The 72,089-nt window shown below is 33.3% G+C and overlaps 4 protein-coding genes across 4 annotated transcripts in view; 1 reads left to right on the top strand and 3 right to left on the bottom strand.

The window, feature by feature from the left end:
• LOC127557873 (olfactory receptor 13D1-like) overlaps positions 1–900 on the bottom strand; it is a 942-nt gene extending 42 nt beyond the window's left edge. Inside the window, exon 1 of the mRNA XM_051991189.1 lies at positions 1–900. This exon is cut by the window's left edge and continues 42 nt beyond it. Within this exon, the coding sequence (XP_051847149.1) occupies positions 1–900 (900 nt within the window).
• A 34,331-nt stretch (positions 901–35,231) lies between these two features.
• On the bottom strand, positions 35,232–36,170 carry LOC127557986 (olfactory receptor 13C4-like). The gene has a single exon (XM_051991254.1). It carries the CDS (start codon positions 36,168–36,170, stop codon positions 35,232–35,234), a length of 939 nt encoding a protein of 312 aa, XP_051847214.1.
• A 10,929-nt stretch (positions 36,171–47,099) lies between these two features.
• LOC127558089 (olfactory receptor 13C2-like) lies at positions 47,100–48,056 on the bottom strand. The gene has a single exon (XM_051991351.1). It carries the CDS (start codon positions 48,054–48,056, stop codon positions 47,100–47,102), a length of 957 nt encoding a protein of 318 aa, XP_051847311.1.
• A 19,722-nt stretch (positions 48,057–67,778) lies between these two features.
• LOC127545616 (olfactory receptor 13D1-like) lies at positions 67,779–68,823 on the top strand. Its single transcript, XM_051973024.1, has 2 exons — positions 67,779–68,700; positions 68,789–68,823. Exons 1-2 carry the CDS (start codon positions 67,779–67,781, stop codon positions 68,821–68,823), a joined length of 957 nt encoding a protein of 318 aa, XP_051828984.1.
• The last annotated feature ends 3,266 nt before the right edge of the window (positions 68,824–72,089 follow it).

Here is a 72,089-nt window from a genome sequence, read left to right on the forward strand (position 1 = left end):
CACAGCTCCTTTTACCTCCTTGTTTCTCAGACTATAGATAATGGGATTCAACATTGGAGTGATAACTCCATAGGACATCCCAATGAGCTCATCAGATGTCTTAGTATCCTTGGATTTGGGCTTCATGTACATGAAAAGGGCTGAGCCATAGAACAAGATCACCACAGTTAGGTGGGCTGAGCAAGTAGAAAATGCTTTTTTCCTCCCTTCACTAGAGCTGATCTTCAGGATGGTGGAGATGATGAAAATATAGGAAAACAAAATGAGCAGTAGAGGAGGAATTAAAACAATAAAACTTCCAATTGTTATGATAAACACATTGAGGGAGATATCTCCACAAGTAAGCTTGAGAAGGGCCAAAATTTCACAGCTAAGGTAATCAATGACATTTCCACAGAAAGGGTTTATAAGGGCAAGCAGAGTTTGCATCAGAGATATCAGAAACCCTGTTATCCATGTCCAAGAAGCCATCTGTGCACAGAGTCTCTTGCTCATGATGATAGTGTATCTTAGTGGATTGCAGATGGCTACATACCTGTCAAAGGCCATCACTGCCAGAAGAATACACTCTGTGGAACCCAATCCAAGAGAAATAACCATCTGCATGGCACATCCAAGGAAGGAGATGGACTTTCTCTCAGACATAACAATTATCAGCAATTGAGGGACAGTTGAGGTTGTGTAGCAGATGTCCAAAAATGAGAGATTTCCAAGGAAAAAATACATAGGGTTATGAAGGCGGGGATCTAGGATACTAACGATAATGAGCATGCTGTTTCCTAACAGGATCACCAGGTACATTAACAGGCAGAGTACATAAAGAGCTAGCAGGAGGCCTGGGTAATGAGAAAACCCAACCAGAAAAAATTCAGTGATGGCTGTGTAATTCCCCTTGTTCATATTACTGCAACTCTGTCAACTACAGGATTTTGGAAAGGATGGCTTTAAAGCAACTGGAATGAATAATAAAACATTTGTAATTAGATTCATACTTTGAACTATTTAAAAATATTGATATTTATCTTTCATTCAGTGATATGGGCATTTAAATACGTGAAGAAGGGTAAAAATTAGGAAAATGCTAACAAAAAATGTGCATGCATCCTGAAGCAGATGTGATCACCAATATTTGCAACAACATGTAACCATAAAAACAGCAAAGACACTAATCATCATCTGGGAAAAGTTGAAAAAAATTGCAGAACTTGAGTACAATGAAGAATTGTTTTTGGCCATAAAAGATAATGAATATGAAAAATTCAGAGAAAGTTGGGAATACTTACTTGAATTGATCTTGTGTGAAGTAAGTAGAATTGAGAGAACAAATTACCAAAGGACCATAATAATGGAAAGAAAAACAAGGAAGAAAATGTCAGAAAACTGGTCAGTGCCAATATCCAATTTCAGTCACTGAATATTGACAATAATCACATTTTCATCCTCTGGACAGAACTGTGAGGATCTAGATGAATGAAATGAGACTTATGTGGTTAGAATAAATATTATACTGACATATATTGCTTATCTTTTTTTGCTATAAGGAAAGTTTCTATGGAATTAGTTCTTATTGGAATGTAAAACTATCATATTTTAAAGTATAGACAAAACATTCATTAAAATACATCTAGAATCTGTAATATAAATGAAAACAATTAAAGGTTATACTGCACCATGAAGGAAAGACACTGGAGGGAATATTTTTGTTATTCACTGTTCATGTTTGACTTGTCTTGACCCTGGCTAGGATCCTTTGGACAGGAATGCTGGAGTAGTTTGCCATTTCTTTCTCTAATTCATTTCACAAATGAGGAAATGAAAGTAAATAGTATTAAATGACTTCCCGAGTCACGAAGATAAAGCCATAAGTAGTTGAGGTCAAGTTTGAATTCATAAACATGAGTCTTCCTGACTCCAGGTTCAGTACTCTATTCACTTCTTAAACAGTATGATAAAATGTAACTGAATGTGGGAACTGATGAAATTAAATCTTTTATTTGTATACCTATTTTATACACATATGCTGTTTTATGCATATAAGTTGTGCAATCAGAAGTAACATTTAAATTCCTCATTGTGATTCTTGCAATTTTTTAGAACATTATAATCCACTTATTTCCCCTCAGTATCTTCAACTTTAGAACAAGGACCTCTGTGATTCCTTTGAACTTTTGACCTATGATCTAAATCTATGATCTATTGAGAGGAGATTTTAAAATCTCAAACAAAACAGAGAAATATTAGGTTATATGAAGAGGAGTAGGCATTCAAAGGTGGTGCTTTGGTAATTTGTTCTCTTAATACTTCATATCACATTAATTCACATATATCTTCTCAAGTTTCTCTGAATTTTTCATATTCATTATTTCATTGAAAATAAAAGGAATATTGTTTTCCACCAAGAAACCATTTGTAGTTTGATAACATAAATTTAAAGAGGACTCAATCATCTTGGCTTTGTAATTTTGATGCTATATGCCTAATGCACTAGAAACTATATGTCTTGAAATGAGTAGTTCCTTAATCTCTAATCATCTCTGGTTATTACAAGTCCCTCCTCAGTCTTTACTATTGTGTCCCAGTAACTTTCTCAATTTAGGCAGTCTAATATATAAACTTATACATGAGGACACATACATACTTCACCTCATCAGTTGAAAATGTGTAGAGAGTAGTTTTTGCATTAAAGGCTCAACTTTGGAAGACAATTGCTTAAAAGAAATAGTAATAAAATAAGGATTCAGAAAAAAAATGGGAATGAATAGCAAAGAGACAAATTTCAGTAACATCGTGAGAGTATAAAAATTCATCAACAAGTCCTTATTTATTTTTAATTTTTCAATAATATCTACCTTTCCAAATACATGTAAAAAGAGCTTTCAACATTCATTTTTGTAAAACTTTGTGTTCCAAATATTTCTTGCTTTGTACCTTACCTCCCTCCTCCCGAAGACAAAAAATAATCTTATATAAGTTAAATATGTGCAAATCTTTTAAACATATTTTCATATTTGTCATGTTGTACAACAAAAAGCAGAACAAAAGGGAAAAAACTGAAAAATAAAAAGCCAGCAAAAAAGGTGAAAACACCACATTTCAATTCACATTTAGTTTCAATAATCCTCTCTTTAATGTGAATGGCATTTTTCATCCCACATATATTACCAGTGCCAATAGGCTCTATTGAGTACCTGCTATATGCTAGTCTATAAAGTATATAAAACAAAAAATGGAGTAACATAGTTTAAGTTTCTACATATTATGTATTTTTTACATTCAAAAACATCCTTTAATAATTTGAAAAGAAATAAGAAATGTTGTTAATTTTTCTGTCTAGAATATATACAATAGCTACAGAAAGGTTATTGTCATTAGAAGGCAACACAGAATGGCAGGATACAAATTATCTTTGAAAAAATAGAAGCATGTGGAATAATTGGAAATTAGTATGGCAGAAATTAGGCATGGACCCACATTTAACACCATATACCAAGATAAGATCAAAATGGGTCCATGACCTGGGCATAAAGAACGAGATTATAAATAAATTAGAGGAACATAGGATAATTTATCTCTCAGACTTGTGGAGAAGAAAGAAATTTGTGACCAAAGATGAACTAGAGACCATTACTGATCACAAAATAGAAAATTTTGATTACATCAAATTAAAAAGCCTTTGTACAAATAAAACTAATGCAAACAAGATTAGAAGGGAAGCAACAAATTGGGAAAACATCTTCACAGTTAAAGGTTCTGATAAAGGCCTCATTTCCAAAATATATAGAGAACTGACTCAAATTTATAAGAAATCAAGCCATTCTCCAATTGATAAATGGTCAAAGGATATGAACAGACAATTTTCAGAGGATGAAATTGAAACTATTACCACTCATATGAAAGAGTGTTCCAAATCATTATTGATCAGAGAAATGCAAATTAAGACAACTCTGAGATACCACTACACACCTGTCAGATTGGCTAAGATGACAGGAAAAAATAATGATAAATATTGGAGAGGATGCGGGAAAACTGGGACACTAATGCATTGTTGGTGGAGTTGTGAACGAATCCAACCATTCTGGAGAGCAATCTGGAATTATGCCCCAAAAGTTATCAAATTGTGCATACCCTTTGATCCAGCAGTGTTTCTATTGGGCTTATATCCCAAAGAAATACTAAAAAAGGGAAAGGGACCTGTATGTGCCAAAATGTTTGTGGCAGCCCTTGTTTGTAGTGGCTAGAAACTGGAAAATGAATGGATGCCCTTCAATTGGAGAATGGCTGGGTAAATTGTGGTATATTAATGTTATGGAATATTATTGTTCTGTAAGAAATGACCAGCAGGATGAATACAGAGAGGACTGGCGAGACTTACATGAACTGATGCTAAGTGAAATGAACAGAACCAGGAGATCATTATACACTTCGACAACGTTATTGTATGAGGACATATTTTGATGGAAGTGGATTTCTTTGACAAAGAGACCTGAGTTTCAATTGATAAATGACGGACAGAAGCAGCTACACCCAAAGAAAGAACACTGGGAAACGAATGTGAACTATCTGCATTTTTGTTTTTCTTCCTGGGTTATTTTTACCTTCTGAATCCAATTCTCCCTGTGCAACAAAAGAACTGTTCGATTCTGCAAACATATATTGTATCTAGGATATACTGCAACATATCTAACATATATAAAACTGCTTGCCATCTAGGGGAGGGGATGGAGGGAGGGAGGGGAAAAATCGGAACAGAAACGAGTGCAAGGGATAATGTTGTAAAAAAAATTACCCTGGCATGGATTCTGTCAATATAAAGTAATTATTAAATAAAAATTTTTAAAAAAAGAAAAAATAGAAGCATGGAAAAGTAACCTAAAATAGAGAAGATAAAACATGTAAAGTGATTATTTTAGGGCTTCTTAATCTGAGATATCAACTTACTTTTGTAAAAAAAATAGCTAATAATTATATTTCAATATAATTAGCTTTTTGATCATACTTCTCTGTTTTGTCTTTTTGCCTATAGCTTCAATTACAAGTTTCCTCAACTGGTTCCACTTCTTCTATATAGGGTCACAGGATATACAAATTCGGGATCACACATTTATAGCTAAGAGGACTCTTTAAGTCCTCTTAATTATAAGAGGATAATTTTGTACAATCTTCTCATTATATATGACTTTTATTTTCAGTATTTTTTTTGCAAAAGGCCCATTCATAGCTCCCATTCCCACTGGTATCTCTAAAAATGACTTTTCCCACAGTTTCAGTTACCTCTAAGTTTGAGATGTAGAGCTGCTCTTCTCATCTTCTCCACTGGGTTTTTCTTATTTTTGAACAAAAAACTATTTTAAGCACACTTCCAAACATGTCCTTTGGTTTGAGAAAGCACTAAAGAAATTACACTCATCTAGCCTATCTACTCGCCTTTATAGCTATAATTGATTTTATTCAAGCTACTTGGTATCATTACACTTTGTTCCTATGCTATCTGCATTTTTTATTCAGAAATGTTTATGGAACATTGTATGATTAAAGAGAACATTTCTTTTTCCCATTTATGGCCATGCCATTATTTTGAATCATGTGAACCATTGTATTTCTAATTTTACCATAAAAGCCTGAGATAGCTTGTTGACCATGGATGCTTCCAAATGATCAACCACTGTTATCTGAATGCCAATTTAACTCTCCATCCCCACAACCTTCCTGAAAGTGTTCTTCAGGGAATCTTTCTAATCCCTGAAGTCATTTAAATCTTTATAAGAGAATTGTGGAGGAGTTAACAACTTTCAAAGCTTTAGGGATGTTGTAACCATCTAATTATATCAAAACTATTGGATGGTTTTAATTGATGGCATAACTAGTAAAGTGCAAAGAAGAAAACAATTTCAAATTCTTCCTTACTGATATAAACATAGAAAAATTTAAAAAATTATGTGGATAACTGAACAAACATCTCTTTTATGTCTGAGTGTTGTTATGCATAGAAAACTCTCATTCAATTTATTATGTTGATCTCCATCCCAATAACTCCAGTAACTAACACAAAATGGGCAGGTACAGTTAGATAGTAGTATGAGTCTAGTTTCTAAACAAGAATAGAATGTAGCCACTTATAGTCATGGGTGAAATAGTTTTTGTGTGGACAGAATTGAGAGATATGAACTGGATGAGTAGAGTAAGAAGAATTTAGAAATGATTAAAGGAGTGGACACAATATGTGTTGAATATCATATCGATGTCAGCCTTTCAAGTGTTGTCTAATAGATTGTTCCAAAGATTTGTTTTTGGCTCTGTTGTCTCAAAATTTTTATAAGTGATTTGTGTGTTTATCATATTTGCATATGGTGTAAGTTGAGAGGAAGAGATAGACTGAATTACAGATCTGAAACCTCAAAAATCCTCATAGAGAGTGAATGAATAATACATATATAAAGTGTTTACTCTATGCAAGACACAGTGATAAGTGAGGGAAAACACTTTGAAAGATAAAAGACTCCTTGCTCTCAAGAAGTTTATATTCTTATAGGGAAAGCAAAATATAGAAAAATCATGAAAAAAATATAGAAAAAACCCTAAGGATACAAAGCAAATAAATGGTAATGCTCATTAAATGTCATTTTCACTGATAAAATTATATTAGTTTCTGATGTTCCATCAATTGGCAATTCAAAAGCCTTTGAGGAAAATAAATTTATTTTCTGTGTCTTTAATAGCTGTAGCTGTGGAAATTACAGATAGCAATTCACAGGCTGTGTCTTCAGAGGGACTGTTTCTCAGGATGAGAAAAAAAAATTCAGTAGAAAAAACTCCTGGGTTCTTTCGCATAGAGACATGAAGGAATATGGTGGTCTAAAGGCTCCAGGTAGTAGATGGCCTACTTGGAACTTGCAGCTTTCTGTCTCTTTCCAGGATATCTTGGTAGATTAAGTTACAATGACTTGCCAACTTCATGTATGGCAGGTGACAGTGGGTGGGATGATTGACCTCTCCACAGGAGTTGCTTCCTTGGATGAAAACAGTGAGGGCTGAAGTAGGTCTTATGGTCTGCGGCCGGGGGGGTTTGCAGTTACTATGATGATTCCTTAATCTCATGGTTTTAACTTTTAAAATAAATTATTTTTTATTTAAAAATGAAACTGTACATCAGCACCATCAATTAAACTTTTCCAGCATATTTTAATCAACCCACATACATTGAATATTATAGCAATGTTTTAGTCATTTCCTCAAAATCCTCGCTATTCTTTACTTCTCCATTCATGTCATTAATGTTTCTTCCCATGTTGTAATCATCAGGGTAATCCATTCTGTAGTATTTTTCCTCTTTAGATTATTTCATAAAGATCTTTCCAAGTTTCCTTCTATTCTTCATATTTGTCTGTATTAATTTTATTCTATCACACGAAGTTTAACTTTCTTATTTTATCCTCCACTTTTCAATACTTAAGTTGTTTCTCCTTCCCATTACTAGTTTAAAACTCTTTAGATAACGTTTTAAAAATATAATAACTTTCAGAACATATTCTCCATATTAGGATTGTTTGATCTAGAATATTACTTTTGTAATTATTTTAGGTCCTTCAAGATTGTTCTCACAAAGATTCTAGAAGTGTTTAATTCCATGAATAATAAATGAGTATTTCTATTCATCTATAATTGCATGATTTGAATTTCAATTACTCTAGGGATTATTGCTTATTTGATAGGTATTAAATCAAAGTTGTTCAATTTTGTATCTTTTGGGTAATTGAGAAGTAGGGCATTCTGAAGTCAACAATATGTTTTTTCTTCCAAAATTTTTCTGTATATGTTCATAATTTATTCATTGTACACTGAAAATCACTTATGCAATTCTAGCATTTTCTTAATTAATTTAGATATTAAATTTTATCCGTGATAGGACTATATCTATAGTTCCCATGAATCTCTTGCCTCTCACTTTCTCCTTCAAACAAAAGGAATGAGAAAGTGGTTGTTACCTCAGTTAATTTTTTTAACAGCATGAGCAATGACAGTCATCTGCTTCAATCCTGGGAAGACGGTTTTCACTTCATGGTCACCAAGGTCCATCTTAGGTTCTTCATTAAAGAACTATGCATATCAGAAGTATGTTTACTTCCATATTAGGAATGCTAATTCCAGGTTTAGTACAGCAAGGGTTGTAGAAATAGTAAAATGGTATATGAACAGATGATGAAATTGAAACTATTTCTACTCATATGAAAGGGTGTTCCAAATCACTATTGATCAGAGAAATGCAAATTAAGACAACTCTGAGATATCACTACACACCTGTCAGATTGGTTAAGATGACAGGAAAAGATAGTGATGAATGTTGGAGGGGATGTGGGAAAACTGGGACACTGATTCATTGTTCGTGGAGTTATGAACAGACCCAGCCATTCTGGAAAGCAATTTGGAACCATGCTCAAAAAGCTATCAAACTATGCATACCCTTTGATCCAGGAGTGTTTCTACTGGGCTTATACCCCAAAGAGATACTAAAGAAAGAAAAGGGACCTGTATGTGCCAAAATGTTTGTGGCAGCCCTGTTTGTAGTGGCTAGAAACTGGAAATTGAATGGATGCCCATCAATTGGAGAATGATTGGGTAAATTGTGGTATATGAATGTTATGGAATATTATTGCTCTGTAACAAATGACCAGCAGGATAAATACAGAGAGGTTTGGAGAGACTTACATGAACTGATGCTAAGTGAAATGAGCAGAACCAGGAGATCATTATATACTTCAACAACAATACTATATGAGGATGTATTCTGATGGAAGTGGATATCTTCGACAAAGAGAAGATCCAAGTCAGTTCCAGTTGATCAATGATAGACAGAATCAGGTATACTCAGAAAATGAACACTGGGAAATGAATGTGGACTACTTGCATTTTTGTTTTTCTTCCCAGGTTATTTTTACCTTCTGAATCCAATTTTTCTTGTGCAACAAGAGAACTATATGGATCTGCACACATATATTGTATCTAAGATATACTTTAACATGTTTAACATGTGTGAGACTGCCTGCCATCTAGGGGAGGTGGTAGAGGGAGAGAAAAGAAAAGTTGGAACAGAAGTGAGTGCAAGGGACCCATGCATATATTCTGTCAATAAAAAGCCACACTAATAAAATAAATAAATAAATAGACGAGTAAATAAATAAATAAATAAGTAAATAAATGAAGTAAAATTTTTTTAAAAAGAAAACTATTCTAAAAGATATTCATGAGCTTTTTCAGCCTCCAAAAAAGTCTATGGTGTAAAAAAAAAATTAAAAAAAAAGGTTCAGGACTTCTATTTTAGGAAATAGGATGTTGAATTTGAAAGCAACCTTGAGATTCTTATGAAGTCACAGATGGTAAAACACATCTAAAAGTGACTCAAAAACTATAGAGGATGACAAGGAATGATCTGAGGCTTTGATTATTCACGAGCAAGAGAATTTAGAGATTTTGTTAATCAAAAATGTTCCTTACTCCTCCAACAACTATTTTTGTCTATTTGCTTCCAACTTCCATTACAAGATTCCTCAATTGATTGAACTTATCATACATAGGATCACAGGATATAGAAATTTGGAACCATATATTTAGAAGTGAGAGGACTCTTTTAAGATAATTGAGTCCAATCCTCTCATTATATATGACTTTTATTTTCAACATTTTTTGCAAAAGGCCCATTCATAGTTCCTATTCCCACTAGTACCTCTAAAAATGACCTTTCCCACAATTTCAGTTATCTCTAAGTTTGAGAGTTAGAGCTGCTCTTCTCATCTTCTCCACTGGGTTCTTATTTTTGAACAAAAACTATTTTAAGCACATCTCCAAACATGTTCTGTGGTTTGAGAAAGCACTAAAGGAATTAGGCTCATCTAGCCCATCTACTCACTTTTATAGCTATACTTGATTTTATTCAAGATACTTTGCATTATTACACTTTGTTCCTATATTATCTGCATTTTTTATTCAGAAATGTATATGAACCATTGCATAACTCAAGAGAACATTTCCTTTTCCCCTCTATGACCTTGCCATTATTTCAAATGAGTGAAACACTGTATTTACAATTCTATCATAAAATCCTGAGATAGCCTATGGACCATAAGTATTTCCAAATGATCAATCACTGTATCTGGATGCCAATTTAATTCTCCATCCTCACAACCTTCCTGAAAGTGTTACTCAGGGAATCTTTCTAATCCCTGAAGTCACTTAAATCTTTATAAGAGAAATGTGGAGAAGTGAACAACTTTCAAAACTTTAGGGGTGTTGTAACCATCTAACTAGATAACTATAACCATATCAAAAATTATTAGATGGTTTAAATTGATGGCACAACAAGTTAAGTGCAAAGAGGAAAACAATTTCAAATATCTTCTTGTCAATATAAACAAATGCCAACATAAACAAAGAAAAATGACATAATTATGTGTTTAATTGGGCAAAATCTCCAGCATCTCAAGTATGTCTGAGTGTTGTTATCTACAGAAACTATGGAAAATCCTGATTCAACTTATTATGTTGACCTACTTCCCAATAGCTCCAGTCACTAATACACTATGAGCAAATGCAATTATATGAGTCCAGTTTCTAGGCAAGTTTCTAGGCAAGAATAGAATGTTGAAATAATTTTACATTAACAGAACTGAGAGATTTAAACTGGATGACTAAAGTAAGAAGAAATTAGAAATGATTAAAGGAGTGGACATAATATATGTTGAATACCATGATGTGAGCCCTTCAGATGTTGTCTAGTAGATTGATCCAAAAATTTGTTTTTGGCTCTGTTGTCTCAAAAATTTTATAAGTGAGTTATATGATTGTCATATTTGTATATCCTGTAAACTTGAGAGAAATGGATACACTGAATTACAAATCTGAAATCCAAAAGGATACTCATAGATATAGAAAAATGAGTGAAATAATAGCACATTTATGAAGTATTTATTGTATGCAAAAGATGGTAATAAGTGTGGAAAAATCACATTGAAAAGTAAGAGATTCGTGCTTTCAAGAAGTTTATATTCTTACAGGGAAACACAACATAGAGAAGTCATGTGAGAAATCCAATGATCCTAAGGATTCAGTGGTAAAGCAAATAAATGGTAATGCCCCTTTAATGTCATTTTCACTGATAAAATCATATCAGTTTCTGTTGCTCAATCAATTGACAGTTCAAAAGCCTTTAATGAAAATAAATTTATTTTCAGTATTTTTAACAACTGTACTTGTAGCACTTGCACATAGCAATTTCCAGGCTGTATCTCCATGGGGACAGCTTCTCAAGATGAGAAAAAAAAAACTCATGTAGGAAAAAAAAACATATTGAAAGCACTCCCAAGTTAAAGCATTTATGGTCCTGTGTTATTTCCATAGAGACCTGAAGGAATATGGTGGTCTAAGTGTTCCATATGGTGACTGGCCTATATTGAACATGAAGCTTTCTGTCTCTCATCAGGATATCTTGTTGATTCAGTTATATTAACTTGCTAATTTCATGAATAGCAAGTGTCAGTGCAAAAAATGATTGACTTCTCTGCACAGGACTTAATTCCCTGGATGATGACTTTGAGGGCTGAGACAGGAGTAGGGCTTGTGGTCTAGAAGCTGGAGCTACTGTGAGAACTCCTTATTTTCATGGTTTTACTCTTAAAAATAAGTTGTTTTATAGTTGAAAGAAAACTGGACACCAGCACCATCAATTAAATTTTCATAACATATTTTAATCAATTTCCACCCATTGGACATCATAGCAATATTTTAGTCATTGCCTCAAAATTCTCGGTATACTTTACTTTTCTATTCATTGTCATTAATATTTTTCTCATGTTATAATCATTAGAGTATATCCAGTCTCCACTTTTTTTCTCTTAAAATTATTTCATAAAGGTCTTTTCAAGTTTCCTTCTATTCCTCATAATTGTCTATATTAATTTTATTCTATTATACAAACTTTCTCTTTCTTTATTTTACACTCTAATTTTGGATCCTTTAGTTGTTTCTCCTCAGCATTACTGATTTAAAAGTCTTTAGATAAACTCTTTCAAAAATGTAATAACTTTCAGGAAATACTCTCCACATAAGGATTATCTGATCTAAAATATTTTATGTTTGCATATACATATGCTTACTTACATTTTGAAGAAACAAATGATTTAATTAATTTTCTCTCTCATGTAAATATAGTGATCGCTTTTTAGCTTTGCTTATACTAAATCCAATTTTATAGAATTTGGAATCAAAGAACTAGAATGTTAGAGCTAAAACAAATCTTGAAATACTGAAATGAGAATGTCAGAATTGTCATGGATAATGGAACACAATATTTTGCCAGGTTCAAAGAAGATTAAAACTGAAAATAATAGAATAGAAATGTAGAAGAATATCTTTGAATAAAAATGTAGAAGGGACTTCTGTGAGCCAAAATTATGAAGGTAGCTGTAAATCTCTCTTAACTCAGGCATCTTAAACTTCAGACAATCACAAAACAGTGCCCTTTATCAAATCCTGGAACAGGAGAACCAGTAAAAAAAAAACAAGAAGAAACAATCTTTGAGCTCAGGATACATGGAAGATCAGCAGGAATGGTCTGTCTCACTTGGTCATAAGGGTAGTGCAGTCCAGGACTGGAAGTTTTGCAGCAAGCCAACAGCAATCACTATCTAAAATTTTTCTTGACATATATTTGGGAAAAATAAAATACTATTTTAAAAAGGGAAAATGAAAGGTAAAATAATATTTATATGAGTAACATTAAAACATAGAGGTTGAAACTAGAAGTGGCTTTAGAGTTCATATGATTCCTTAAATGTAAAGATCCATCTAAAGATAGCTTCATAGGCTAAACCAAAAATAACAGTGGAAGATGACAAAAAAAATGTGCTAGAGAGCTCACTCAGCAAAAGAGTTGAGAGATTCTTTGTCTTGAAATGAACTATTTCTACTCTAGCAACCATATTTTGCAATTGTGCTCATCTTTTCTTGTTTGAATTGCTGTCAGCTTCCATGATAAGTTTCTTTATTATTCCCACCAAGTCTTACATACAAGAACATGGAATATAGCATTTTAACATCATAAATTTGGAGAAGGGGGAGTGGGGGTGGAGCCAAGATGATGGAGAGGACAACTTGTTTTCTGAGCTCTTCTTTACCCTCAAACTATTTTACAAAACTCAGTCTCTGAATTAGTGCTTGACTGTCAAAACCCATGAATATTGGGATACAACACATTACCAACCAAAGATAATCTTGAAATTCACCAGAAAAGGTCTGTTTTGCTGAGCACAGGGACAGAACAGGGTTAGACCAGGTGCAGATTCAGGCAAATAGTCAGTGAGAACAGAGAAAACAGCTCACACTAAGCAGACTGGAGAGGTTCAATGTGTGGTCTCAGCCAGCAGAAAATTTGTGGGGAGAACTTTACCACAGTGTTGGCTACTCTGCCGAAGTGGCAAGCCCAGTAGATCAGCAGAGAAGTTATAAACACAGGGGGTAAAGACTATACTCCCAAAACGCTAGACTCTCTCGGGACATGACCACACAGCCAGCACCAGGGAGGGACCCAGCACCAGGAGGGACTCATCATGCTTGGAGTGACTCAGCACACTCGGAGTGACTCAGCATGATCCAAGCACAGCCACAGTTGCTCTTCCCAACACAGGTGCTGTGCTGTTACCAGAACAGTCACTGTTCCCAGCATAGACACTGCTTTTCTGCTGCCACTGATTTCAGCATAATTGTTAATCCCAGTGCAGCCAGTGGGTGCTGTCCCACTGCCCCTTCACTGCCATTTCCTGTTTTCTGTAGAGGCAGCTTGGAAATACCCCACTGGCTCTCATAAGCAGACCAAAGCAAAAAGGTAAAGCAGGCTCTAATTACAGATAGCTTTATACTGAAAGAGAGCAGACTTCAAATCCTGAACAGATTAAAAGCAGATTGTCTCTAGATGAACCCTGAAATGGTGATATAACCTGGTCCCCATCACACAAGGCTCTCATAGAAGAAATTAAAAGCACTCTTAAAAGAGAGTTAGAAGAAAAATAGGGAAAAGAAAGGAAAACTTTGCAAGAGGGTCAGGATAAGGCATATAACTCATTAAAAGATAGAGTAAAAAAGGAAACAACTTCCTGAAAAACAGAATTTGCAAAATGGAAAAGATAAACAACTCACAGGAAAACAGAATTTGTGACTTGGAAAAGGGAAACAATTCCCAGGAAAACAGAATTTGTGAATTAGAAAAAGAAAATAATTCCTTTAAAAAAATTGGTGAAATGGAAAAAAAGTCCATAGAACAAAGCACCTCATTTAAAAACTCAATTGGACTAATACAAAAAGAAATAAAAAAGTAAATGAAAAAAATAATTGATTAAAAATCAGAATTGAAGAAATGTAAATGAATGAATCAAGGAGACACTAAAAATCAGTCAAGCAAAACTAAAAAAATGAAAAAAATATAAAAAATGCTAAAAAACCTACTTGGGAAAAGAACAGACCTGGAAAATAAATCTAGGAGAGATAATCTAAGGATTATTGAACTTCCTGAAAATCATGATGAAAACAAAAGAGCCTAGACACTATTTTTCAGGAAATCATCAAAGGGAACTGCCCAGATGTTATAGAAAAAGAGGGTAAAATAGCCATTGAAAGAATTCATCAATCACCTACTGAAAGAGATCCCAAAATGAAAACTCCAAGGAATATTATGGCTAAATTCCAGAACTATCAGACCAAGGAAAAAATACTAAAGCAACCAGAAAAAAAAAATTCAAATACTAAGGAGCCATAATAAGGATCACTCAGGATCTAGCAGCAAAAGCATTAAGGATTGAAGGGCCTGGAATCTGATATTCCAAAAGGCAAAGAGACTTGGAATGCATCCAAGAATAACTTACCCAGCCAAAATGAGCATCTTCTTACAGGGAAGAAGATAGATATTCAATGAAACAGGTGAATTTCATTTATTTCTGATGAAAAAAACAGAGCTAAAAAAAAATAGATCTCCAAATATAGGACTCAAGAGAAGCCTAAAAAGGTAAAAAGAACTTTTAAGAATTGTGTTTCTGTTATGGGTATACATAAAGAGTACATGTACAATTTGGTTTTGCTGTTATAATATAAAAAAGGAACTAGAGTTGGAAAGGAAATTGTACAAGAAAAAGGAAAAATGGAGGTAAAAAGAGAGAAACTATATCTCATGAAGAGGAAAAAGAAACCTATTATATCTGAGGGAAAGAAGGGAGGGGATTAATATAGTGTGAATCTTCTCTCACCAGAATTGGCTGAAAGAGAAAATATTAGACATATTTGCTTTACATAGAGATTTCTAATACCTCATTGAAAAGTGGGAGGGGGAAAGGGAAGAGAGAGGCTAAATAGAAGGGAATACATAAATAGTAAGGGAAAGGTTTAAGAAAAAGGGAGGGACTTTAAGGCGAAGGGAGGGATTCTAAAGAGGGAGGGCTACATTAGGGAAGTGATACTTATAAGTTTAATAATAGGGAGAGGGGTAAGGGAGAAAGGAAAGAGAAAAAACATAATTTGGGGATAAGAAGATGGCAGGAAATACAGAATTAGTAGTTTTAACCATAAATGTGAATGGGGTAAATTCCCCCATAAAGCAGAGGCAGATAGTAGACTGGATTAAAAACCAGACTCCTACAATATGTTGTTTACAGGAAATACACTTGGAGCAGGGCAATACATGCAAAGTAAAGGCAAAAGGCTGAAGCAGAATCTACTATGCTTCAGATGAAGTCAAAAAAGAAGAGGTAGCCATCCTGATGTCAGATCAAGCAAAAGCAAAAATTGATCACATTAAAAGAGATAAGAAAGAGCACTATATCTTGCTAAAAGGTAGCATAGATAATTAAGCAATATCAATACTAAACATATATGCACCAAGTGGTATAGCATCTAAATTCCTAAAGGAGAAGTTAAGAGAGCTGCAAGAAGAAATACACAGCAAAACTATAATAGTGGGAGATATCAATCTTGCACTCTCAGAACTAGATAAATCAAACCACAAAATAAATAAGAAAGAAATTAAAAAGGTAAATAGAATACTAGAAAAGTTAAGTATGATAGATCTTTGGCAAAAACAAAATGGAGACAGAAAGGAGTATACTTTCTTTTTGGCAGTTCATGGAACCTATTAAAAAATTGACCATATATATATTAGGACACAAAGACCAAGAGTTACAAAGAGAAATTCCATTTAAAGTAACTGCCAATAGTATAAAATATTTGAGAATCTATCTACCAAGGGAAACTATATGAGCAAAACTATAAAACACTTTCTACACAAATAAAGCCAGATCTAAACAAATGTAAAAAATATTAAGTGCTCTTGGGTAGATCGAGCAAATATAATAAAGATGACAATACTACCTAAACTAATCTCTTTATTTAGTGCTATACCAATCAGACTCCCAAGAAACTATTTTAATGACCTAAAAAAAAAATAACAACAAAACTTATCTGGAAGAACAAAAGGTTAAGAATTTCAAGGGAACTAATGAAAAAAATCAAACGAAGGTGGCCTAGCTATGACTGATCTACAACTATATTACAAAGCAGTGGTCACCAAAACCATTTGGTATTGGCTAAGAAATAGATTAGTTGATCAGTGGAACAGGTTAGGTTCATACGACAAAACAGTCGATAACTATAGCAATCTAGTGTTTGACAAAGCCAAAGACCCCTGCTTTGGGGATAAGAATTCATTATTCGACAAAAACAGCTGGGAAAATTGGAAATTTGTATGGCAGAAAATAGGCATTGACCCACACTTAATACTGTACACCACAATGAGATCAAAATGGGCTCATGATGTAGGCATAAAGAATGATATTATAATAAATTAGAAGGATATAGGATAGTTTACCTCTCCGACCTGTGGAGGAGGAAGGAATTTGTGACCAAAGAACTAGAGGTCATTATGATCAGAAAATATAAATTTTTTATTATATTAAGTTTAAAAACTAATATGGACAGAATTATAAGGGAAGCAATAAAATGGGAAAACATTTTTACAATTACAGTTTACAGTTATAGTTCAGATAAAGGCCTCATTTCCAAAATATATAGAGAAATGACTCTAATTTATAAGAAATCAAACTATTTTCCAATTGAAAATGGTCAAAGGATATGAAAAGACAATTTTCAGCTGAAGAAATTGAAACTATTTCTAATCATATGAAAAGGTGTTCCAAATCATTATTGATCAGAGAAATGCAAATTAAGATAACTCTGAGATACTACTACATATCTTTCAGATTGGCTAAGATGACAGAAAAAGATAATAACAAGTATTGGAGAGGATGTGAAAAAACTGGGACACTGGTGCATTGTTGGTGGAGTTGTGAACATATCCAACCATTCTGGAGAGCAATTTGGAACTATACTCCAAAAGTTATCAAACTATGCATACCCTTTGATCCAGCAGTGTTACAACTGGGCTTATATCCCAAAGAGATATTAAAGAAGGGAAAGGGGCCCATATGTGCAGAAATGTTTGTAGAAGACCTTTTCATATTGGCTAGAAACTGGAAGTTGAATGGATACCCATCAATTGGAGAATAGCCGAGTAAATTGTTGAATATGAATGTAATGGAATATTATTGTTCTGTAAGAAATGACCATCAGGATGAATACAGAGAGGCTTGGACAGAGTTACATGAACTGATGCAAAGTGAAATGAGCAAAATCAGGAGATCATTATACACTTCAACAACAACAATACTATATGAGGATCAATTCTGATGGATATGGCTCTCTTCAACAATGAGAGGATCCTAATCAGTTCCAATTGATCAGTAATGAACAGAACCACCTACACCTAGAGAAAAAACAGTGGAAATGAGTGTGGACTACAACTTAGCATTTCCACTCTTTCTGTTATTGTTTGCTTGCATTTTTATTTTTCTTCTCAAGTTATTTTTACCTTCTTTCTAAATCTGATTTTCTTATGCAGCAAAATAACTGTATAAATATGTATACATATATTATATTTAACATATACTTTAACATATTTAACATGTATGGGACTACCTGCCATCTAGGGGAAGGAGTGGAGGGAAGGAGGGGAAAAGTTGGAACAGAAGTTTTTGCGAGGGTCAATGTTGAAAAATTATCCATGCATAGGTTTGTCAATAAAAAGCTATAATAAAAAATTAATCAAGGGAACATGAAAACAATAACTTTCTGATCTGTACTAGTCAGTTTTCAGAAAAGATTGAATATGGATCACTTGAGATACACATTTGTGAGAAAACTCCTTGCAGAAATCTTTGGATCTGACTGGGTTTCTAATCAGCATTTTTAGATTTTATTTAGGCCTTTAGTTAAAGGACTTTCATGGAAGGTCTTTAGTTAAGAGTCTCTATGCAACAGGTAGGGTGGTCAAGTTTCCCAGTCACAGGACAAGGTTCAAACAATACAATGAGACTTTCTTCCAGTTCTCACAATTGAATAAAAAAGTTAGAGGATAAAAGTTTGACTATTCCCATAATTAAATAGAAAAAGAACTGAGCTAGCTCCAGAACTGAGTCATAAGATGGAGTCAGTTTAGTTCATTCAATTCCCACAATTAATCACTTGCTGTTGTCAATTCACTCAAATTTCCTTACTTGAAAGAGTCTCTTAGCCACTCTGGACATGTTTTCTCATCTATAAAATAAGAGGTTTAGACTAGATGACCTTTAGAGTTCTTTCCAATACTATATCTCTAAGTTTTTTAGTTGATAAAAGTGAGGAGATAGTGGGTGAATTGGGGCTCTAGTATCTAGTGATACACATATCACATGTGAAAATGTTATATACTTTAAAATATGTGGTGGAAAATCAATTAGTGATGAATAAAATAATGCTTTGTTTCACTAAAGGCCTATCTGAAGTTTGATAATAGTGATCCAGTTAGAATGGTTTTAAGAATTTTGAGGTTATATGTCTAATTCCATATAAATCTATGCCTTTCAGGTTATTGTAGTTGCCTATCATAATAATAATGTAATATTAATAATAATGATGATGATGATATTAATACTATTGATTAGAATTTATATAGCACTTTGAGGATTGGAAAGCACACTGCATATATTATGACTTTTTATACCTTGCAATAACTCTGTAGTGTAGATGTCATTACTATATTTTACAGATGAAGAAAATGCAATAAACAGATATTAAGTAACTAGCCTGTTAATGTATGATGCTATATTTGAACTGAGTTCTTCCTTATTTCAGATTCGGTATTCTATTTAATGTGCCACTATATTTCCCTAGTCAGCACACACAGGCTTCTTTATTCCTCTACCCATGAGACTTCCAGCCATACAAGAGAAAGGAGATAAAGATCACCTTGGGGGTTACTAACATATCACATGTAAAAAAAAACATAATGAATAAGAATAAAAAATCAAGAGAGTATATTTAAAAAGATGGGACCAAATCAGTTCATACAACTAATCAATTAAATATGCCAGACACAATGCTAAATGTTAGGGATGAAATACCAAAAGTGAAACAGCCCCAACACTCATTTTTCACATTTTAAAATTTTATTTTTGATAATAGACCACACTGTTGAACACATCTGAAAAGAGAAGGAAGTGAAATAGGATCTTTTTTTTTTTTTTTTTCTGTGAGGTATGCACAATGGCCTCCAGTGTAGCTATGCTTGATCTTATATCTAGAAGTAGAGAATTTTGGAATCAGACTTATTGAATGTTTCAATCTGAAGAAATATTGGTGTATGTTCAGAAACTAAAAGTCTAAATGGATTAGAAGATGGACTGATAACATAGCAGATATTCGGACATCATGACCAGAAGGGATTTCAGAAAATGGAACTCATTCTGTCAGACAATATCATAGCTGCAAGTGACTTTATATGAAAGAATGTTCAACTAAAAGGAAACTCAGAATTCATATGATTTTATAGCCTAGAAGACTTAAAGATCAGAAAGAATTTCTTCTTCTCTGTTGAATTTCCTTTTGGAATTATCTTAATCTTCCATTATAAATTTCCTGCTTTGGTCTCATCTATCTTACATGGCCTCACAAAACACAGGATAATAAGATCCTAGATTTACAACTGGGAGGGACCTTAGATAACACTGAATAAAATTTCCTCATTGTTAATGACTTTCCCTTTCAATATCCAGTCCCACTTCTTACTTCTATGTCCATTATTGAAAATGACTCTTCTTCAAGCAATCCCCATCATTTTAATTTACGTCCATCAATGTAAGATCCAGAGCTTCTTCTCTTCTTCTTCCTCTTCTTTCTTTTCCTTCTTTTCCTTTTCTCTCTCTCTCTCTCTCTGTCTCTCTCTCTCTCTCTCTCTCTCTCTCTCTATATATATATATATGTATGTATATATGTTTTTGTGTGTTTATACATATATGCATATGTATACATAGTAGAGATTATATATGTGTGTGTATATATACACATATATAATTTATCTTATATGTAGCTACCAATGTTTTTACTATAGCCTATTTATACCATCACCTTTTTTCTACCACTGTTTCTAACATATGTGTGTGTGTGTGTGTGTGTGTGTGTGTATAAATGTTAAATTCTTGACATTCAAAAATACCATAAAACATGGCCAGGATTGACAGGATGTCTACCAGTTCTATTGTAAGGCAATGGAATTAATTTATATAGAAAATATTACTTATCTTTAATATTTTGTTTTAGATGCTTGCTTCAGCCTATGGATACTAGATAGTTCTAAATGATAAGCCATTAAATCTAGACACAAGTTTTCCATGTCTGTATCATACCTTCAATGTTCCTTAGAGAATCTTTGTAATCCCTGAAGTCATTTGAAGATTTATCTAACACCTGTGTGAAAATTATCAACATCAGAACTTTAAGGATGTTCCAACAATCTAATTAAACCAAACTTAAATTATTTTAATTTATTGTGTAAGAAATGAAATTCAAAATAGAGAAACCCTCAAGTTTCACCTTGTTAAACACTGTGGCAAGTGGACATAACTATTTGACATGTAATTCTGGCAGTTAACAGCACAAGTGTTCTTGGTCTCAACTTTGTGCCATGCATGAAGAGGATAAGCATGAAAATCACTGGTAAAGAAGAAATTGCTGAGGAGTCAAAGCAAAGGATTCAGGACACAACTCTAGATGCTCCTTGTTGACATCAGTTTAGCAATGATCACTCATATGGTCCAGTAGTTCAATCAGTTATGAATCCATGCAGGTCCCTCACCATCCACCCTATGTCTCTATTTTGATCACAAGGAAAAATATAGACAAATTTCTCTCGAGTATAGAAACTAAAAGTCTCAAAGAACTAGAAGATGGGTTCATGGCACAGCAAATATTGTTACACTTTGAGTTTACAATTTGAGTTTTGAGTTTATAGATTTTGCATATATTTTATCTTCTTTATCATTACACTATCCTTATGGTCCTGTGTTGTTAGTGCCATTATCCCTCTTTTATGGATCTGAAACAAACATATTTAGCCATTTGCCCATGGCCACATTTGTATGGACCATTGATATAATCAATTATGGTAATAGTTTTCCTGATACTGAATAAGTCCTGCAATCCTGGTATAAATCCCTCTTGGTCATTATATATTATCCTGCTGATAAATTGCTATAATCTCTTTGCTAGTATTCTATTTAAATTCTGCATTGATATTCTTTAGATAGATTTGTCTGTAATTTTCTTTCTTTGTTTTGGTTTTTCCTGATTTAGTTATCAGTACCATATTTGTGGCATAAAAAGAATTTGACAATACTCTTTTTTTTTACCTATTTTTTCAAATATTTCAGATAACATTGGAAATAATTGTTCTTTAAATGTTTGGTAGAATTCACTTGTGAATCCAACTGGTTGTGGAGATTTTTTCTTGGGAATTCATTAATGGCTTGTTCAATTTCTTTTTCTAAAATGGGGCTATTTCAGTAATTTATTTCCTTTTCTATTAATGGGGCAATTATATTTTTATAGATATTCATCCATTTTGGTTAGATTGTCAGACTTGCTCCTATATAGTTGTGCATAATGTCTCTTAATTGTTGCTTTAATCCTTGTCATTGGTGGTAAATTTACTCAATTCATTTTAGATGATGGTAATTTTTTTTCTTTCTTTTTTCTAATCAAATTAACCATGGGTTTATCTATTTTGTTGGTTTTTTCATAAAACCAACTCTGAGTTTTATTTATTAGTTTAATAGTTTTCTTAATTAAAAAATTAATAGTTTTATTAATCCCTCCTTTGAATTTCAGAATTTCTAATTTGATGTTTGTTTTTTTTTTAATTTATTCTTTTTCTAGCCTTGTTAGTTGCATGCTCAATTCATTGATCTCCTCTTTCTCTATTTTATTCATATAGCTACTTAGAGATACACAAAATTTCCCTAAGAAGTGCTTTGGCTGCATCCTTAAGGTTTTGGAATACCATCTCATTATTGTCTTTCTCTGCATGAAATTATAGATTGTTTCTGTTATTTGTTGCTTAACACACTCATTTTTTAGAATTAGATTTATTTCATTTCCAGTTGATTTTCGTCTCTTTCCCTGGCCCTTTATTGCACATAATTTTTATTGCATTGTGGTCTAAAAAAAACCATTTATTATTTCCACCTTTTTGCATTTGATTGTGAAGTTTTTATGCCCTAAAACATGGACAATTTTTGTGTAGGTGCCATGCACTGATGAAAAAAAAAGGTCCTTTTTGTTCCTATTCAATTTTTTCCAGATATCTGTCATATCTAGGATTTCTAAAATTCTATTAAACTCCCTAGTTTCTTTCTTGTTTATTTTGTCATTAGATTTGTCTGATTCTGAGAGGGGAAGATTAAGGTCCCCCACTAGTATAGTTTTGCTATTTATTTCTTCCTGTAACTGGCTTAAAATCCTCTCTAAGAATTTGGCCGCTTTACTACTGAGTGTATACATATTTAGTATCATTACTATTTCATTGTTTATGTCACTCTTTATCTGGAAAATGTGTCAGAAACATGGCATGGACTTACAGCTATGCTAGAATACAAAATATATGTAGAATATAAAATACAAAAGATGCTAAAATACAAAAATTTTTTTTTAAATTTCTGGAAACAGTTAAAATTTTTTCAGTCAGATAATGAGTACATAAAAATATATGCAAAATAAATGCAAAGTAATTTATATAGGGGAAAGATTCTAGAAACTGACAAAAATCAGGAAAAATTTCACATAGAATATAGTGTTGAAGCAAAACATCAAAAAAAAAAAAAAAAACCTAGGAAATCTAAGATATAAAGCGGGAGGGAGTACATTCCAGAGATAAAGGAACATGTCTGAAAAGATAGTGGTTTTGAGTCAGATGGTGAAAAATTTCAACAATCAAACATAAAACATTCCATTTGATCCTAACAGTAACAGGGAAAAACTGAAATTTATTGAGCAGAAGAATAACATAATCAGATCTAGGTTTTGATAATGTTATATGAATTGATGGGGGAAAGATTTGAGGCAAGGTTGCCAAATTTTTGTTATTGCGATAATTCAGGAAGAGGGCTTTAACTAGTTTGGTGGCCAAATGAGGAGAGAGAAGGAGGAGATGAGAAGATGTGGAGACAGAATCAATAAGCCTTAGTGCCTGATCAAATATGGAATGAAGAAAAAAGAAGGAACTAAGGATGACTCCAAAGACATGCACCAGTGTGCAAATCAAAGCATCTGGTTACTGATATCAATGTTCTCCTAATTTCCTGAATTCAGACATATTATATACCTGAATTTAGACATAGAATGGAATAACTTCTTATTTTAAGTGTTAAAGATGAAAAAGTGAAAACTCAGAGAGAGCAAATAACTGGACCAAGATGTCATATATAATATATAACAGCATTAGGATTCAAATCCTAGTCCTCTGATTGTAAATTCAGTGCTCTTTCCATTTTTACTTCATCATCTTTTCTCCTACTATTCAAAAGTAATCATCTGGAGACAGTACACCATAGTTGAGATGAATTAGGTAGTCCAGTGGATAAAGCACTGAATCTAGAGTCATAAAGGTGAGAGTTCAAATTTGACCCAAGACTCCTACTAGATGTGTGACCCTGACAAGGGACCCATACATGAAGAGGAAGAAAATTCTAATTTAGAATGCTTCAAATCTGACAATCATTGGACTGTTAATTAGAATTTATTAAATGGCTACAATGTACCAGAAATTTTGCTAATCAGGGAGGGTATAAAGAAAGGTAAAAAACAATCTCTGTTTTCAAGAAGTTCACAGTCTGATGGGTGTGAAGGGAGAGAACATGCAAAACAACAATGCACAAACAAGATACATACAGAATAAATAGGAGATAGTTACAGAGAAAGGTAATAAGACTAAAGAAGATTAAGAAAGGCTTTTTGAAAAAAGATGAGACTGTAGCTAAGACTTGAAGAAAAGTAGGGAAAGTAGGAAACTAAAATATGGGAAAGGAGAGAGTTCCAGATGTAATAGATAACCAGTGAAAATATTCAGGTTAGAAGACAGAGTGTCTTTTAAGAAAAAATTTCCTCACTTACATATAAAAACAAAACTTTTTTTGGTTATATATGTACATTCCTTTGTTTACATATTTCCTTATGAGCCAACAATATTGGGAGAATAAAAGGGAAAAACTTTTAAAGAGAAAAAAACAGAAGAAAAAGAAGAAAAAAGTGAATATAGCATGTATTGAGATTCAGAAAGAGGTAGTTTTTTTTCTGTAGTTGGTTGATGTTTTCATCCAAAGTTCATTGGGTTTGGCTTGGATTTCTGAACCACTAAGAAGCAGCAAGCCTGTTATAGATGATCACTGCAAAATCTTGCTATTGCTGTTATCCAATGTTTTTTCTGGTTCTGTTTATTTTGCTCAGCAACAGTTCATGTACATCTTTCAAGGCCTTTCTAAAATCCACCTGTTCATCATTTTTGCAGAGCAATAATATTTCATGATTTTCATAAACCATAACTTATTCAGTAATTCCCCAATTGATGGGTATCTACTCATTTTTCAATTCCTTCCCACCACAAAAAGAGCTGCTATAAATACTTTTTCACATGTGGGTCCTTTCCCCTCATTTTTTATTTCTTTGGAATACAGATCCAGTAGTGGCATAGCTGGATCAAAGAGTATGCACAGTTTGATAGCCCTTTGGGCATAGTTACAGATTGCTCTCCAGAATGGTTGAATCATTCCACAACACCAACAATACATAAGTGTCCCGGTTTTCCCATATCCCTTCCAACATTTATCATTATCTATCTTTTTCTGTCATTTTAGCCAATTTGAGAGGTGTAAGATGATACCTCAGTGTTGTTTTATTTTGCTTTTCTCTAATCAATTGTGATTTAGAGCATTTTTTCATTTAAATACAAGTAGATTTGATTTCTTTATCTGAAAATTGTCTCTTCATATTCTTTGATCATTAGAGTGCCTTCTGAGAGAAAGATGAAGGAGATCTCTGTCATTAAATTGCAGAGTATATGGAAAGAAAGATTGAAGAACACTCGAAAAGAAACAATGGGTCAGGTTATAAAGGGCTTTAAAAGCTAGATAATTTTAAATTTTATTTTGTGGGCAATAGATACTACAGTTTATTGAATAAGAAAGTTATGTGACCAGATCTATGTTTTAGGGAAGATCACTTTGAGAGCTGAGGGGAAGACTATGTGGAATAGTGAGGGGGTCGTGAGAGCAGTCACAGCAGGGAAATGCTACATTATGAGATGATGAGGGCCTTTACCATGGTAGTTGATGTGTCAGAGAAGAAAAAGTGGCATTCCCTTCCCAGAAACATCAAAAAATATGGAGAATTAAACAGAATCACGCTGATAATTTTGTCAATCTCTTGCTATTTGAGTTGGCAAAATGAAAGTGAAAATCTATTTTGTTGTTATTGTTGTTGTTTGATCATTTCAGTCATGCCCTACTTTTCATGACCCATGAAGTCTTAACAGTTTTTCTTGGCAAAGATGCTGGAATGGTTTGCCATTTCCTTCTTCAGTTAATTTTATAATTGAGAAATTGAGACAGACAGAATTAAGTGATTTCCCCAGTGTCACACAGCTAGTAAGTGTCTGAGGCCAGAATTGAACTCATAAGTCTGCCTGACTTCAGGTCCAAGATGCTATCTACTGTATTACCTAACTGCACTTTTTTATTTTTCCATATTATTTAATGTGGCATCAATTAAAATAGTATCATTAAAATGTTCTGGGATTTTTTGTTTTGGTTTCTTTCAGGATATGATCAGTGGTTTTTTTTTTTTCTTAAAGACTTATTGAAATATAACATCTATGTTCTTTTGTTTTTGTCATGATAGCCTATTGATCTTTAAGTTTTCTCTTCTTCCTCTGTTCTCTAGGTCAGTTGCTTTCATTATGAAGTGCTTTATATTTCTTTTGTTTTTAATCCTTGGACTATATTTTAATGTTTTCAACCTTTCATTTGTTTCTTTTTGGTTCATTTTAATTTTCAGGGAATTTATTGCATGTACAAGGTTTTATATTTCTTATTCTGAACTGTGAATTCCTATTCCTACATTTTCCTACATGGCTCTCATTGCTTTCCCCAATTTTTTCTCTGTCATTCATTTCATCTATTTTTTTACTTCTTTTTAAAAGTCTTGTTGTGCATACTTTTATGGAAATTTTTGCATTATTTTCCATGTGCCTTTTTAAAAGGGTAGAGGAAGTAGGGAGGAAGGGAGAAAATCTGGAACTCAAAATTTTAAAAATAAATGTAAAAAAAATTACATGTAACTGGGGAAAAGGGAAAATATTTTTTGTTTTTTACTTTTAAAAAAAATTTTTAGGTTTTTACTTTTACAACACATGCATAGATAGTTTTCAACATTCACCCTTGCAAAATCTTGTGTCACAGATTACTTTCTCTCTCCTTTCCCTCACCCTCTCCCTTAGATAGCAAATAATTCAATATATGTTAAACATGTGCAATTCTTCTATAAATAGTTCCATAATTATCATGCTGTACAAGAAAAATCAGATCAAAAAGAAAAGAATAAGAAAAAAACAAAAAGAAAGAATATAACAATAAAAAACGAAAATACTATGTTATCTACATTCAGTTCCCACCATCCACTCTCTAGATGCAGATGGCTCTCTCCATCCTAAGTCCATGGGAACTGGCCTGAATCACCTCAAAGTTGAAAAGAGCCATGTCCATCAGATTTGATCAATGCACAATCTTGTCATTGCTGTGTACAATATTCTCTTGGTTCTACTCATTTCACTTAGCATCATTTCATGGAAGTCTCTGCAGGCCTTCCAAAATCATCCTGCTAATCATTTCTTATAGCATTTATATACCATGACATATTCAGCCATGTTCTAACTGATGAGCATCCACTCTGTTTCCAGTTTCTTGCCACTATAAAAAGGGATGTTACAAACATTTTTGTGCATGTGGATCTTTTCCCCTTTTTTATGATCTCTTTGGTATACAGGCCAGTAGAGAAAGTGCTAGATCATATGGTATGCACAGTTTGATAGCCCTTAGGTATAGTTCAAAATTGCTCTCCAGAATGGGTGGATCAATTCATGACTCCATCAACAATGTACTACTAAATGTTACCAACAAAGTCCAGCAGCAAGAAATACAAAGAGAAATTCTATTGAAAATAACTGTAGATAATATAAAGTATTGGGAGTCTACCTGCCAGGACAAAGTTAGAAACTACATGAACACAATTACAAAATACCTTCCATATAAATGAAGTCAGATCTAATCAACTGGAAAAATATCAAGTGTTCATGGGTAGACTGAGCGAATATAATAAAATTATAATTCTACCTAAATTGATTTACTTATTCAGTGCCATGCCAATCAAACTTCCAAGAAATTATTTTATAGAGCTAGAAAAATAATATCAAAGTTCATCTGGAAGAACAAACAGCCAATAATTTCAAGGGAATTAATAAAAATGCAAATGAAGATGGTCTAGCTGTACCAGACCTAAAACTATATTTTAAAGCAGCAGTCATCAAAACCATTTGGTACTGCTAAGAAATAGAATAGTTGATCAGTGGAATAGGTTAGGTCCACAAGACACAATACTCAATGACTATAGTAATCTAGTGTTTGATAAACCCAAAGATCTCAAATTTTCCGGGATAAGATGAATTCACAAGTGAATTATACCAAGCATTTAAAGAATAATTAATTCCAATAATATGTAAACTATCTGAAAATATAGGTAAAGAAGGTGTTCCGCCAAAATCCTTCTATGATACAAATATGGCAGTGATACCTAAACCAGGAAGAGCTAAAACAGAAAAAGAAGGAACGCATAAAGCAGGCAAAGAAATTTTTACAGCAATATCTATGATAAAGGTCTATTCCTCATATAGAGAGAGATTTAAGTCAAATATATAAGAATACAAGTCATTTTACATTTGATAAATGGTCAAAGGATATGAACAGGCAGTTTTCAGATAAGTAAATCAAATTTATCTATAGTCATATAGAGGAAAATGTTCTAAATTCTAATGAGTAAAGAAATGCAAATAACATTGAAGTACCAATTCACACCTATCAGCTTTGTTAAGAAAAGGTAAACAGAAAGAAGAGTAGATTCAAATTAAAGTATGATAATAGTGAGGCACATGTATATCATATACATATGACCAAGATCAACTCAGAATTCCTGGTAACATTCAGGACCTGGAAATTCTTTATCTAAAGTTCTCACTGTGTCTCTCCAGTTCCTCATGGTATAAGATACTGCTTCCTCAGAAAAGTAACTACTGCCACTAATCATCTCTAATTGCCTATGGTACCAACGATACCACTGAAGCTTTTGATTGAAAAGGTCCTAGTGACACATCCTCTTTGAGTTTATTTAGTCATCCACTCAGGAAAGAACATGCACAAAGGAGAAAAGCAAACATTTGTTAATAGCTACCATGATGGGGAAACATAATGGAGCCCAATATCTACCCCCTACCTGGTTCTTTTTAGCCCTTCCTCATCTATAGCCAGGAGGGAAAACAAAATTTAGAAATGCAAGTTGTATCTTTTTTATATTTACTGAACTCATACTCAGAAGCCAATATAAGAACTGCCATCACACAGTTGAAAATACTAAGAAATAATCCCCCTGAAGTTTTCACACTGAAACTAAGAAATATAAATATATTTATAAATATAAATAAATAAAAATAAAAATATTCCAAGAAATAGCCCTGATTAAATCTATTAATACTTCATTCTTTCCCATCACCCTTAAATATTTGCTATTCCCAGCAAACAGGATGGGGGTACATTTATTACATTTATATTAATATTTTCAAATCAGGAAATTTCTCTGGAACCCTGAAGAAATTCAAATATTGTTCTTTTGTTTTATATTAATTTTTTTATTATCCAAATGAATTTTCTTTTCTTTCCACAAACTCTCTCTTTACATATTGTTAAAGAGAAAAACAAATCCATTCCAACAGATAGACATAATGAAGCAAAACAAAATTTTGCATTGACCTTGTCTAAAAAACACACATCTGAATCTCTACTATAATTCCTTTATCTGTCAGAATGCAGACAACATTCTTCATCACTGGTCCTCTGGAATCCTGGTTGGTCATCATAGTTTAATATCTTTCAAATTGTTTTTCTGGATAGTATTATTATACAAATTATTCTTCAGGTTCTCCTCACTTCACTTTCAGTTCTTATATGTCTCCCCGGGTTTCTTTGAAACCCCATATTCCATATTTCTTTTGGTTAATAATATTCACAATTCATAATTATAGTAAAAATCACAATGATAATTCATAATAATATTCTGAATTGATAGATGCCATCTTAATTTCTAGTTCTCTGCCATCACGAAGATTTAATAAATACTTTGGTATTTACATGTACATATTTTCCTCTTTAATTACTCTGAAGAAAAATCCTACTACTGGTATCACTGAGTCAAATGATATACACAGTTTAATCATGTCCTTTCTATAATGACTGTGACAATTTCCAACCCTACCAAGAACTCACTAGTGTATGTATTGTCTGCTAACTGATCTAGCAACTTTTTTATATCAATATTAATATTTTGGTGAATGTAAAGTAGAATGTTAGATTTTTAAAATTTTGTATTTTTCTAATTATTTGGATCTAGAGCAATTTTCATATGGATATTTATACTTTAGATTTCTTTCATTGAAAACTGCCAATTCAAATCTTTTGATAATTTGCTATTGGATGAATTAATCATATTCTTATGTTAGAATGAGTTTCTTATATATCTTGGAAACAATAAATTTATTAAAGGAGCTTCTGCAATATAATTTTCCCAATTACCTACATATCTTATAATTTTAGATGCATTGGGTTTATTTGTGCAAAAGAATGTTAATTTTGGGTAATCCAAGGTATTTTACCTTCTATCCATTAAATATCCATTAAATAAATCTATCCATTATATTCCATTCAAATGCCTTCTCAGCACTTTGAACTAGAGAATTTAAAAAAAAAAATCTATGTGATATAATTCACAAAAAATATGGAAATTAGAAATTAAAATATTTGAATACATATTTATAATATTAACATAGTATTTTACAAAGTACTCATAGTTTATTTTCTGTCTTGGAGCTTTCAAATATATACCCCTAACCAAAAAACAACAAAGAAAAGGAAAGCAGAAGGACATTAAATTTCACATCACAGAGAAAAGAATAAATCCTTACAGAATCTCCTGATTTATTGCTTCTCATGCTTTAGCCTAAATCATTCCTATCATCTTCCTTCTCTAGCCTAGCCATCCAACTTCTGAACCTTAGTATTATTCTCAACTCCTCATTCTCCCTTACCCCAAATCACTTACAAATCTCATTGTTTCTACTTCCACCATCCTCACATCCAGTCTCATCCTTTCAGGCTCTCTTCTCCTCTTGAGACTATTATAATAATATACTAATAGAAATTTCTACCTTCAGACTCTCCCCAATTCAATCAAATCCATAAATGCTAAAGCAATATTACTAAACTACAATTCTAATGATGTCATTTCCCTACTCTTCAGACATCAATGGCTCCCTATCACTTTTAGGATCAGCTACAGAGGTTTTTATACATTGTTGGTTTTGTTTTAGGTTTAAAATTTTTCACACCATACAATGGTGTGAAAATTTCCAATCTGATTATACTATATTCTATTATCATTCCCAATCTCTATGATCTAGCCAGGATGGCTTTATTACTTTTGCTCATTCATAAAATTCCATTTGCTTTCTGTTTTATTGAAGTAGAAGTTCAAAAAATTAGACCTGGAATGCACTTCTTCCCTTCAACTCCTAGAATCTTTTGCTTCCTCCAAAACTAGGTGGAGCAGGGGATAGAGCATTGGTCCTGGAGTCAGGAAAACTTGAACTGAAATCTGGCCTCAGACACTTTCTAGCTATGTGATCCTAGGCAAGTCATTTAATTTGTTTGCCTCACTTTCCCCATCTGTACAATGGGTATAATAGCATATATACATAATATACAATGGTATAATAGCATTTACCTCCCAGAGTTGTTGTGAGAATTAAACAAGAAAATAGTTATAAAGCACTAAGCACATCTACTTAATAGTAAATGCTATGTAAATGATTTTTTTTAAATCTCAGCTCAAATACCACCTTCCATGTGTATCCATTTCAGATCCTCCTGGTGCCTGTCCCTACAAAATTCACTTGGATTTATTTTGTACATATTCATGTAATATAACTTCTCAAGAGGACCTTACACAATAATAGGGAAGCTCAGAAGAGGAGAAGACTTGGGGTTAATTAATTAATTTATGTCATCACAAATTTAATTAAGTAAAATATTTTCTATTTCTGTTTCTATTTTTTTTTATTACACATGAACTGATAGTTATTTTGTAGCATTCTTACAGCAGTGGATTCACTATAAAGGACTAATGGGGGAAAATGGATAAAAGCAATTTAGAATGAGGAAGCACGTGATTGTAGCTCTGTATTTGAATAATGATCACAAGGTTTTAATACTTTCTATTGCCTTACTAAACATTTTTTTCTCAATGGTCCTTATAACATACATAAAAAACTGACAATTTATATATAATCCTGGAATGCCTCTTAGCCTCTCTATGGCATTAAAAAAAAAAAAAAACTTTAAAGTAGAAAAGGATTTTTCTTCATCACAAGGAGATAAATTTGCTTTGAAAGCAAAAAAAAAAAAAAAAAAAAGTTAGTAGCTGTGCCAAAGAAAATGGCAAACCATATTTTGCCAAGAAAATTCCAAATGAGAACATAAAGAACACAACTGAAAGAACTAAGCACCAGTTTTTTCTCTTAGATGAGTTACTTCTTCTCTTTGGAGTTTTGCTTCTTCATCTGAAGAAAGTAGTTATACTAGATGATCTCTAAAGAATATCTCCAGTTTTAACGTTCTTTGATTCTATTTTTTTTTTGCTTATTCTGTATTGAAAACTTAATAGCTATCAACAGAACCATTCCAAATTACAATAACTTAAAAAGACATATAAAATTATATAAGTTATTTTTGGTACATTTTATTTTCAACTTGCAAGATATGTAGAAGTATTCAAACATGTGAACAAATGTAATGAAACTACAGACAACCCGAAATGAATGATTCTTTATGTGTCTAGAGATTCCATCACTCATCTATCTTCCCAAAGAAACTACGAATATTGACTTTATTACTACAATAGGGTATACTTGTCATCATTCTTGTTATTCTTACATTTTTTTACTTATTCTACTTTGTGTATGATGGGACCTTCTGACAATCATCATTGCCTTTAACAAGTTATCTCCAAGTATTTTGTTCTTTTGTATCTGTTTTTTCCATTGTGCATCAGTTCACAGAAGTCCTCCAATATTTCCTTAATTTCTTTAGACAATTTTTTCTAATGATGCAATGATATTTCATTACATAAATATATACATATCACAGTTTGCTTAGCCATTCTCCAGTTAAAAGACAGATAGATTCACCCTCCCCATTCTATTTTGCTTTTACAAATAATATAGCCAGAAATATATATATTTCTGTATATATATATATATATATATACATTTGTATATCATACATAAATATTTATAAAATATGCATAATATGTATGTACAACATGAGAAATTAGAAGATCAAGTATTGGACTTGGAGTCAGAAAGACTCATATTTATGAGTTTAAATGTGGCCTCAGACATTTTCTAGATGTGTAGCACTAGGGGAGTGAATTCATCTTATTTGGCTCAGTTTCTCATCTAAAAAATGAGGTGGACAAGGAAATGGCAAAATCACTCCAATATTCTTGCCAAAAAATGACACAACTGAATCAACTGGACAAAAAATTACAAAATGTGATTTGGAGGAAAGTTATCTTTCTAAGCAACAATTTCCTTTTCTATGAAATAATTGTGATAAATGTAAGACTATTTACTACACAGGAAGGTTAGAAGGCCTAGAGTCATAAAACGGTAAGTGTAGACTCAGAAGGGACTTTCTGAAATCCTCTAATCTGCCATCCTTACTTTAAAGACTAGAAGAATAAGCCTCAGAAAGATTAAGATTCTTAGGCAAGATCACAAAGGTAGTAAATAATTGAGCTGGGCTTTGAATTCAGGTCAATAGGATTTGAAAGTGTTTTAGCAAACTTTTTTTTATATAAATAATTATAGGTTCTCATTTTCATTGTGAGACATACCTAGCCAATGCAGAAGGTAGTCTTCCAGGTGGAGTGAACTATTCAGGAAAACAAATTTTAAATACTTCCTATGAATCAGCAAATATTTGTTGAGTGAAATTTATATACTTAAACATTGAAGTGAAGACACAAGATACATGTATAGTATGAATTGGTTCCTGCTTCTAAGGACTCTAAATAAAATCTAATAAGAGAAAGAAAATGAGCATGTATGAAATTGAGCTGGGCTTTGAATTCAGGTCAATAGGATTTGAAAGTGTTTTAGCAAACTTTTTTTTATATAAATAATTATAGGTTCTCATTTTCATTGTGAGACATACCTAGCCAATGCAGAAGGTAGTCTTCCAGGTGGAGTGAACTATTCAGGAAAACAAATTTTAAATACTTCCTATGAATCAGCAAATATTTGTTGAGTGAAATTTATATACTTAAACATTGAAGTGAAGACACAAGATACATGTATAGTATGAATTGGTTCCTGCTTCTAAGGACTCTAAATAAAATCTAATAAGAGAAAGAAAATGAGCATGTATGAAATTGATCAAGATGTTATAAATGCAAATAACCAAGTAGGAAATGTTGGTAAATAAAATGAGCCATGTGTTTGCCCTTGAAAGCTGATCAGAATTTTAATTTCTGAAAAAAAATATCCTTGATAAGCAACTTTAAAAACAAATTCTCAGAATTGGAAATCAACTATAGATAGATACATAGATCACTTTCTGGAAAAGAGAGAGAGAGAAAGACAGACAGACAGACAGACAGACTAATGATGAAACTAAACTAATATACTAATAGATATAATGTTCTTATTTGTGGTTATGTAGAAGAAAGAAAAAAGTTGGATAGATGAATGTGGATCAAGTTATAGACGAATTCTCTAGTTAAAAGAGATTCACAAAATCATGGAATGTGAAAATAGCAATGAATCCATGTAGCTACATCCTGCAGTGGACAGAACAATGTTGTTAGAGTCAGGAAGACTTAAGTTTGAATGTTCCTTTATACATTTACCCAGTGTATGACCCCAAGCAAATAATTAACTTCTCAAATCTTTTCAATTAGGCACAACTCACATTATCCTCACAAGATTGATCAAATATAATAAGTTGTGCATAGCATTGTTCAAACTTTTAAAAATATAAAAATCCTACTTATTGTCATTATTATTAACTCAGAAGTCATTGAGTATACCCTGTACCCAAAAGGAATTTGCACTGTAGCACCTCTAACAGAACCAACAAGTACTTACTCAAGTCTGCTTGGAAGTCTTCAATGAAAGGTAAAATCAATTACTTCTCAATGCAATCTATTCCACTTGAGGGCAGCTCTGATTTTCAGAAATTTTTCCTAAAATTGTTTTCAATTTCTAACATTTTTGTTCTTAGTTTTAATCATAACTTGCATAACTTACCATAGGTAGTTGTGGTGAGATGTATCAGTGCAGAAGAGAAAATGAATGAATGCAGGTAATTTTCCCCCACTTCATGTGACTGATGAATTACAGTCTTTCATGTTCTCTGTGAGAAGATATTTTTGGTGAGCTTTATCACAGCTGCTTTCACATCCTTGTTCCTCAGACTGTAAATGATGGGATTCAGCATAGGAATCACCACAGCATAGAAGAGAGCAATCAGCTCATCTGTTGCATGGGAGTCTTTGGACTCGGGCTTCATATACATAAAGAGGATGGTCCCATAAAACATGATCACTACAGTCAGATGGGAAGAGCAAGTAGAAAAGGCTTTTTTCCTTCCCTCAACAGAATTGATTCTCAAGATGGTAATAAGGATGAATAAGTAGGAAATCAATATGAATATCACAGGAATCACTATTGTAAAGATATTTGATATCACCATTATGATCACATTGAGGGAAATATCTTCACAGGCCAATTTCAACACAGCCAGGATCTCACATGTGAGATAGTCAATGATATTCCCACAAAATGTCAAACGCATAGCTAGGGAAGTGTGTATCACTGAACTCAACCCACCTGCCATCCAACAACTGGTCACCAATTTCACAGAAAGTCCTTTGTTCATGATGATGGGGTATCTCAGAGGATTGCAAATGGCCACATAGCGGTCAAATGCCATTACAGAAAGGAGCACACACTCTGCAGCCCCCATGGCAAAGGAAAAGAACATTTGTAGGCCACATCCAACGAGGGAAATAGATTTTTCCTCTGAAAGAAAGTTCACAAGCAACAAGGGAATGGAGGAAGATGTATAGCAGATGTCCAAAAAAGAGAGATTACTGAGGAAGAAATACATAGGAGTGTGGAGGTGAGAGTCCAGGATGCTGATTGTAATGAGGAAACTGTTACCCAATAAGATTACAATGTACATGATAAGACATAACAGAAAGAAAACCAAATAAAAGATGGGATAGCCAGCAAGACCATGAAGAAAGAACATAGTCACAGAGGTCTTATTGTATCTTTCCATCTGTTCTCTATCTTCTACCTACAATATTTCAGATAAGAAAACAAGGCACCATCTTTATCATACTACATTGAATTCAAATATGACTTTAACGTTTGAGAATCCTATATTTAACACATGATTATAAATATAAAATATCCAGTAAACAAATCAAATTTTGCACAGAAGCCTCCAGACCAGTATATCCAAAGCACCCTCACTTTCAATATATCAACATTTTACAAAGAGAGAGAGAGAGAGAGAGAGAGAGAGAGAGAGAGAGAGAGATGGAGAGAGAAAGAGAAATAAGAGAGAGAGAGAAGAGAGAGAGAGAGAGGAGAGAGAGAGAGAGAGTGAGTTCTGTGAAGAAATTTGATGACATCATTATCTTTTCTAGATCTAGAAATTATTGGGACTTTAAAAACAATGGTGGATCTCATACTGGGACAGATTCAATATCCATTCACTAAACATTTCAATTATTTAGAAAGAGAGGAAATGTAACTAAAGTGAGAGTAAATATTTATAAGCACAAATTTTTGCAAATATCTGGTAGAGTATAACTATCCAAGTATATGGAAATAACTCATTCTATCAAGTCAATCAAGACATGTTAGCATGTTAAAGTATCATATAAGCATTTCTTCCAATAGAACTAGGTTAAAAATTATATAGGGTTCTATATTGGTTTCAATATGGTCCTAGTCCCTCTTGGGTATGCTTTGATATAGGTTTCCTAGTCTTCTTGTGGGGCAGAGAAAATTTTACTTATTTGACCGTAAAAGAGCATGAATAAAACTGCTTTTTCTGCTGAAGGAAATAGGAAACACAGAATAAACCAGAAAATTCTATTTCTCCTTAGGTCTTCCCCATATAGTCTCATATAATCTTTGTCAAGTCCTGATATTTTGAACCTAAATTTCCCAATTTGTTTTCAAGCTCTGTGTCCAATGCTAGGAGATTTGGGAATAAGAAGGAAGATTGTCTATTTTTATACCAAAATCATATTAAAATAGTAAATAACTCATGTTGGGATTTCTCTTCCTTTGACAGAAAAACAAAACAAAGTGAAACAGTGTGAATGTTTATAAATGATATCCCAGGCTCATTCCTAGAATCAGAATTCATCATAGATTTCTTGCAATATATGGCATTCTACTTGACTTTTCAGGTTTTTTCCCTTTCTGTTATTGTCACACAGATCTTTGTGAATGGCCTCCATTCACTTTCAATCTGATTTCCCATACACATTTAAATTTATCAGATATCATATTTGCATTATATTCAATTATGTATGTTTAATATCCCTTTATTAGGCATAACTTCTTTAAATTAGGAACTATGATTTAGTCTATCTATCCTAATGCTTAGTATAGTGTTCTACATATGGTAGGATTTTTTGTTGTTGAGTAACTTTTCTCAGTTATATTGAACTCTTTATGATCCTATTTGGAATTTTCTTGGCAGAGATATTGAGTGGTTTGCCATTTCCTTCTCCAGCCCATTTTACAGTTGAGGAAACTAAGGAAAACAATGTTAAGTGATGCTGCGGGTCACACAGCTAATAACTGAGGTCAGATTCGATTCATAAAGAGCATTCTTTCTTACTCTGGACTTGGATTCCTTCCATTGTGCCACCAAGCAATACCAAGTAGGACTTTATTAAATGTTTAACCAAATTAATTCTACATTATTCCTTTCATATAACAGGGACTCTCCCCAATTGACATCTCTCCCTATATCTCTCGTTGACATCCCTTTGACTTTGAACTATTTCACACTACTCTAGGTATTATCATTTGCTATCTGAAGATCTTTGAGAGATAACATGGGTCAAAACTCAGTTCATCAGACACCTACATTCAATAGTTTCATTCTTACAATCTTCCAAATGCCTAATCACTTTGAAGAGATTGGCAGCAAGACAAACACTCTGATCAGATTTTCTTGTCAGAAGGAAGAAAAGGAATGTCTCCTTCCATGTACTGAAGCAGTTTTAGTGACCTATTTAATCTTCAAGCAGAGCTTTTCTGAACATTTAAGCAGAAGTGTAGAAGAAAACTTTGTATTATCCTAGAATCCATGCCTGGAATATCATTGTGTCACAAGCAATGCCTCACATTCTGACTTACAGTTTGATATCCAGACAATCATAATAATAAAGTAATTATTCATCATCTTTCCATACTGTCTTGGTCCTTTTCCCACTTAATGTCTACTTGCAGTGCACTCCTTCACAAATTGCCAGACATTCATACTTATTCAAAAGATTGTTATTGTTGGTAACATGACATTATATGTGATATCTTTGGAATATAATATTCTGTGAACTTTTAGAACTGTGTCATAAAATAGCAGAAGGATAGGATTAAAATCACTTATCTAGATCAAAAACCTAGATTTATTAACTTATCATTAGAGATGTTAGTTTTATTTTTTCATTTACCCAACTATAATTCACCCAACATATACGTAAGCCATTTAGTTATCTAGCTGAAAAAATATGCTACACATCAAGCTTTTAAAACAAACATAATTATAAACATTTTGAGTTTGTAAGTTACATTTTCCTTCACAAGTAAAAATGTGTGCATTCTTGAAAATTTCTTTAGTGATATGTTGAGATCCATGTTCTAGGTGTAATGGTTTTTTTTAATTCTACTCTTTTCTGTCCCAGTTACAATAATGACTTTCTCTAATTCTGACATCCATTCTTGATTTTTTTTTAAAAGCATTTATTTGAAAAAAAAAAAAAACTCTGCTCTCCATACTACCTTTATTGAACCCAAAATACATTTCAGTCCTGCTTCTATTTTGATGCATGCTGCCTGTCATTTGTGGAGCAAGTCAACTCTTCATGCTGAAACAACAATGACAATGGCAGGAATCTCAGCAATCAGATGCTATATTACAGTCAGGAAAGTATTCAATTCCAGAGATAACCAAAGGCAAGTCTACACAAAAAGTCAGTGTATAGATCCCTTGGAGTCATAAACATGAAGAAAAGTATTAATAAGTAAACATCCTAGGGCCGAGTTATTTGTCTCTGCTAATTATTAACATTACCTGTTGGGTAGGAGATACTTGGTGCTCACAAGTATTATTTCTTAGAACAAAAAATTCAAAAGTCAAAAGTTTAAAGAATAATACTTAGGGCAGAGACAGTAATACTAGCATTATCTCATATCTTTCACTTAGCCTTTCAGACTAAATTGTCCCCAGAATTAGGGCTCCTGAATCTATTATTCTCTCCTTATACAGCAGGGCAGAATTTTGATATTCAGTACAAGGAATTCTTATCAACAAAATTCATTTTGCTATTGTGGAGCATTGAGTTAGAAGCCATACATTACTTAGTCTAAATTATGATGGACACTACAGATCTACTTACCTTTATACTGATCACAATTATTTTTTAAGTTCTAGGTGTGTTTACCCCACTCTTTCCACTGGGGGCTCAAAGTGTCACTCAAATAGCAGTAATCATTTATAATTCATCATTACTACCTGGAAAATGGAAAAAATAGATATCATGGCTCATCATACACATGCTCTTGCTGTTTAACAATTTAGGTAAGGGAGTGGTTCTTCAAGATGAACCAAGACTGACCTTGTTTTCAACCTAGCCTAGTCCCGGAAACCAACATTAAGCGAATCAAACCTTGGAATAAGATTTGACAACTGCCTCTGCATATCTATAATCCACTCACTCCTCTGCAGCAATAATTGCTAAAGATCAAGAAAGCTAATTTCTTTCCATCAAAGTGCTCAATGCTGTCAAATAGTTCAATATCAGAAATAGCAATGGTTTTATTTGGAGAAATGGCTTTTAAGAAAATACATTTGTTTTGCTGCTGTACCTTAAATACCATTTGGCCTTTCCATTTGACTTGCAACTGAATACTCTTACATGTCTTATTTCCCTTTCTTAGAAAATGAGTGCCAAAGCCAAAGACTTGTATAGCTTTTGTATTTTGTATCCTCAATTCATAACAGTGTTCTGCATGTAAGTGTTTAAGAAATGATTTTCATTCATGCATGCATTCATTTATTTATATTTATTTTTTCATCTCATTTCTAATAATCTGAATTATAGAGAATTCTTCTAGCCCCTCTACAATTTCTTCTATGATGGAGACCACATTGGTTTTTATCATAAGTAATACCTGCTATGGGAGAAGGCAAACATTGTACAACTGAGCTAATGTTTCCATAAAATTCACCATGTGCTTCATGCTCTGTGAAAATAAGATTACTAGTCCTCAACTGGGCATGTTATACCTGTTGGTATAAATCAGAAAACTAGTTCTTCATTTCTGTTGATTTAGTATTTTCTTTTTTCTTTTTATATAATTTTCACTTTTTAAAAGTTTTCTTGCTTTCTCCTTCTTTTCTCTCTCAGATGATCTAATATAGAATCCACATTTGTGTCCCCAAAATCCCATATCCCAAAATGATTGCTTAACCTAATCTAATCTTGTGAAGCTGAGCCTTGCTTAGCTTTGAATGATCATTATGTCTTTAGTCTTAACATCCATTTACCTCTAGTTGGGAGGTTGTCTGTCCTCTTAGTCTTCCACACACTCCAGATTGCTTTGCCTTGATTTCCTTTCTAAATCAACTGATTGCTTCCTTCTTTAGGAAGCTCCTCAATGTGATGATGGGTTTCCAAAATTCCTTGCTAATGGGGAGATATGTCACTTCAGAATTTACACTTCAGTCATAAGTATTAGGTGTAATTTTCAAAGTCCACATATGTAAATGATTAAACTTATTACAAATATGGGAATGGGGAACACAGGAGGAAAACTAGATTAGTCTATTTCAAGAATTTTTCAAGGGTTTACTCAATTTCATTTGGCCAAGGAAAACAATCAGTACCATTGCCCTGACCCCAAAGTAGAAGCCCCCCCCCCATCTCTAAAGAATCAGTCACAGGCTTTAGAAGGCAAATTAAATCTCTTCTTCTTAGGGATTATTTTCTCCCTGAAGCAATTTAAAGTTCTGACTTGGAAATATGGAGAAAGGGGAAACTTTCGGATACTTCATGAAGAGTGCCCCCAAAGCCCAATTACTAGGAATTTGTTACATCATATTGTTTTAAACAAACCTGTTTGAATCTTCAGTCTAGGCAACAATATAGTTTATATGAGTTCAATTAAATCAAACAAATATTCTTAAACAATCAGATGCCTCATAGTCTAATGCAAAGATAGCTGGGAAGAAAAAAAATGAAGTCCCACCTTTGACAGATTCTTTGTGACATCTGATAATTTATTTTGCTTCTCATTGCTCCAGACAACTTTCTAAGACTAAGTTGCAGAGAACATGTCAAACTACTTGGGTAGTTTCCTCACTGCAGCATCATATATAGCAAAGAAATAAACAGGGCCAATTCCCATCTCTATTTAAAAAAATACAATGCTAGATGATAATGCAAATATTAAGTATCAAGGAGTAATTTAAAAATAAGAAAATGAGATCTTTGTCCTCAAGAAATTTATGATTTAGTTGGAAAGATTTCCCATTCCCAAAAATTCCTCTTGTTTTGCACTTAGACTTTGGACTTAGATTGTATTTAGACTATTTTACTTAGACATTTAAAGTAAAGTGTTTAAATTAAATTTAATCAAAATACTGAATGTTTGTTTTTTGCCTTACTTCTACTCTAAACATGTTTTTACCTTCTTCCCTTCTTAGCACACAATCTCTTGTAACAAAGAATTTATTTCAAAAAAAGAAGAAAGAATAGTTCAGTAAAACAAACAATATATCCATTGATTCTGACAGTATTTACATATCCACAACCATGGAAGGTTGTTGTTTGTCCTTCATTCTGAAAGAGGACCATTACATCAGGAAGGAGATGATATGACATACAAGTGAATTGGATATAAGTAAGGAAAGGCTTTACAAAGTCACCTGTCTCACTTTCCTCTCCAGTTCTATCTGGTTCCAGATATAAATCAAGACAACTGGAGATGACCCTGAATGAAATGGAGACTTTTGGCCTTTTACAGCTAAGGTCTTCAACAAATCTCAGTTTGTGAAAAAGGAGGGAGATAACATTTTCAACTCTTAGGTCCAAGCTTTGACAAGATAACTTACCCATTGTTCAGTATGATTGTCTGATATGCCCATGATCTTAGCAAAATAATTTAATTGTATGCTATTTCATTATCAGATATAATATCTAGAGTTTGCATTAATGACTTAATTATGAAGGCAAAGAGCAAGAAGTCTCTGTAACTCCTCTCTTTTCCATCTTGGAAATTCCCCTCCACTTAATACAAAGTAAAAAGGCAGTTCATTCTCAATTGTCCTTGAAATTAAACATCTTTGCACCCTTACTTGACTAATAGGCTTATATAGTGATGATAATTACAAAAATTTTACAAAAATGAAAAATTATAAATGAAAAATTAGTCCACATGCAACATGATTTCTAAAAGAAGTCATTCTTCTTGAGGGAACATAGAAGCTTTCTTCAATCCCTAAAATAGGGAGCTACTCTCTTTCTAGTATCTCCAAATGACTAAATGTATTTTTGTCATTTGTATTCTTTCAAAAAACTTCTCTTGGACTGCTTAAGAACAAGAATTATTCTATGATTTTTTTTTGTTTCTTGATTAGTTTTTAGGTTGTTGTTTTTTAATATGACACTGACATTGTTGTTTTCTTTGGAATTGAGGAAATTGATAAAACTGACAATATAAAGACCTCTCCTACAATTTGAGAAATCTGTTGCCAATTTCAAGAAGGTGTAGTAGTTGTATACAATGCAACTAGGTCCACAATGGATAATGCCAAGGATGGAATTCAAAAGATTTATCTTCCTAAATTCAAATCTGACTCAGACATTGATTCTGGGATCTTGGGCAAGTCATTTACTAACTGTGTGATCCCATTTGCCTCAATTTCCTCATCTGTAAAACGAGCTTAATAAGAAAATGGCAGGGAAAAAACTAGGAAGATGGCAGAATATGTCAGAAAATTTCAAGCTCTCTGAATTTCACCCACAAACAAAACAAAATTATGCCTCAGGGTGAACATAGACTAGTGAAAACAAATAAGACTTGGGGCAAAAGAGGGCTTCTCCAGGAACAAGCTGAGAAGACCACAAAAAGACCCCCAAACCTGGATTTAACTGGTGTGAAATATAAATACCTCCAAACTAGCTCTCCAGAAACAGGAAGTGAGGAGATGCTAGGTTCAGAGGGATCTTCAACTCCAACCACAGGAATTTTGACGTCCTATGATGGGAGCAAAGAGGAATCTGAGATGAGAAAACATCTGCTGATTAGGAATGACAAGCCCAGCTGTGCTACAGAGACATGACTCTGACTGAGAAGGAAATAGCACATTTGGTGAATACAAAGGCAGTGAAGCAAAGATGCTGCTACCTGTGAGTATTTGTAGGAGGGTGGAGCTTTTAGTTTGGGGTTCCAAGTCAGAAGGGAGAGCTAAAGTTAAGCTAGAGGTATCAATTTCCCTACCCCCAGGATTAGAGGTGCTTATACCAAAAGTTATCATTTTAAAACAATGAACAGGCAAAGAGAAAATAACCAACCCATAAATACTTAATATAACAATAGGGAAGACTGCAGCTCATCTTCAGAGGAGGATAGTGAAGTTAAAAAAAAAAAAAAAAAAACTCTTCTATCCCAAAGTATAATGATAAAGGCTAACTGCCCAGAAAAAATTATAGAAAAACTTAAAAATACTTTACAAATCAAATGAGATTGGTGGAGAGAGGAAAGAATTATCAAAAAAAAAAAAACAAAAAGATTGTGAAAAAAAATTAATCAACTAGAAAAGGAGATACAGCCTTAAATAAGGAAAAATTCTTTAAAAATTAGAATTGGGGAGAGGGGGCAGTGAAGCTATAAGAGAACAAGAAATAACAAAATAAAATACAAAGAGTGAAAAAATAGAAGTATGTGAAACATCTTATAAGAAAAACAACAAATCTGGAGTACAGATTAAGAAAAGAAAATAAAAAATAATTGGACTACCTAAAAGTTATGACCAAAAAAAGAACCTTGATGCAATAATTCAAGACATAACCAAAGAAAATTGTCCTGGATGGACATCAGGATAGTGGGATTAAAAAAAAAAAAAAAACAAGCCCATGGATCACCACCTCAAACAGAGCCTATGTAGAAAACACATAGGAATGTTAATGGCTAAATTTCAAAGCCCACAGATCAAAGAAAAATTCTACAAGAAACAAAGGAACAACAATAAAAAAAAATTCAAATATGCTGGAATCATACTTAGAATTATGATTCTAAGGGTCCTGAAATAATACATATCAATAATCAGAAGAACTAGACCTTCAGCCAAAAATATCACATCCAGTGAAACTAAGCATAATATTGAATAAAAATGAACATTCAAAAGACTTGCAGATTTTCAGAGCTCTTTTTCAATCAAACCTGAGCTCAAAAAAAATTTAACATAAAAGAGCCAACATCAAAAATTAATTTCAAGGGATTCAACAAGGACAAATTGTGTTTTACATGGAAATATATATCATATGTTTAAAATCAACATCAGTATTTGGATACAGAAAAGAAAAATTGGAGTAAAACTGAGTATGATCTGATTCTAATAAGCAAAACTGTCTGAAAAAAGGTAATATATTTATGTAATTATGTATATGATAAGGTGCAAAGGCAGAATTGATACAGAGGCATTAAAGGGGAAAGGAAAGGAAAACCTACTGACATTGGGAATGGGTTAAATGAAAAACAATATGTGTATATACTATGAAGGATATAGCACCCTCCAAAATCTATAATGAAATAAAGGGAACAGTTTAGAAGGGTATATAGATTTATAGTAGTGAGACAAAGATGTGTAGGTTAATGAGAAAGGACTAAATAGGGAGAAAAATGTGGGGGGAGAGATGGTGGAGATTAAGTAATAGCAAGGCAAATTTAGGAATGGAATTAAAGTAAAAGAGTTAGCAGTTAGGAAATAAGATATATATGCAAACAGTAAACAAGAATCAAAAGTAGAATTCATTAGAAAAAAATGCTTGTAAATTTATGTTTGTTTGTGAAGATATAGATACAGATAAATGTGCCTGTGCTTAACTATAGCCTGCTTGGAGGAGGTGAGAGGATGAAAATATTTTAAAAATTAATTAAAACATATATTGTGGCATCATGAAGAGCCAGACACAAATGAAAACAACTGAATAGCAGGAATATAATAAATGTATTTATATGTCTATTCTTAGCCACTTTAGAGTTCAGCACTTACTGCTGAAACATTTTTAGCAGGTAGATTATTAGAATTTCTGAATTACTTTGTTTTATCTTCTTACAGTATCAGACTCAAAAAAGCATTGCTTTCTCTGCTATCCTTTATGTTAAGTTAATCACCAAGACATATATATATAATATATATATATATATATATATATATATATATATATATATATATATATATATATATACCTATGGCACTCTCCTATCTGTTTCTGTGAGTCTTAGCATAGTTATATGACATTCACTAGGGTGCTGACACAATCACTGACATTTCCAGAGCCTAAGCCACCAGCTTTCAGAGTACCAATCAGGTCTCCACAACCAGCATAAGTATTTTGGGATCCACAAAATCTCTGTTGTATTTTACCTTGGCTATCATTTCCTTAATTTGCCACTACCCCAAGGCTTAATCATAGATTGAAGGATGATTTGGATACTTAATTGGTTATCACTAATTATTAGTTTAATGTTGGTTTTGTTGTCTGTAAAAGTTGTGACATATTTTGTTATTGTTACATTCCTTCAAAGTTCACTTAAAACTACAATCCAATATTCTCTTCTATTCTTTACTACTCTAGAACAGTTCTGCAAGTGTTCCAGTCCACAGAGAATGATCCTTCCTCTGAGTTCTTTAGTCCTTAACTTCTGAGCTAATACTTACGAATATTTTTTTTGGTCAATATTTCATCTTTCCAACTAAATGGTAATTTTCTGAATTTCCTGAGGCAACTGAGACTCAAAATGATGAAGACTAACCTTTGGAAGAGGCAGGATTAAAATAAAATCTCACAATTCTAAATCAAAGATTCTTTCAACAGAAGGTCAATGGCTTCTAAGAAGGTTTATGATTCTTTGATACTTTAACTGGGTCTACTAGTATTTATATCATCAGGGAGAGAAATTTGACAATGCAATTTATTTTTAAAAAGTAGGGTGGGAGGAAGGTTGTTGCATACAGCATAGTTAATTGAACTTTACAATGACCAGGATACAAAAACAAGGAAAAGTCAGAGTACTGTCTGAACAAGAACCTCTCCATCATTTTCCATTCTTTACAGTTTTCCACACAATAATCAAAATAATATTCCAGGTACATATATCTGGTCACATTACTCTCATACTTCCACATATCTAAATTCCAATAATATTTTATTCCTTCTAAAATCAATAAATATTCCTTCTTTGAAATAAAACCCCTTAAAATGATTCCAAATTACTTTTCCATCTTTCTTATTATCATAAATTGATCTTTTAACTGTTCTTTCTTCTGATTCAATGAGGTTACCCAGTCTCCTCATGCCTAGAAATCATATGTTATATCAGATTCTTGGACTCCCTACTTTCTTCAAAGCTCAGCTCAAATATCATTTTTATATGAGATCTTTCCTTCTTACTTACCTTGAGCTACTCATGAATCCCTCTCAAAAAAAAGTCATTTATATGTATTTGGTATGTATTTATTGGAATGCATCCTATCTCTCACAATAGAACTGAAGCTCTTTGAGAGGAAAAATGTTTTATTTTTGTTTTATATCAGCAGTGTAAAATTTAGAGCTCATAAGATAGTGAGTTTACATTGTGATTTATTGGTGGAACTCATGCATTAAGTAGGCTTCTTGATGTTCTTCTACAAATCCCTATCACTCATTGGGCTAAAGTATAAAGGGCTGCACATTTATTTGCTAAAAGCTTTCCTGCCTAACAGTTGTTTAACTGCTTCTTTTACATCCTTATTTCTGAGACTATAAATTAAAGGATTCATCATGGGAGTCATTACCCCATAGAACATGGAAATGAGTTTGTCTGTAGCTTGCAATTTATCTGAATTAGGAGATATTTTGGATTTGGGCTTCATATACATAAACAGGATGGTCCCATAGAATATAATGACCACAGTTAGATGGGCTGAGCAGGTAGAAAAGGCTTTACTTCTCCCTTCAGCCGAGTGAATCTTTAGGATGCTGGAGATGATTAAAGTGTAAGAGACAACAATCAGTAACAATGGGGTTAATGTGAATACTGTAGTGGCTATTAACATGATAAATTCATTACCAGAAATGTCAGCACAGGCCAGTTTCATGACTGCCAGGATTTCACAACTGAAATGATTGATGACATTATTCCTACAGAAAGGCAACTGGACCACAAGAATTGTTTGCACCAATGAGTTGACACCCCCTGCTACCCAGGAACCAGCTGCCATTTGCACATACACAATCTTGTTCATGATGATGGAATATCTCAAGGGGTTGCAAATGGCCACATAGCGGTCAAAGGCCATCATGGCCAGGAGTACACATTCTGTGGTCCCCATGGCCAAACCAAGGAACATCTGAACTACACACCCGGAAAAGGAAATGGTTTTTCTTTGAGATAAGAAGCTCACCAGTGTAGGAGGAATAGAGGTAGATGTGTAGCAGATGTCCAAGAAAGAGAGGTTACTGAGGAAGAAATACATGGGAGTATGGAGGTGAGGGTCCAGGATACTGATTACAATGAGGATGCCATTGCCTAGAAGAATGACCACATACATTACCAGGATCACCACAAAGAAAATGATCTCAAGTTTGGGATAGCCAGAAAGTCCTTTTAGGAAGAATTCTGTCACAGTCGTTTCGTTTATCTTTTCCATTTTACCTGTAGAAATTCAAAGAACACAGAACAAATGATTTTACATTCAAAGCAATCACTGCTCAACCACATCAGTGTGTCATTTATCTACTTAGAGAATCAGTGATGAAGATGGTAAACATCACTAATTATATTTGAATTTTTAAACTGTGTGTAAAACTGAACTACAATGTCAGCCTTGAACTGGACCTTGAACTTTTATCAGCTTCTATACATGGGCCAAAGGTAAATCATTATAAGGGAAATATTGTACTCAGAAGCATCTGTCCCAAATAATAATATTCTTCCCTGGCTTCTCTTTGATGATTTCGTGGCTGGATTAGTCATAAGGAGAGGGAGAATCTTTGCAAACAAAAGCATTGCACTTTCTCATTTATTATTAACATCTTAGCCATAAGAGTTGGAAGGTGTCTTGAAAAAAATATAGTCCAACACACTCATTTTATAGATGAGGAAACCAACCTACATAGAAACTAAATAATTACCAATTCCACTTTGTTTTGAATTATTTATCTTTTCAAGTTTCTTAATATATCAAATATTTATCATATTCACTAACTGGTCTACTATTATACTTGGACACTTGGAATCATGATTTTTCCTGCGTACATATTCCCTCCACATATAGAAATTATAATCTCTCTATAACTTAGCAGTAGATAGTCCTCAGAACTTGATTATAGCCAAATACTTTATTATATTGGTATAACTCAAAACTTAAATGGATCTGGGATCTCATTAATTTGGGTACTACTTCTAATAACGGTGTTCTGAGATGGCAACACATTCATCTTGAACGTCTTGTGAGAACCTTGTCTCTATTTTCCTGTAGCTTTACCCTACTAGTGTTTTCCAGCATGCTGAAAGTCCTCATTACTTGCTTTCAACATCTTGAGAATAACAGTGGAGCACTAGAAATATGGATGCATCATCTCATACTTTCACTATAGAGCCATCCAATCTTCTCTATTTTTCTCCTGATAAAATCTTCAGCTGAGTTTCCCTCAAAGAATATTCATTCACCATTATTTATTTAGCCATTTGCTAATTGACTAATTTAGATAGTTATTCATTTTTTGTGATTATAAATAATGCTGTTAGCTTTATAAAAATGACTTTAAAGTTATCCTGGTGTTCATCATACAGTCTTGATAATGGGATTACTGAATGAGAGGCAATATGATTTCAGCCATATTTTTTGTATATTCAACTTGAAATTCCATTAATTTATAACTTTCTCAGTATCCCTGCTAGCAGTGTTTTGGCACCTTTGCCAATCTGACCAGAAGTATGAGATAACACCTCAAAAAAAAAAAACCCACCAAAATACAAAACCCATTTGTGTTTTTGTGATGATTAGTAAATTCAAATGTATTTTGAAATGATTGTTTATGATATTTATTTCCTCTTTTGTAGATTGTCTATAGATTTTGTACACAGTCTTGGACTGGTGTGACCTGACTTCTTATGAAATTTAGATGTTGTTTTATTTATTTATGCTTCATCATATTTATTATTTAACTATTTGTTGTATTTGCTCTAATTACTCCATGCATTATGCTTATTTTTAGAATAATTATATGTTTTTGTTGGCACAACATATATGCTGAAATAAATATATTCCATTTTCCTTATTTTTAAAAGTTCTTATATATACTAAGGTCTAATTTAATGACTCAAATTAAATTTTTATATCAATTTCTTATATAAATTGATTGGGAAAGCTTGATAACTTTATAGAGAAAGAATCTAAATTTATTTTTCCCATATTGTTATCAAGCTTTCCCAATCAATTTATGATATAATGAATTCTTTCTGTGGTTTTAATTTTCCATATTTTACAAAAACTTTTATATTTTTCATGAGAGGCAAGTGGAATCCTGGATGAGTCAACTAACCCTTAATATTGTTCACAATTTTTAAAACTATAAATTCTACCAGTTAATCTAATTCTGCAAAGAATTAATAGCATTTTGATTGCTATTAAATATATCAATAAATTAATTTAATAATAATGATAATTTTTTCTAATCCACTCATGAATATTCAATTTCCTATTATTAAGATCATGCTTTTTCTACAAGCAAAATTTTATGTATTGTTATAAAATTATACATATGTAGAGGTAAGCTAATGCTCAGATAGTTAATATATTTATTATTTCTAGAAAGCAAGACATAGCTAGTGTACAGTTCACATTTCCAGTGGTATCTATAGCCTGTCAAAAGAACACCAAGAAGATCACCAAGAAAGTAAAGTGAATTTCTCGTGGTGAATTTATGGGAAGATATTGTCAGGAATGGGATGTGTCTACATCATTGGAGGGATTGCCCATATCATTGGGATTACAGTTTTATTTGTTGGATTTCTACTCTTATATTTACTTAAAATATTTTTTTTTTAGCTCAGCTTATTTAACATTTTAATTTTTGAGGTTTTTTGCAAATAATTATAACATCATTTGACAATAATATTTTATTTTTGCTAGCAAGCTGTGTTTTTATATTCTACTGTTATCTATGCCATATGAAAAAAATGAACACTTAAAAATGATATTTTATTCTCCATAACAATCAAATCATAGATACAATTACTAATTTCATTCTAACAATTTAATTTCACTATTTTCCCTATTATAGACAATCCTAGGACAAATTGCTTTAATTTTGCTCCTCATTTCATCTGTGAATAGGAAGAACAACTGTAATATTGCATTCAAAATATTCTTGTGAGATTCAAAAGAGAAAATACATGTTATACACATTGATATATAAATCAAAATTGAAATGAAATGTATTATATCTCACAGAATATCATGTTAAATAATAGTGTTCAAAATAGAAAAAAGAGATGATATTTTTTGTTTTTGTTTTTGTTTTGCTTTTTAATGCAACAAGGACAAGATATGGAATTTAGGAAATGCAGTTACTATTTTTTTCCTCCCCACTAACTATTTGAATGATCATGAGGATCCCTCTAAGGATAATAGAGTTAAAAAAAAAAAAACTAAACCTTGCAAGCATTAAAATGCCATGTTAACTTTTCTGTTTTTAGTTGGAAAAGCTCTATCTTTTGAAAACATTCAGAAGGAAAGAGAAGATTTTTTTCTTTTGTAGTCTGGTGTGTTAGATATTATTTACCCTAGAAAGGATTTTAAAGTAATATTAAGTTTCTTTTTTCAGCATCATTGACGTTTCCTTTTTTGTTTGCTCATTCTTGAACCTGGCTACTGTATCATGACTGCGCAGTTATTAATGAATTCTATTTCATGAGCTCTGAAAAACAAATGTTATGAAGCTAGACAATGAAGCCTAGTGATGAATTGAATGACACATCTTTTAACTGACAGCTGAAATATTTTTATTTCTCTAGCAAGGCATCCTTTACACTGGACACCCTTGGAGAGCAACATCTTGGGATGGGGTTTTTTGGACCTCTGTACCTCTGTGGAATCTTCCAACCAGAGCATACAAAAGAAATCACTGAATTGTAAATAGTTTAGAGCGTAACAAGGACCTTTTCTCTGGGTCAAGTGGTTCAAGAATGAAATTTGCTTTAAACACCTGAAAGAGAAATTCTGAGTTACCTGGTATGTTCCTGCTCTATGTCTTTTACCTTCTTCATTATAATGCTATAAGAAGAGAATTATTAACACAGATTAAAATGAGAAGCCAGTTTTTTACATTATCTGTGGTGCATGCTTTCTTCCTTCCTTCTATATAGCTAATTAATATTCATTACTCAATTTCTGAGCATCACTCTTCTTGTTCTACTCCCATGCTGGCCCTTATATGCTGCTGAGTTTCCCACTTATGAAACTCTAATAATTTATAATCATGTTAAAGTAAGAGGCAATACAAGAGACACATTGACTCCATGATGTAACAAATACAGAAGGCAAAGGTTTCAGAGTAATGTGGATTTTTTCCAGAGATTCATCTGTCATGAATAGAACTACAATGTTCATCCAGGCATCAATTTAATTTAAATGATGGGATGATTTATGGAAAATTAAAACAAATGCTAGAAGTTAAAAGACATTACACAGCAGGATTTTCATACTTGTCCTCTAAGCCACAGACAGTAACACAATGGCATAACTTTTTTCTTCCATGTAATGCGGGGTTAGGGAGAAGAGATGATGAGAAGAGAGGGGAGAGATATTAGTATTCATCCCAATATTAGTGGATGTAGAATATGTTGAATTATTTTCTCTTCAATGTCCACCCTAACCACCACCATCACCACCACCACCACTACTACTACTATTACACCACACAAAAAATTACTGAGCTAGAGTGAACAGAACTGAACATTTTCTAAGCACTAAAAATTCAGATGATAGAGAGCTATATACTTTGATATGACACAAATGCATACTTTCATGGCAACCTAACAATAATAGGACTTCTGCACACACAGAACCATAGAGTCTGAGTAGGATAGGACCTAAACCTTCAACAACCCCCATCAACCCAACTAAATATCTGATTGAAGACCTCCAGGAATGGGAGCTCTCTGTCCATGAAAGAAATACATTTCCTTTTTGGAAGGAATTTTTTAGAAAGGATTTCCTTACATGGAGCCAAACTCTTCCTCTCTGAAACTAATTATTAACTCAATTCAGCAGTATTCACAGAGTATTGCTCTATTGCTCAAAACTGACTGATCAGTGTGTGTATGATTTTCAATACAATTTACCTCTCAAAAGGTCATTCCTCTTCCTGGGATAGAACAAACAGCAGATTTTTTCCCTTCTTATGTTCAGCTTTAACTTTTTTCAATCTGCTTTTGAAGATTCTTTAGCTGTTGGGTTCCCAAAGACATCAGTTCTGAAAGAGAAATACATTAATCTAAGATGTCATGATTATTTACATCTTTCATAAAGCTGCTCTTACTCGTAAAAGATCATGTAGGTTCAGGACATTTTTATTCATGAATAGAACTACAATGTTCATCCAGGCATCAATTTAATTTAAATGATGGGATGATTTATGGAAAATTAAAACAAATGCTAGAAGTTAAAAGACATTACACAGCAGGATTTTCATACTTGTCCTCTAAGCCACAGACAGTAACACAATGGCATAACTTTTTTCTTCCATGTAATGCGGGGTTAGGGAGAAGAGATGATGAGAAGAGAGGGGAGAGATATTAGTATTCATCCCAATATTAGTGGATGTAGAATATGTTGAATTATTTTCTCTTCAATGTCCACCCTAACCACCACCATCACTATTACTACTACTACTACTATTACACCACACAAAAAATTACTGAGCTAGAGTGAACAGAACTGAACATTTTCTAAGCACTAAAAATTCAGATGATAGAGAGCTATATACTTTGATATGACACAAATGAATACTTTCATGGCAACCTAACAATAATAGGACTTCTGTACACACAGAACCATAGAGTCTGAGTAGGATAGGACCTAAACCTTCAACAACCCCCATCAATCCAACTAAATATCTGATTGAAGACCTCCAGGAATGGGAGCTCTCTGTCCATGAAAGAAATACATTTCATTTTTGGAAGGAATTTTTTAGAAAGGATTTCCTTACATGGAGCCAAACTCTTCCTCTCTGAAACTAATTATTAACTCAATTCAGCAGTATTCACAGAGTATTGCTCTATTGCTCAAAACTGACTGATCAGTGTGTGTATGATTTTCAATACAATTTACCTCTCAAAAGGTCATTCCTCTTCCTGGGATAGAACAAACAGCAGATTTTTTCCCTTCTTATGTTCAGCTTTAACTTTTTTCAATCTGCTTTTGAAGATTCTTTAGCTGTTGGGTTCCCAAAGACATCAGTTCTGAAAGAGAAATACATTAATCTAAGATGTCATGATTATTTACATCTTTCATAAAGCTGCTCTTACTCGTAAAAGATCATGTAGGTTCAGGACATTTTTATTCCTGAAAAAAACTATAAAGTTAATAAACTTAAATTTTAATTGTGTAGAAATGGAGAAAGACTGAAGAAAAAACAGAATTGAATAATTTAATATTATAGACAATTTCATTTGGCAAGCAGCCCAGACAGTATCACTGACCCCAGAGTCGAGGCCCAAAGATATTTCAAAAGGAGAAACCATGGGCTCTAGAAGGCTCCTTAAATCCTTATTTGCTCTTAGGGATTTATTTTGTCCCTAAAGTAATTTAAATTGTGGATTGTAGAACTTCAAAACTTTTCAGGAATAATGCCCTAAAGACCTAATTAGATAGAAAACACTTTCTGATTTCAAATGGAAAGATTATCAAGGAGAAGTTTTTATTCCAGATCCGTAATCCATCTCATGAAAATGATAATTTGTTCTGCATCTATTTTAATACTTTGTCCAAACTATGCAGTTTACCCTCTCACAATTTATTGATTATTTGCAGTAATGGAGTAGAACAATAATATGGATAATTCAAATCTATTTTCATGCAAATCAAAGGTACTTTGAAGATTCATATCATATGTCCCAAACTGGCAAATATGGAAAAAATTAAAACAGAAAAAGTCAATGCTGAAGAGGGAAACCTGCCACAATATTGGTAAGCTAATGAATTGTTCCAACAATTCTACAGATCTCCCCCTTTCTTTTGTTTTAAAACATAGGGGGTTTCTGAGGGGGTACACATAAATCCATCAATATGGGCCAGAACTTTGTAACAGATATACATAAATCCATTAATATGGGAGGCATTATACATAATTCACATGAGCCCATAGCAATATAACACAGGCTAGTAGTAATGTAACAAATAACAAGAATCAATCTGAAAATTTACACATGTCCATAAGTCCTAGAAACAGTCCAATAGGATTCCATTGTCCATTAGTTCATGTGCCAGGAATCTAATAATTCTTGTGAGCACAATCAGCAACAGAACCACCCGATATTTCTTGGGTCTTCTCCTTTGTTTCAAGGGTCTGCTCCATCTTTCTGCGATGGACAAGACGAATGCGGCTCATAGGCACCCATCTGATTCCTTCTCCACCTGTAGAGATGCAAGCAAATCCTCTCCCCCAAGCAGTTAGCCTATCTGGTCCCTTCCATTCACCACTTTCTGGGTCCCTCCACATCACCTGGCGATTATCTAAAGATAGTGGAGCTGCTCGCACTAGACACTGCTCTTCTGGTGGGTTATAAAACCTGTCTGCTGGAGCCAGTGCATCTTTATCAAAGATTAAAAAATTAATGGTATAGAGAACTAAATTTAGAAGTTCTCTAGGGTTACCCGTGGCTCCCCCTTTCTTTTGTTTTTGGAGGAGTGTCTTAATGTCTCTGTTTCTTCTTTCTACTATTGCTTGACCTTGAGGATTGAAGGGTATGCCAGTAGTGTGTAGAATCTTATACTGTGCACAAAAGTGTTCAAAATGTTTGGAGGTATATGCTGGTCCATTATCTGTTTTTATTTCTTGTGGCACACCCATAATTGCGAATGCTTGAATGAGGAATTCAGTGACCACTCGGGCTGTCTCTTTTGCTGCTGGTATGGCAAAAGTGAATCCTGAAAAGGTGTCTACCACAACGTGGATAAAAGACAGACGACCAAAAGATTTATAATGGGTCACATCCATTTGCCAGATTTCATTGGGTCTCAAACCATGAGGGTTCTTCCCTAGAGGCAGTGTAGGAGCGTGGAAGGGAAGGCAAGCTGTACAGCTTTTTACTATGCTCCTAGCTTCTTCTCTTGTAATCCCAAACTGTAAACGCAAAGCTCGAGCAGCCTGATGGTATTTAGAATGGGATTTCTGGGCCTCCTGAAATAAAGGCGTACTGGCCAACATAGTTAAAAGGCTATCTGCCTTTGAATTTCCATCAAAAATAGGACCTGGAAGTCCACTATGTGAATGGACATGCAGGATATAAATCTTTCCTGGATGCTTTCTCACTTGCTCTTGAAGTTCCTTAAAGAGCTGATATATATTAGAAGCTGCAAATTTTATTTGGGCTGTGGCAATTCTTTGTACCACATGGGCGCCAAAATGTTGTGACCTTTTTCTTCTCAAAAAGCAGCCAGGTGATAAAAGTTCAGATCTTTTATTATCTCCAATATAGCCCGGTTAGCTTAGAGGCCTATCTCTCTGCTTGGTTCCAAGAGCTCTCTCCAAATGTCTTTAAATCCAAAGGTCTGGTACTTCAGCCTCTGCCTCTGCTTTCTTCAGCCTCCAGCCAGCTCCAGTCTTCATGTCATTCCGGTGAAATCTCGACTTGTAGCGTCTTCCTCTGAAGAACCTCTTCGACTGGCCCATTGGCCTATTTATGCTCCTTCCAGAGAGAGGGATTATGGGTTTTCTCCCATAGTGCTCTCTGGCCCAAAGAGCTTCAAGGGAGGTGTGAACTCATTGAACTCCAATGAGTAAAGGTGTGAACACAAGCCTTGTATTGATTAGTTCTACTTAGTACCTTGTTTCAGGTTCTGGCCAAAACATCTTCTTGTAAGATTAGATCAACTCTAATTAGTTAGCAGTTAGTAAGGATTCCAACATACAGAGCATTTTAAACTTATGTTATAGGGATAAAAGTAAAAAGAGCCTAGAACAGAGCCTTGAAGGACCACAGGATTGGAAACATGACATGAATGAAGATCTAGCAAAACAAACTAAGGAGTAATTGAGTAGGTTGGAGGAGAGCTGAGTTAGAGAAGTGTCATCAAAAAAAAAAACAGAAAGAATAAGGTACAATAGGAGATGTTCAACAGAGTCAGATATTATAGACTATTCAGAAAAAATGCTAATTAAGAAAAGCAATTCGATTTGGCATTAAGGAAATCACTGCTAACTTTGAAAAGAACAGTTCCAGTAGAACCATAAAGCCAGATCACAAAGATGAGAAAAAAAAATTGCAGTACTGAGTGTTTTTCAAAGAGTTTAAGGGAAGCAGATATCTAGGACAAAACTATTGAGGATAGAAAGATAAAATGAGAACTTTTTAAGGATAGAAGAAACAGAGATATGTTTGTAGGAAATAGATAAAGAGCCAGTATATAAGGAGATAGTGGGAAATAGAGAAAAATTAGGATGATAGTAAAATCAATTTGCTACAAAGTACTAAGAGAGAGTGGACCAAGGGTACCTGTAGATGAGGTGATTTTGGCAAAGAGATAAAATTCTTCATCAGAGAATGGAGTAAAGGTGATTGTGAGGGAGGATGTCAAAGAAATGTGATGGGAGTTAAGGGGAGAATAGAGAGTTCATGCTAATTAGCCTTAAAGTTTTTTGGTGAATCAAAATGTAAGATTCTTGATTGAACTTTGAAAAGAAATGAGAATATTCGAAATAGCAATGATGAGTGATATAATGACTGTTAAAAGGGAGTAGGGTTGTCTTGATTCCATGAAAGTCCTGTTGTAATTAAATTACATAAAAATTTAGTGGACCTGAATAGCCCACTTTCATGATTCCCTTTAGTTCCATTCAGTAGCATATGAATAGTAATGGAGGGAGCAAGTGATTGTTTTAATCCAGGGTTTTCAATAATTGTTCAACTGACCTCCATGTTTAAAATCTCTTCCCACTCCAATCATCTACTACAAAGCTTCCACAGTGACTTTCCTATTTTTTACAAAACTCTTATATATATTTCCCTTCTTTCCATTTTCCTGTTGTATGGACTACTATTTCAATACACTTCAAACTTGTCTTCCTGACTAAATTCTCTATGTACTCTTACCCATCTTTCACTCATCAGCTCAATGATCCCTTAAATACTTCCAGGACTAAATATGAAGTATTTATATTTAAGACTCTTCATATCCTTAACAATTCTGTCTCTCTGATTTTCTCAAATTTTACTCTCCTCTTATATATTACAATCCAGGAATATTAACCTATTCAATCAACTCATACATAATAATTCATATGTGCATTTGCACTTGCTGTCCCACATCCCTGGAATGTGTCTATAATGTCCAGGCTAGTTCCCTGGAACTCTCAGGATCAGCCAGAGTCAGATTAAGTAAAAGTCCTTGGTCTTTAGGGTGAGAAGTTAAAGAAGAAGGCAAACTGCCAAGAGTTTAGCCAAAGAGCTCTTCTAGATTCTGGAGTCCAGAATCTCCACCTTTCTCCTCCTTGTCCTGCTGCCAAGTGAGTCTCTGGCCTCTGTCAGCCCACCCTCTAATCCTTGCCTATGATTATCTTAACCCCAAACACTGAGCCAGCACCAATGGTGAGAAGGGCCATTTTTCCAAATCTATGCTAATAGAGTCATTGTCATATCAAATAGCTAATTAGCCTTAAGTGTTTGGTTTTCTCATTTAAGCATACCTTTTAAGAGTTTCAGCTCTTTACATCTCTAGTTTTCTTTTGTTTTAGAACACAGGTGGTCACATCATCCCTGACTTCTCAGGGAGGTGAGAACCCCAAAAAGGAGGTGATCACACCCTCCCTGACTTCTCAGGAAAGGGAGTGAAAACACCAAAAAGGAGTGATAACGCTCCCCGTGACTTCTCAAGAAGGGAGATGAAAGCACTAAAAAGGAGATGATCGTGCCCTCCCTGACTTCTCGGGAAAAGAGATGAAAAACACCAGAGCGAAGCTGGAAGTCAAGCCAGATATTGTTAGAGGGTTTCTGGGCTGAAGGGTCTTACTAGAAACAAGTATACACAAACCCATCAGCATGGGAGGTATTACACAAACACACAGCAATAAAGCACAGGCTATTAGTGATGACTTTTCCCATAGCCAGTGCAGGCTCAATGTGGTGCAGAAAACATGAATTGTACATGCAAGTAGTGATATAACAAAAAATATGAATCAACATAGTATTGTAAAAGATTTCCAGAAGTGATAGAAGGAAGATATGTGAGTAACAATCACACATATGCCTCGTTCAGTAGCCAAGAGATAGTCCAAAATCAATCTATTGTCTGTTACTTCATGTGTCAGGGAATCCAATGATCCCTGCAAGTTTTTGAAGTCCTGCAACAGCCTTTTTATGTGCTAAGGAATCCAATGATTCCTGCAGATTTTGAAGTCTTGCAACAGTCTTATCATTTCTCAGGGAATCCAATGATTCTTGAGGATTTTCAAGTCCTACAACAATCTTATCATGTCTCAGAGAATCCAATGATTTTTTTTCAAGTCAATGTGTTGTTTTTTATTTTTTAATAATAACTTTTTATTGACAGAACCCATGCCAGGGTAATTTTTTACAACATTATCCCTTGCACTTACTTCCGTTCCAATTTTTCCCCTCCCTCCCTCCAAACCCTCCTCCAGATGGCAAGCAGTCCTATATATGTTAAATGTCGCAATATATCCTAGATACAATATATGTGTGCACAACCGAACAGTTCTCTTGTTGCACAGGGAGAATTGGATTCAGAAGGTAAAAATAACCCGGGAAGAAAAGCAAACATGCAAATAGTTTACATTCATTTCCCAGTATTCTTTCTTTCAGTGTAGCTGCTTCTGTCCATCATTGATCAGTTGGAACTGAGTTAGGTCTCTTTGTCAAAGAAATCCATTTCCATCAGAATACATCCTCATACAATATCATTGTTGAAGTATATAATATATATATAATATATAATATATTTTGTTGGTTTTTCATAGAACCAACTCTTAGTTTTATTAATTAATTCAATAGTTTTTTTACTTTCAATTTTATTGATCTCTCCTTTTATTTTTAGAATTTCAAGTTTAGTGTTTGACTGGGGTTTTTTATTTGGTCCTTTTATAGCATTTTTAGTTGCAAACCCAATTCATTGAACTTCTCTTTCTCTATTTTATGCAAATAGGCCTCTAGAGATATGAAATTTCCCCTTATTACCGCTTTGGCTGCATCCCACACATTTTGGTATAATGTCTCATTATTGTCATTTTCTTGGGTGAAGTTATTAATTATGTCTATGATTTGCTGTTTCACCCAATCATTCTTTAGTATGAGATTATTTTTTCCAATTATTTTTTGGTCTACTTTCCCCTGGCTTTTTGTTGAATGTAATTTTCATTGCATCCGTGGTCTGAAAAGGATGCATTTATTATTTTCTGCCTTACTGCATTTGAGTTTGAGGTTTTTATGTCCTAATATATGGTCAATTTTTATATAGGTTCCATGAACTGCTGAGAAGAAAGTGTACTCCTTTCTGTCTCCATTTCATTTTCTCCAGAGAGCTATCATATCTAACTGTTTTAGTATTCTATTTACCTCTTTGACTTCTTTCTTATTTATTTTGTGGTTTGATTTATCTAATTCTGAGAGTGCAAGGTTGAGATCTCCCACTATTATAGTTTTGCTATCTATTTCTCCTTGCAGCTCTCTTAATTTCTCTTTTAAGAATTTAGATGCTATACCACTTGGTGCATATATGTTTAATATTGGTATTGCTTCATTATCTATGCTACCCTTTAGCAAGATATAGTGCCCTTCCTTATCTCTTTTAATTAGATCGATTTTTACTTTTGCTTGATCTGAGATGAGGATGGCTACCCCTGGTTTTTTGACTTCACCTGAAGCATAGTAGATTCTGCTCCAATCTTTTATCTTTACTCTGCATGTATCTCCCTGCTTCAGGTGTGTTTCTTGTAAACAACATGTTGTCGGATTCTGGCTTTTAATCCATTTTGCTAACCACTTCCTCTTTATGGGGGAGTTTACCCCATTCACATTTATGGTTAAAATTACCAATTCTGTATTACTTGCCATCTTGTTAACCCCTGTTTATTCTTTTCTCCCGAATCCAATGATTCTTGAGGGTTTTCAAGTCCTACAATAGTCTTATCATGTCTCAGAGAATCCAATGATTTCTGAGGGTTTTCAAGTCCTACAACAATCTTGAAGTCCTGGATCAATCTCATTAACAATTTTTGATGTCCATGAGTCAGTTGCCATAACTGCCATGCTCTTTCAGTGGTGGACACAGTCAGCAATGAAACCACCCGATGTTTCTTGGGTCTTCTCCTTCATTTCAAGAGTTTGCTCCGTCACTCTCCAATGGACAAGGCAAATACAGCTCATCGGCACCCATCTGATTCCTTCTCCACCTGTAGAGATACAAGCAAACCCTTTCCCCCACGTAGTTAACCTATTTGGTCCCTTCCATTCACCACTTTCTGGGCCTCTCCACATCACCTGGCAATTATCTAAAGATAGTGGAGCCACTTGCACTGGACACTGTCCTTCTGGTGGGTTATAAAACCTGTCTGCCAGATTCAATTCATCTTTGTCAAAAATCAAGAAGTTAATAGTATAAAGGGCTAGATTTAAAAGTTCTCTAGGGCTACCTGTGGCTCCCCCTTTCTTTTGTTTTTGGAGGAGAGTCTTAATTATTTTTAAAAGAGTTATTTGAAGATTTTCAAATTAGTAGTGAGAAACAGAAATAACTTAAGTGTCCAAAGAAAATGAAACTTTGTGTGAGAGAATACAACACAACACAATTAATATAGACAAATATAAGTTTTGGAAGGAAACTTAGAAAGATCTTTATGAAATAATGCAAGGAGGAAAAAAACAGCAGAATGATTATATTAAAAAACATTAATGACAATGAATGGAAAAGTAAAAAATAATGAGGATGTTGAGGCAATGACTAAAACTTTGTTAAGATATCTAATGGGTAGGAATTAATTAAAATATTCTAAGAATAATTGATGTTAGTGTCCAGACACTATTAAAATAAAAAGTAATTTATTTTTATGAGTAAAACCATGAGATTAAGGAGTTATTACAGTAGCATATCCTGCAGACCACAAGTCCTACTTCAAGCTCAGCCTTCACAACTTCCATTCCACTGTCACCTGCCATCCATGATGGCAAGTCAATATAACTGAATCAAAAAGATATCCTAGAGAGAGAAAGAAAGTTACATGTTCCATATCGATCAGGCACTACTTGGACCACTTAGACCACCATATTCCTTCAAGTGTCTATGGAAACAACCCAAGACCCTGAACTGCCTATCTTGGGAGTTCTTTAGTCGAGTTTTTTCTGCCATCATCCTGAGAAGCAGTCCCTGTGGAGATGCAGCTAGGCAATTGCTAACTGCAAGTGCTGCAGTTACTAAAATCACAGAAAATAAAATTCTTTCACCTAAAGGCTTCTATATTGTCAGTTGATTGAACATCAGAAACTGTTATAATTTTATCAGTGAAAGTGACATTAAAGAGGCATTACCATTTATTTGCTTTACCACATTCATGGAATTTTTCATATAACTTCTCTCTGTTTTGTTTTCTGATAAGAATATAAAATTCTTGACAGCAAGAAATCTCTTATTTTTCACTTTGTTTTCCCAAATTTATCATCATGTTTTGCATAAAGTAAACTCTTCATATATGTGTTATTCATTCACTCATTTCTCTATGAGGATCTTTTTGGATCTCAGACCTGTAATTCAGCATATCTCTTCCTCTCAAGTTTACACCATATACAAATATAACAACTACATAAATCACTTATAAATATTTTGAAGGCAACACAATCAAAAACAAATCTTTGGATCAGTCTACTAGACTACACTTGATACGCTAACATCAATATGGCATATACCACTTATTGAGTAAATTGAGTAAGATAATGGACTATTGAGTCCATTCCTTTAATAAGTTCTAAATTCTTCTAACTGTACTCATACAATCCACATCTCTCAGTTCTATCCATATGAAAACTATTCCACCCATGACTATAGATGGCAACATTCTATTTTTGTCTAAAGTTGGACTCATGCTACACGATTATTGTATTTGACCATTGTATGTCAGCAGTTGGGGCTATTGAGAAATAGGTCAACATAATGAGTTGAACCACAATTTTCCATAGCTTCCATAATTAACAACATTCAGACATAAAAGAAATGTTGGAGATTTAGCCCAATCACCCAGATAATTGTTTAATTTTCCCATGTTTATGTTGGCAAGAAGAAATTTGAATTTCTTTCTTTGCACTTTATTTGTTATGCCATCAATTAAAACTTCTTAATAATTGTGATGTCATTAGATGGTTACAACATGCCTAAATCTTTGAAAGTTGTTAACATCCCCATGGTTCTGTATAAAGATTTAAATGACTTCAGAGATTAGAAAAAATCCCTGAGGAACACTTTCAGGAAGTTTTGTGGGATGCAGAGTTAAACTGGCATCTAGATCCAGCAGCGGGTCATTTGGAACCACCTATGGATCACAGGCTATTTCAAGCAATTATGGTAGAACTGGAAATATAGTGCTTTTCTCTATTCAAAATGATGGCATGGGAAATGTTCTCTTGAGTCAAGCAATGTTTCAAAAACATTTCTGAAAAAAAAGAATGCAGATAGAATAGGAAGAAAAGTAGTGATGCAAACTAACTTTAATAAATGAAATTTTGGCCATAAAGGTCAGTTGATAGGACAGATGAGCATAGTATTTTCTTTAGTGCTCTCTCAAACCACGAGACGTGTTTGGAAGTATACTTAAATTTTTTGTTCTAAAATAGGAAAAACACAGTGGACAGAATGAGAAGAGCAGCCCTACACCTCGAACTTACAGGTAAATGAAAATGTGGGAAGGGTCGTTTTTAGAGATACCAATGGGGATGGGAGCAATGAATGGGACTTTTGCATGAAATATTGAAAGCAAAAGCCATATACAATGAAAAAAATAGACTCAATTACCTCTAAGAGTATTCTCAGTTCTAAATGTATGATCCTAAAATTTTACATCCTGTGATTCTATGTATATGGGACCAATTGAGGAAATAGGTAATGGAAGCTATAGTCAAAAAGGCAAAACAGAGAAGTATGGAGCAGGAAGGGCTCTTTTTGATTATTGAAATCTCTAAATTCTCTTGCTCAGGAATGATCATAGCCTCAGAGCACTCTTTGTCATCCTTCATCAAGTTGTTGAGGATTAGTTTTTGAGTATATGTATTCTCATCTGTAAAATCAAATGAACTCTAAAAGTTGTTTTCAAATTCAACATTCTATTTCCTAAAACAGAAATTCTGAATCCTTTTAATGCCATTGACACTTTTGGAGTCTATTAAAGTCTATGAATGTCTTCCCATAATAGTTTTCTTAAAGGCATAAAATAAAAAGATTAATTGTATTGAACTACTGTTACAAAAACAAGTTGATTTCTCATGTTTAGGACCCCTAAAAAAGACCCACTTTATATGTTTTATCTTCTTTATTCTAACTATCTTTTCACCCTTCTATTTTTTCAAAGATTATTTATATTCTGCTATTCTGTGTTGTTTCCTAATATCTTTTTCAACTCTAGAATTCTTAATTCTATGATTGAAATTTATTCTAACTATAACATTCTATTGTTCTATGGTTCCAACTGTACTTCTCTTAGATAGGAATAGATAAGGAAAGGTCATTGTACATATCTGAAAGAGAAAATTATTTGTATTCCTTATTTATTTAACTTCAAATTCTTTTAGGATGTGGTTGAATATATAAAATAGAAAGTATGTAGAAACTTAAAACTGTTACTCTTAATCTTTATATACTCCATAGACTAGCATAATGGTTGGTATATAACAGGAGTTCAATAAAGCCTTGTTGGCAATGCCAATAGATGTAGGATGGAAAAATGCCATTCACATCAGAGAAAGAACTATAGAGACTTAATATGGATTGAAGAAGCATAGAATTTTCAGCTTTTTTTGTTTGCTTTTTATTTCTTGTGTATTTTTTCCTTTTTGATTTTTTTTGCACAACTTGACAAATATGGAAATATACTTAACAGAATTGCACATATTTAAACTATATCAGATTGCTTGCTGTGTTGGGGAGGAAGGAGGTAGGTTATGAAAGGAGAAAAATTTGGAATACAAAGTTTTACATGAATTAATATGGAAAACTATCTTTACATGTATTTGGAATAATACAATATCACTGAAAAAATAAAAATAAATTAAGTTTTATGATGAATTCTTTATAATCTACTGATCATGCTGTAACTTGTCTCTTTGCAATTCCTTCTCCATTTCTTTTTATGAATTCTTATATTCTTTTTATTCCTTTGAGCTGAATGTCCTCCAAAGTTGAACCTTTAACACAAAAACTACTCTCTACACTTTTTCACCTGGTAAAGTATGTGTCCCCTTAGATAAGTTTATAAATGAGATTGTCTAAACTGATAATTACTAGCAGACAATAGCAAAGATTGAGGAGGGACTTATAATAACCAGTGATGGTTAGAATATTGGGAAAGAGCTTATTTCAAAAGGTATAGTTTCTAGAACATTAGGCATATAACATCAAAATTATAAAATCAAGCTGATTGAATCCTTCTTAAATTTATGTTATCAAACTATAAATGGACTTCAATGTAAAATAATATTCCTTTTATTTTTTGAAAATAGATAATGGATATGAAAAATTCAGAGAAACTTGGAAAGTTTTATATAAGCTGATGTGATATGAAATATAAAGTGAATAAATTACTAGAGGACTATCTTTGAATGCCTATTCCTCTGTATGTATCCTAATATTTCTCTGTTTTATTTAAGACTTCAACTTTACAATTTCCTCTCAACAGATCATAGGATTAGATCACAGATCTAAACTTGAAAGAAAACACAGAGGTCAACTTGTTCTAAAGTTAAAAACACTGAGTCCCAGAGAAAAGTAAATGGATTATAATGTTGCAAAAAATTGCAAGAAGCAGATTGAGAGCTTTAAATGTTTCTCTTTCTGATTGCAAAGGTCTTTCAACTGCACCTTTCTCCTTCTTATGTTCTTACTTTTCCTATTTTATTGAAATAAATTTCTTCTAAAGGATACTGCTCAATTCCCCAATTGAAGGGCAACTTCTCATTTTCCAATTATTTTTAATACACATTACTTTATGAATCATGTTGGGAGAGAAAAATCAGAGCAAAAGGGAAAACCATAGGAGGGGAAAAAACAAGGGGAAAAAAGGAGTGAACATAGCATGTCTTGATTTATATTCAGTCTCCTTAGTTCTTTTTTCTGGGTGTGAAGGGCATTTTCTATACAAAGTCTATTGGAATTGCTCTGGAAGAACCAAGTCTTTCACAGTTGATCATCACACATTCTTGCAGTTATTGTGTACAATGTCTTACTGCTTCTTCTTGTTTCATTCGACTTCAATTCATGTAAATCTTTCCAGGCCTTTCTAAAATCAACTTGTTGATAATTTTTATAGAACAATAATATTCCATTATCTTCCATATTCCACCACTTGTTCAGCCATTCCCCAATTGAAGGGCAACTTCTCATTTTCCAATTTTTTGTTACCACTAAAAGAGCTGCTACAAATATTTTTGCACATGTGGGTCCTTTCCCCTTCTTTCAGATTTCTTTGGGATACAGATTCAGTAGTAGCACTCCTGGGTCAAAGGGTATGCACAGTTTTATAGCCCTTTGGGCATAGTTTCAAATTGCTCTCCAGAATGGTTGGAGCAGTTCACAATTCCACCAACGATGTATTAGTGTTCCAGTTTTCCCACATCCCCTTCAACATTTATCATTATCTTTTTCTGTTATCTTAGCCAATATAAAACGATGAGATGGTGTCTCAGAGTTGTTTCAATTGTGCAGAGCTTCTTAAACTTTTTTAAATTCATAATCTATTTTTGCCTAAAAAATACTCACATGACTCAAAAAATAGTTATACAAATATAAATAGTTATATAAATCAAAGATTTAATTTTGTGACCCCTTCACAGTCAAGTAATGATATCACCCAGTTTAAGAAGGAACATAGAGGAACAGTTTCTTATAGAATATGGGATTTTGTTTGGAACTTCAAGGTAGCCAAGAAAGCCAGTAGGTAAAGATAAGAAAGGATAGAATGCTGGGGCTGTAGTCAGAAAGGCTCATCTTTCTGAATTCAAAGCTGACCTCAGATACTTACAAATTTAGTTATGTGACTCTGGGCAAGTAATTTAATCTTGTTTGCCTCCATTTCCGTGATTATGAAATTAACTAAAAAAAGAAATGGCGAACTTCTCCAGTATTTCTGCCCAAAAAATTCTAATTGAGGTCATGAAGAGTCAGCCATGACCCCACAATGATAACAACCATACTGCTTCAAAAGTCCTTTCTCTATTGTGAACTCTAAACCTTTAACTGTTTTCATCTATATTACAGTTTTCTAGATGAATTCTAATGAATATTTTATCTCTACTTTTAAAAAGTTTCACTTCCCAGCAAACTCTCACTTCATAGAAACTTTACTTAGAGAAGGATAAGCAAAAGCACAAAGATTACATCCAACAATATCTGTTTCATTTCACTCCTCTAGATTTTCACTGATCTGCCTAGAAAATGAACATATGTTCCTTGGCAATATTCAGGGATTGAAATTGGACATTTGCAATGACCAGTTTTCTGATATTTTCTGCCTTGTTTTTCTTTCCATCATTATTGTTCTCTCAATTCTTCTTACTTTACATAAGATCAGTTCAAGTAAGCCTTCCCAAGTTTCTTGGAATTCTTCATATATATCATCTCTTATGGCAAAATAATTCTCAATTGCACTCATATGCTGTGATTTATTCCACATTCTCCCAGTTCACGAGCAGTGACTTTGTTGCTTTTACGCTTACATTAAACTTTTTACTTTGTGGTCACATTTGTAATTTTTTTTACATTTTCCTATTTATTGCTTTTCAGCCCAAATTTAAATGTCTATAACTCTGAATGAAAGAAAAATATAAATATCTTTAAAATAATTCAAAGTATAAAACTAATTATAAATGTGTTATTATTCATTCCAGTTACTTTAAGGTGTTCTTTCCTAAATCCTGAAGTTGGCATAGTGAAAATAATATGAACAAGGGGAATTACACAGCTGTGACTGAATTTTTTCTGGTTGGGCTTTCTCATTCCCAAGGCCTCCAGTTAGTTCTTTATGTGCTCTGCCTGGTGATGTACCTGGTGATCCTGTTGGGAAACAGCATGCTCATTATCATTAGCATCTTGGATCCCCGCCTGCACACTCCTATGTATTTTTTCCTTGGAAACCTTTCCTTTTTGGACATTTGCTATACATCCTCGTTTATCCCTGAAATGATGATAATTGTTATGTCTGAGAGAAAATCCATCTCCTTCCTTGGATGTGCCCTGCAGATGGTTATTTCTCTTGGATTGGGTTCCACAGAGTGCATTCTCCTGGCAGTGATGGCCTATGACAGGTATGTAGCCATCTGCAATCCCCTGAGATACACCATCATCATGAACAAGGGACTCTGTGCACAAATGGCTGCTTGTTCATGGATAGCAGGGTTTTTGATATCTTTGGTACAAACTGTGATTGCCCTTATAAACCCTTTTTGTGGTAATATCATTGAACACTTTGCCTGTGAAATTCTGGCCCTACTCAAACTTACCTGTGGAGATATTTCCCTCAATGTGTTCATCATGACAGTTGCAAGTATTGTTTTTTTAATTACTCCTCTGCTACTCATTTTCTTCTCTTATATTTTCATTATCTCCACCATCCTGAGGATCAACTCTAATGAAGGGAGGAAGAAAGCCTTTTCTACCTGCTCAGCCCATCTGACTGTGGTGATGTTGTTCTATGGCTCAGCCCTCTTCATGTACATGAAACCCAAGTCCAAGGACATTAACACATCAGATCAGATTATCGCGTTGTCCTATGGAGTCATCACTCCAATGATGAATCCCATTATCTACAGTCTAAGGAACAAGGAGGTAAAAGGTGCTCTACAGAAATTTCTCATTAGAAATCTATACTTCAAAAAAAAACATGAAAAGTTCTAAGATATAGAGTTGGTTTGTATTTTGCCTTGGATACTGTGTTTTGTATTCAATGATAACATTATCTTCCCTGATGTCAACTGTATTATTGTGAATCAAAGCTTAAAATATGATTCTCCTCTTTTCCATATAGTATATTCACGTATTATATTTGAGACATTGTTCTTATCTCTAAGTCTTTTATTATATATCCTCTGCATGTCGATCTCTTGCTCTCATAAGTTTTACAAATTTTGTGTTATAATAAACTACACAAAATAGAAACTCATTTCTAATAGATTAACAACTGAACAAAAATTATTTTTCCATTTGGTCAATTTATCCTAAAATTGATTTTTATCCTGAGATATATGAACTTTTGAGGTAAATCTATAATTTGTTTTGATATATTCATTCAAATATTAAATGCATATTTATTAAGCAACATAGTGTATACCACATATGAGATACAGGAAGTTTAAAACACACAAGTTCCTTGTTCTCACAGAAATTCTCTAATAGAAATCAAAAAATGACAAAATGGAAGATTTAGAAAAGTCCTCCAAGATATTCTTCACCAATAACTGACCAAAATTCCAGTCTTTATGATTTCCAAAAAATGGTCATCCTCATATGAAGGATAATTGACATCTTCAACACCTAATATAGGACCTGGTATATAATATGTACTTTAAGGTGGAGACAGGAGAAAAGTGCCAGATCTGGTATCAGAAAGAACTGACCTCAAATGCAACCTCAAACACTCAAAATATGTGTGACTTTGGGCAAAGTTCAGTTTTCCTCAATTTCCTCAATTGTAAGATAGGGATGTGGGAGAAGGACATGGCAAATAATTTTAGCATCTTTGGGAACAAAACTTTACAAAAATAGGATTATGAAGATTCAAACATGACTAAATGACCTAACAGCAACAACAATTAATGGGGGAGATGAAGCCCATTGAAACAATTTTTTAAGAACCAGAACAATTTATATCTTTTGGAAATGAATGATACAAAACTCTTGCTGGAAAAGAAATTTATTTATGTGAATTTGAGGAGACAGCTAACCTTCATAGATGTAATCCTGACATGGATTGTAGAAAGTTAGAAATCATCATATGGGAGCAACAGTTACTGAGATATGTATGTAAGGATGGTGACTCTTCACCAGGGATTAATTGGTGTTATATTTAATATTTTAGGTAATTTGGACTTGGATTTCAAAATGACAATGGAATGAAAATCAGATTTGTCATTATTTTCTTATTTTTATTACCATCTCTATGTCTTACCTGATAACACCAGTTTGCTAATACCCTCACTTTCTACTTTATATTTACCTACTTTATATATATTTTTATTTCTTCTGAATACATTTATTCTGTATATATGTACATGTGTACAAATGTTTAATAGAATGCAAGCTCATTAAAAAAAGAAATTATTAATTTTGTCTTTCTATTTTTATATTTTAAGTGCCTAGGGACGTAGCAAGAAAGTTAGCAAGAACTTAATACATTTTTATTGATTGATTATTTGAGAATTTCTCTATTTGATACTAGTGGAAGAGAGAACAAAGTTATTATCTAGTCCATCTTTGATTGTTGTTGTAGATCATAGTTGATTAATGATTTTGCCACACTTCAACTATGATGATTTTTAGTGAAACGACATAGAAAATTACAAAATTGGGGTTTATAAATGTAATATTTCATCTAAATAATTCAGTGAACTAATGTTATAAGATTTATGTCAAGATTTTGTACCATGTGGCAAGCTGTTTATATTGTTTTATGTTTTGTGTAACATGTTTTTAAGTTTTTAGAATAATTCAGCTATTGTTGAGAAATTTATGAAACTGCTCTTAATGGTTGGGGGTATAGATTACAGTATAGCTGAGACTTAGATACATATACATATACTGCTACATATAAAACATTTGGCATTGCATACTGTCTGAAAATTGACCATAATGATTGGTTTAATAACTAATGTCATGAGTTTTCACAAAACTACATATATGCATACACACACACCAGCACATATAAATACATATGCATAAATACTTACACTTTCTGTGTCTTTCTTAGAGGGTGGTACTACAAAATGAAAAGAATAGTTCAGATGTGGACTGCCTAGGAAAGAACACGGGGAGATAATGACTATATTATCCCCTTTATTTTACATACCAAAATTTGTTTTTGGGCTACTGCATCACATCAGCGACTCATACTGAATACCACACAATGAAAAATCCAGATGTTTTGTTTCAAACTATTATTTTACCATGTCTACTTCATATTGTAACTATACAGTCAATTAAAAAACAAATTTCAGTACTTCTTTCATTTCTCCTTATTGGATTTCGTTCCTATTAGATTCAATGCAATACTTTAACTTGATAGTATTGTTTTGGAACTTTACTCTGTCATTTGTGTGAATGATCCCTCACAGTTTTGGGCCCCATGCAAATTTGGTGAATGTGCTAATTATGCCTTTATCTGAGTCATTGATAAAAGTGTATAAAAAGAGGATAGATTATTGGAACAGTCTCCTGGAGACCACCGGTCAACTTGACTTTGGTAAATAAGGTTATTCTACCAGGTCAAAATGTATCTATCAAAATCTAGTTGGAATTATCACTCCACATATATCTTTTCACAAGTAGGAAGTAATTTATAAAATGGTTTGCTTTAGCTAAGTGAAAACATTTTTGCAGTATTCCTTTTATTAAAAAGTTCTTTCAGAATAGAAAACAAAGTAGGTATGACAATCTATTTTGCTAAGGTGATACTGGTACTTTATAATCAGATTGTTTCTAGATTTCCACTAATGAACTCTAGAATTTTTGTAGGAATCTAAATCAAGTTCATTGGCCTATAGATTATGGACTCTGTTCTTTTCCCTTTTTAAAAAGTCAGGACAATATTGACCATCTTACTCTCCTGCCATATCTCTTATTTCATCCCTGATTTTTCCTATATGACTAATTCAGCAAGCACATTTGCCAGTTCTTTCATGACCTCAGTATGTAGCTCATAATTACCATTGCAATATGCATATTTCTTGACTTTCATTTCTCTGTGTATAACATCCCCAAATATAGCCCTAACTATGGCCTGTCAAATACCGGTAGTCTAGAGAATAAGTGGAAATAGCATTCACTGGGCACCAAATGATATCAGGACTTCTAAAATGAAGTTTCACAGAAACAACCCTTTGAAGAAAAGCCTAAAATGGCACCTAGTGACCTGGAAATGATTAGCATTTTCTATAAGAGTTGAAATAGATGATTGCCATTGATTTGATAGGGAGAATTATTGTAAGACAACAATCTCCTTCTCACCTTGCATGAAAGGTGAAATGGGAGTCAAATGAT

The sequence above is a fragment of the Antechinus flavipes genome, chromosome 1, assembly GCF_016432865.1.
Source record: "Antechinus flavipes isolate AdamAnt ecotype Samford, QLD, Australia chromosome 1, AdamAnt_v2, whole genome shotgun sequence".
NCBI classification, from domain to species: Eukaryota; Metazoa; Chordata; class Mammalia; order Dasyuromorphia; family Dasyuridae; genus Antechinus; species Antechinus flavipes.

Coding starts and splice junctions, on each gene's coding strand:
- LOC127557986 (XM_051991254.1), bottom strand. CDS start 36,170: ATGGAAAGATACAATAAGACCTCTGTGACTATGTTCTTTCTTCATGGT.
- LOC127558089 (XM_051991351.1), bottom strand. CDS start 48,056: ATGGAAAAGATAAACGAAACGACTGTGACAGAATTCTTCCTAAAAGGA.
- LOC127545616 (XM_051973024.1), top strand. CDS start 67,779: ATGAACAAGGGGAATTACACAGCTGTGACTGAATTTTTTCTGGTTGGG. Junction 68,701..68,788: donor GAAATTTCTCATTAGAAATC/TATACTTCAAAA, acceptor ATTCAATGATAA/CATTATCTTCCCTGATGTCA.